At 37.7% G+C, this 72,089-nt stretch overlaps 1 long non-coding RNA gene across 1 annotated transcript; it reads right to left on the bottom strand.

Annotated features, from left to right (window-relative positions):
• Window positions 1-22,850: 22,850 nt before the first annotated feature.
• Window positions 22,851-54,130, bottom strand: LOC134624201 (uncharacterized). Its single transcript, XR_010093466.1, has 6 exons — window positions 54,120-54,130; window positions 52,531-52,562; window positions 51,546-51,577; window positions 50,338-50,364; window positions 47,967-47,997; window positions 22,851-22,866 (listed from the first exon to the last, which is right to left on the bottom strand). It is a non-coding gene; the product is annotated as an uncharacterized LOC134624201 (long non-coding RNA).
• Window positions 54,131-72,089: the final 17,959 nt, after the last annotated feature.

Raw genomic sequence — 72,089 nt, 5'->3', positions numbered from 1 at the left:
GTGTAATAGCATAGTAGCAGAATAATAACATAGTAGCAGAAATAATATAATTTACCAGAAAGGTAATAACTTAAGCAAAAATACAAAAATTTAGCACAAACAACACATAATGAAATTGATCCACCTTACTCCATGTAATTGGGATATGCATTTCTCCTGAGATGATTGGAACCATGATTCCAATTTGTTTCCAATGTTCTGACACCAACGTCTGAATACTGGGACAAAATGCTTTATCACCACACACTATTCACTTGCAGTGCAAACGTCTCCTTCCTAAGTATTATCAAAACAAACCCCTGGCTAAGATAACAGCAGCTTACTATCTCACCTGATTCCTTCTTGCATGACTTGATTGAGCCTTGGTCTGGTGATGACCATTTTAATAACTAGCACTAGTTCCAACTCCTGCAAAAAAGCAATAAAAAAAAACATATCAAACAAGCATTTAACATATTATTTATAGCAGGTCAGTCCTGAATATGAATCTCAGCACTTAGTGCTGTTCGGTTTTGTGTCACTGTTGCTCTGTCTTGGTGCAGGTGTGAAGAGTCAACCAGCAGCTTTAGTTATAATTAATGTGCTGTTTGAGAGAGCAAAGCAACTGTGTGCTTAGACAACACATTGCCAGTTAGACTCAAACACCAATCAGAAATGAGGACAACAGGTTACTGAAGCTCTGTCTGCACTAAAGCATAAAGAGGCAGTCTTACCCACACTGACAATGGCTAGACACTTATTCAGAGGCAGAGCCTGTGATATCCACCAGGTAACAAGAAGACTAGATGATGGCACTGAAGATGGAGCTGGATTTAAGAGTCCGAGTCATTTATAATTTATAATCTTTTTACAAGTAGACAAACAGTAACACTGAACTGAATTGAACAACCATGAATGCATTGTTTACCAAGTCTCTCAGAATATAATCTCTCTGTCCTTTCTCAGTGTCCTACAGAGTACCCAAACAGCATATCTTTATTAAAATGTTACTGTGATAAAAGTATAACTAATTTTAATAAATAGCACTAAATACAAGTAACTGATAATAAATTTACATAAGTATCAAAGGTTTCTGGAATTTCTGAAAATAAATTTACTTACTGTGGCATTTTGTGTATGATTTATAAGAAAACAAATTTCTGCCAGTTTAATAAAAACAATATGGTAAGCTTTAGGCTTGAGGGGAAAAAATGGCATGGTTTGTGAGAAAGTGTCAATAATGGGACCTCTCATAATCACTGAGTGCTTTATTTTTCTCCCCCGAGAGGCTTAATGTCCTTGAATAGGAACTGGTGAGAACTGAACACCCAGCCCAGCCCACTTGCATAAACCTATGCAAGCGCATTATGTTTATGTGTGTGTGTGTGTGTGTGTGTGTAAGTGTGTGTGTGTGTGTGTGTGTATAGTATATGTAAAGATGCCTCCACCAAACAAAACAAGTCACAGCAAGCCTTACTATTATCATTGCTTATTAGCATGGATAACTGAAAGGTTTGCTTCATTTATGACAACTGACTATTAATCAGTGTTGAAACTACAATAAAATATACCGCAATCAAGATGTGCAGATATTTCAAATACTCATCAGTCTGATCTAAGAGGTCCAAACAAGAGAGGAAAAGAGGTGAACACACACTATATATACACAAAGAGGGAAATGAGGAAATGGCACACAGGAGAGAGACACAGCTGACACTGAACAGAGAGGAGACAGGCAGGAAGCAGAACAGATTACACTGAAGCACAGGGTGCACGACTCTCCAAAGTAAAACAGGAAACATTATTATAGAACCAACAACACTAGACACAATACAAGGAACACAAGGGATGCACAGAGAACACATAAACACTGCAAACATAACCAGTATCCATGAAGCTAATTAAATCAAAGAATATTAACAATGACAAAACATAGACATTGAGTCACCAGACTCCAGACAACGGAAGTGAGCTCTTTCGTCCGTTCTGTTTTCAGGCGACATGAAAGTGATTCACTGAAAACGTGTTATTTCACCTGCAGCTTATCTTACAAATGTAACTGCACTGCAAATACAGTCAGTGCAACATACGTGTCATTGCTGTTTCGCTGCTCACCAGATTCAGATTAAGAAAACTTTATTTATCCCCGAGGGGCAATTGAGATGGCTCACTATAAACTCATAAAACCCTACATCCCGAATTTCTGCTGTGTCTCTATAGAATTAAATTTTTATCCAAAACAAACCATGATATTATTGTTGTTGTTGTTTTTTTATTCATGGTTGCAAAAACTCATCTGGTGTAAACTCTCTCACTGTCACTGCCCCCATGGGTAAGCTGGCCAGACCAGCACACCTTGCTCGCTCCCTCATCCGGTGCATTCTGGGAGTTGTAGTTATACTTGTTTGGAAGATTTTCTTCACATCAACGCTGTTTATGATACATTTAAAGTCATACTAACTTTGACATATATCTTCATAGAGTTGCTGAATTAAATGGTTATATGAACTGAAAACTGTCTGTCTGGGCAAAATCCCGACAGATTTTAAAGAGTCTTTAAGAGTCATCTAGCCAAAACTCCAACAATGCTAACAAGCTTTTATGTGCTTGAATTTCTCCATTTCATAATGACGCAACTACACAACTATAGAACGCTGCACGTTATAGTTTAAATCTGCCCGGTTTTTTTTATCTGCCAGCAGAAAATGAACCTAAAGTTAAAAAAGTAAAGTATAAAACTAAAGATCTATTTTAGTTACACAGCACAAAAGTACAGAAGCGTGTATGAAGGATTATTTATAATAAATATGAATTCATTAGTGCAATTTCTTTAACCATAGAGAATGACTAGATCCTTCAGGACAATGTCACATCAATGCACTGAACTCACTATGTTATCCACCTAACAGAGCCTCCACTTGTTTTCACTTCAATTTCCCCTCATGGATAAATTTATGCTTGCACTAATCTGAATGTTTGGGGGAAAATCAAACGCATTTTACTCACAGTACTCGAGCTGACTTACCTTTGTTTGAATGACGGCGTATTTACAACGTGGAGTCTTAAAAATAGCCACCATTGGTGTATTGGATATGCCCCTCCAGACATTTATAATGCAAAACTGGTTCGATGTGTATGCGCTGACTCCACATGTACGAAAACATATCAGGCTAAGTCGGTTGGTCTTCACGGTTTCTTCTCCACTGCTGTAATTTCATCCATTTCCAATACACGCTATTTTTTGCAAGTACGTCTCTTTGCATCCGGACCCAATCGTACTCTATAAAGTCCTTTTTCTTTTGAGATGCCTTTAAGTATGGTTCGTAGCAATCTTCCTTCCATTACAGTGTTTCTTTTGATTCGTGGCCTGCGAAAATGATGCCACGCTCCCACAATGCATTGCGGCCTGACGTATTCTCCAAAGCCCTATAACTGATATTATAAGTCTCAAATTTTACGTTTGAGACGTATAAAACAGTAATGATAAATCCATAATTAAAATTAGAGGAGTTCACCCAAAAAAACAATAACAAAAAAAAAAAAAAATGTGAATCGAGCACAAAACCAACACAGGGTAGTCCAATCACGAAACACAACAATTGTAGTTAGCCAATCGGGGCGGGTGGTAACAGATTACATCACAAGTTGTATCGGCGGGAACCCAAGTTGATCTTTCTGAAGAGACTTCGAGAGACCCCGACACCTCTTATTGCTCTTAGGAACTTTATAAAACGTAAGTATTGAATTTTGAGTTTTTTACTGCCTTTATAGTATGTACAATACAATATAATATAGGACAAGGCACAAGATATAGCCATTTAACTTGCTGTCAATATAAAGACTGTCAAATTACCCAAATGTTTAGCCTGACTTTTCTTTTTCCTATGTTAATTTTTCTGTTGAAGAGAAATTCATTATTGATAAATTCGGATTTACTATTGATAGTAATGTGGGTGTCATAGTTTGATGAACTTGTTTCATGGGTATTTAATTGAAAAAATATCTAAATGTATTAATGAAAAATAATTTCAGTCCTAATTTGTTATATGAAATATTAAGATCTTATAGAATCTGACAAATCTGCAAGATCTATAGGAGTTTTATAAACTTTAAGATGTTAAGTTTGAGCTGTGAGTATCTAAAATTGCTTAAGGCTGGCACTCTGCCCAGACTTTCTAGCACTTTCTCAATTAAGCTATACAAAAAACTGAATAACCAATAGGAGTTAAAGAGCTTAACTCCTAATGGAAACCATATTCTGAATAACTTCATCTCCCACAGAGGCATTTCTCATTAAAAAAAAAGTCGTTTTCAGCATAGTTACAGAGGGTGGGACTGACATGAAAGCAGAGTACATTACTGTCATTCTATTGGCTCAAATGATTAACAAGGGGGACCAATAGAAAGACCCATAGCCACAGAGCATATGCAAGTGCATTATGCTTATGTATGTGTGTGTATGGGTGTATATGTGTGTGTGTGTGTGTGTGTGTGTGTGTTGGGGGGGGGGGGGGGGGGGGGGCACAAATTTAATGAAACAGCGAACATTTTAGGCATTTAAATAAAGTTTAATCATTTCTGCTGTTTACACATTCACAGCCACAGACTGCCAAATTGACTGAATTGTGAATAGAACAATGATTTCAGTGTGTTTCACATATCTCTGCTGTAATATTTGTATTTATTCAATGAAGTCTCAGAACTGTTAACTTTATTTTAAAACCAACACTGTATTTAAAATTAGAAAAATACTTGCCATACCTGTCATTTTCAAGCAGGTACCTCATAAAGGTGTTTATGAGCTTTCTTTGAATCTACAAAAGCTACAGGTGTTACCATATTATATGACCATTGGATATAGCAGTATGTATTAACTTCATAATGTTTTTGTGTTGCTTTTTTTCCAGAATGGCATTAACGAAACTTCTTAACAACCGCCCGGACACTCCATACTTCCGGCCACCCCCACTGCATTTCAGGATTTTGAATTCCTGTGACCAGCAGAAGGTGATCAGCTGGGACTTTAAAGATGAGACCGCTAAAGCTCTCATAACAAAACAAAACAAAGTCATAGCTATCACTGATGGGGAAAGTGTGACCAAGGTCACAATTTTTGAGGAATTTGCCTCAAAGGTCCAGCAGGGGGGGTCCTTTATAATGAGAGGCTATGAACTCAGGGGCACAGTGCCCCCTTTCTCCATTAATGTTACAGGTCAGACCCAGTTTTTTAGGGCTCCCACACTGAATGTAAAGGAAGACCTTTACAAACAAGCTGATGAACTCCTCCATCCTCCTGCTCCCCTCACGCCTCTGAAGATGAGTTCAGCCAGGTGCGGCCTCATCACAGCACAAGGGGAGGTGGTGGAGGTAAGTATTTGTGGTTCCATCAGAATTTACATAGCTTTAGGTTTTCAAATAACTCATTACTGCTTGTATTATTTACACTTAAAATGATCATTTTTGTTTTTGCTGTCAAGCAGACACTTAATTATGTTGTTATTAACCACAATTTAGAAAAATATATATTTTCCTCAAACCTTTCTGCTGTTTATGCAGATTTAAAATCCATTTGCATCATGTCTACATGCACTTGTATTGTATGCACTCTAGAATTGCTAGATTCTCTAAACAGATGACTGAAAAAATAAAAACCGATCACAGATCACTACACTGACTATTACTGAACTAAATTGAAATTTCAATTTACTTTTCAGTTTTCTGCTGTAAAGCAAGTGAAGGTGGGGAAACATTATGTTCCCCTTAAACATATCCAGCTGAAGGAGGTAATGTTGAAATTTAAGTTTTATATTGAAAATAGTGAAACTAATGTAATAAATTTGACATTGCTCTTACAGAATGTATGAGGCTGTGGGCTTCCCCCCTATTTACTGGAGTTGTTATTATTTAATTAATAAATCTTTAATTCTGTCATGTTTGTGATTTCAGGATGGTTTTACGATGACAGTCTGCCTCTGGAGGGAGGCAGCCATTTGCAACTTCAACGTGGGAGACCACATCACTCTCTCCCACTTGAAGCGGAGTCAGTCCTCTTATGGCATACAGCTGCAAAGCACGGCACTGACAAAGATTGAGGTATGAAGAAGCTAAACAAACAAATGTTTAGAACTAGGTTTTCAAATTTGACATAATATTAAGATAAGAGAGATAAGATAAGATAAGATGAAACTTTATTAATCCCTCGGGTGGGTACCTCCAGGAAATTCAGTTTCCAGTAGCAAAACACCGAAAGAAGTTGCATGTTACAGATACATTAAGGGGAATGAGAGTAAGGACATAAGCATAAATACACCATATATACACATATATAGATACAGAATATACAGTATGGATAAATAGGATTGCTCATTTGAGTGAGTATATTGCACAGTGATTATTGCACAGTCGAGTATAAGAAAAAAAAAGACAAACAAAAAACAAATATTGCACAGTGTAAAAAGGCACCTACAGCTCAGTTGTTCCCGCCCTCCCTCTTCCCCCTGTTTCTCCTCCCTCTCCCCTCCAGTGAGGAGTTAAACAGTTTGATGGCGTGTGGGACAAAGGAATTTTTGAGTCTGTTGGTTTTTGACTTCGGGAGAAGCAACCTGTTGCTGAATAGGCTCCTCTGATTGTTTACAACTGTGTCCAGAGGATGCCCAGCATTGTTCGTAATGTCCATCAGTTTCTTTAAGGTCTTCTCTGCCACTGTCACCAGAGTGTCCAGCTTCATGCCAACCACACAGCTAGCCTTCCTGATTAGTTTCTCCAGCCTGGATGAGTCCTTCTTTGCTGTGCTGCTCCCCCAGCAGACCACGCCACTCCAGCAACCACTGACTGGTAAAACATCATCAGGAGCCTCCTGCAGATGTTGAAAGACCTCAGCCTCCTGAGGAAGTACAGTCGGCTTTGGCCTTTTTTATACAGGTGCTGCGTGTTGCACGTCCAGTCCAGTTTGTTGTCCACCCACAGCCCGAGTATGTGTTGACCACCTCCACCTCCTCTCCCCCTATCTGTACTGGCCGTGGATCTGGTCTGGACCTCCCGAAAGTTCCTCACCAGACTTCTGTACTCCTCTTCCTGATCATCCCAGATACACCCCATGATGGCCGTGTCATCTGCAAACTTCTGAATATGGCATAATTCAGAGTTATAGCAGAAGTCAGAGGTGTACAGGGTGAAGAGAAGAGGGGACAGCACAGTTCCCTGTGGCGCTACTGTGCTGCTGACCACAGTGTCCGACGTGATGTCCCTCAGCCTGACGTACTGTGGTCTGTCAGTGAGGTAGTCGGAGATCCAAGAGACCAGGCAGGGGTCCACCTGCATCCTGTTTAGTTTCTCCTGGAGTAGACAGGGCCGGATTGTATTGAAGGCACTGGAAAAGTCAAGAAACAGGATCCTGACCGTGCCTTTACCCTTGTCCAGGTGTGAGTGGGCTCTGTGTAGGAGGTAGAGGATGGCATCCTCCACTCCGACATCTGCCTTGTAGGCGAACTGTAGTGGGTCCTGGGCATGTTGTACCTGTGGCCGGAGGAGGTTGAGGAAAAGCCGCTCTAGAGTTTTCATAAGGTGTGACGTCAGTGCCACTGGTCGGAAGTCATTCAGCTCATTGGACCGGTTCTTTTTGGGGACCGGGACGATGCAGGATGTCTTCCATAGGGCGGGCACTCTCCCCAGTCGCAGGCTGAGATTGAAGACTTGTTGTAGCGGCTCCCCCAGTTCAGCAGCACACGCCTTTAGCATCCTAGGACACGCCTTGTCTGGGCCTGCTGCCTTCCTGGGGCGAAGCTTATAATTATATATATTATCTTACACACACACACACACACACATATATATATATATATATATATATATATATATATATATATATATATATATATATATATATATATATATATATCCAGATGAACATAATTAACTATTCTGGAATTTACTTACCTGGATAATTGCGCATGCATCAAGACATAATGTGTATGTATGTGTCTTGGCGACTTAATGAAACCACTTGATGACCACAGCTTTTCTTTTTTTTTCTTGGATAAAAAAAAACTAAAGTTTTCTAAATGTGTGCCTATGCTGTCTCAACAGGCAAAAGTTGAGGAGACGGCTGACATCCTTATCATTGGCGTGGCCATAACAGACGTGCAGAACCAGCTGGAGGTGTTGCTGGAGGATGGAAAGAGCCTATACATTCAAAGTGAGCTGTGGAGTCCCTTTGACAAGGAACTGGAGGAGGCAGCAATCAAAGTTACTGTTAAAATAAAGGGAAAGGAAATTGTACATATTCAAAAATATCAGTGCGAATAATTTGTACAGTACAGTCCCTTTGTTCAATTTGTTCAAAAATGTGAGAGATTGTATTTTATAAGTTAAAAAGAATGATTTTTTTTCCTATGAGTATTTATAATTTTTGATGACATTTTGTTCTGTACTATAGTTCACAGTTTTAGTATTTTCCAGTGGTAAGTATTTATATATTAAAAATTATACATAATAATCTTATATTTGTGTTTGTTTTTAATTTTTAGAAGACTGGAAGGCTATAAAATGTTGTTTTTTAAAAAAGAAGAGTAACAGAACAGATCAAGGTTTAATGTTGAATTTTGTAGATAATAAAAGCAGCAGGTCTATCAATAATATTTGATTTCTACCTTTAGCCAACAAATTCTTTTCATTATTGATTTTAACATTCCTGCTCTTTTAATTTGTAATTCAAATAATTGTGGAAGGGCAAAATGATTAACTCTAGGTTTCTGGGTGGATATGATATCAATTAGAATAGAATAGAATAGAATAGAATAGAATAGATTAGAGTAATCATTTAATTGTCCCACAAGGGGAAATGTGGTCATATCAGCAGCACAAAACCCCCCACATATACAAGCAGAACAGTACACAGAACAGAAACACAATTGTTACATATTTACATCATGGACAATATTTAACAAAGCAGAGTACAGTACAGTTGTTAAAATTTGAGCAAAGATCGGGTGCAAACAGAGCAGGATACTGAAAAATGTTTAAATAGTTAGGAATATTTACAATAATTAGAAAACTGCAGATTGTGTATCATACTTGTGCATTAAAAAGTAGACATGTAATTCCCAATAAGTTGTCTGTACTCTCAGTATGGACAGTGGACTCCGTACAGACCTGTGATGTGATGAGACATGTGATGTGTCTCTGATACACTTATCAGAGACACAGCCCAGTGACCTCACATACTGTGTTCTGTGAGGTAGTCCAGGATCCACTGGGACATGTGGTGGTCACTCCCGATAGCTCCAGCTTGTCCCTCAGAAGTCGTGGCTGGATGGTGTTGAAAGCACTGGAGAAATCAAAGAACATATTCCTCACAGTGCATCCAGGCTTTTTAAGGTGAGTCAGAGCTTGGTGCAGGAGTTAGATGATGTCATACTCCACCCCAAAGCCAGGCTGGTAAGCAAACTGCAGAGGATCCAATAAAGACCTCACCAAGTGGCACAGATGGTTTAGAACCAACCTCCCGAGGGTCTTCATCAGATGTGATGTCAGGGAGGACAGGGAGATGTGATTAAATTGCCAGAGTTCATGAAAAGGGAGGGAGGGTGCTGTGTTTGGAGTATGCTGGTTACAGTGTGCAGCTAATGTTGGGTCATAGCTGCCAATTCATCCACTTTGTCAGGGAGAGATCTCACGTTCCCCATAATAACAGATGGAATTGCTGGCCGGTACCTCCTAACCTTGCTGCGACGCCCAATCCCGGCCCAAGTACTGTGTCTCTCCCTTCTCACCTCATGGGGGATGTTGGCTTGCTCAGTGGTAGGCAGAACAGCAGAAGCGCCGAGGGCTAACAGCTGCTGACTAACAACAGATCCCTGCTGTAAAGAATGCAAGGTTGGATCTCCACACGCTCTCCGGACACAGATGCCGTAAAAAATGCAATAAGAAAAACGATTTTCCGTAAAATTCTGAGCTCCATTGCAGGAGATCAGTCCACAATAGAAAAGCTCAGTCCACAGTCCTAAGTGGGAGCTCAGTCCACCGTCCACAATAGAAAAACAAAAACAAGATTCACAAAAACAACAAAGAAACATATATTAAATTGGAAAAAGGACTCTGTCAGGCTGGAGCTGCTGATACTGGCTGCCAGCTCGGAGCGGCGCCTGAAGCTTTTTTTAAAGGCATTCACAGGCAGTGAATTAAAACAGGCATTCACATGTGCATATTTAAAGAAACAGGAAAAAAAATAAAGAATGTTAAAGTTGTGGAATAAATAACATTGAAAATTAATTAAATAATAATTAATAAATAATTGAAAAAACTGCCCCGTGTTAGAGAGTGACTTATGATAAGTTATTGCTTGGTTTAACTTTACTACTAACAGCTTTATGGTTCTAGTCTGATCAAAACTCAAGTCAGCTGTGTCACTCAAAAGTAATGATAAACAGAAAGACATATCACTGAATGTGACCGTCATGAACTTTTCAAGGCATTCTTATCAACACTCTGATAACCACAGTTTCAAACAGATGTTTGACCAAATTAATCTAAAATCTATACAAGCAATTTAAGCATCCATTGGAATTTTGAATATATCCTTGTTTGCAATGTTTATGTTCACAGGCTATTAATTAGAAAATTTATACATATACATATATATTTATACATAGCAAGTGAGAGACAAAATATGTTCTCTGATTTGTTGGATTTTTGCCCATACTGTGTGGCAAGCATAAACAACATATTCAAATGCCACATTAAAATTTTCAAAAGCTTCTTTTTTCAATTAGTTTACAGTTTCCTGATTTGATGATAAATGTGGTACCAAACTAAGGAATACTGTTGAAATGAAGTTCACATGTGATATATTTCAGGTATGGAGAGTCACAGAGCTGAACAATTGAAAAATAATCAATGTTAGAAAGTGACTTATGATCAGATATTATTTGGGTTAACTTTACCTCTTACAGCTTTTCACATAGTACTGTGTCCAGGATGAAAGTCATCATGAAGTAGCTGTAAACAGTAGACTCATTAACATGAATATTATGGTTCTACTGTGACTCACGTCAGCTGTGTGACCTCATAAAATGATAAACAGAAACACATAGCACTGGATGACACCTTCATGAACTTTTCAAACAGACTTAATAGGTCAAACTATATGTCTGACCCATTATCTATATATATTAGAGCAGTCTAAGCACAGATGTGGAAAACCACTGTTACACCTATTCTATACTCATGTACTTACTGACCCCCCATACTAAGACAATATTCATACAAACACACTTTGAGCTTTCTTTACTTATCCTCTTAAACACTTTCTCTTTTTTGAGATTGTGTAATCTCTATAAAGAATATGTGTCTGGTTCAATAGATTCTGATTTAAATGTCCATAATAATCAAATGATCTTTATTGTGCATCCTACAATTCAAGATTTAGAGCTGTGTGTTTGTATGAATTCAGGCTGCTATACTTATAGACTAAAAGTACAGTAATCCAACCCAAACAAGTTATGTTGTTTGGGTAAATAGATTGGGTTTTTTCTACAACATAATTATTCAACAATCAAAAATTACAAAACAATATATGTGCACTTTAATCCAAAGTTTAGTTTTATATGTCCGATATTGTTTCTTAAATCTAGTGACACAAACAGAGTCAAAAATTCATTGTTGGTGTGACATGTGGCTCTATTTACCTTTGAACAATGATGTGCTGCTAAAAAAATAATATGTTATTTAAAAATGTTTTTGTTTAGTAAAAGGACTAAAATCACAAGGACACTGTTACCTTAAAGCCTCATTTTGAATACCATCACAAACAGATGTTTTCCACACAGTTAACAAAGCTCCAGCACATTGCATCACTACATCTAAATCTAAAAGAAGACAAAAACAAATAAAAATACAATAAAATTAACACAAGGGAAGACTTTTGATTTAATAACTAAGCTCAAAATAAGTGTTACCTTTGATTATTTGTGGGAAAAATCTGATGCTACCCCAAGAATACAAAGCCACACTGGAAACAATGACTTGCAGCCCTCTGTCTTCCTGAAGTAAGGTGCCTGATCAGTAGCAGTGAGTTGACAGAAGTCGGTGTCTGTAAGAGTGGTCAAACACTGATACTCTGTCCATTTGCGTAGAGTCTAAGAAGCTGGAATGCAGGCACACTGTACGAGCTTGTTCTAAAAGAAATACAGAAAAGGGAACATTTTATTTGTGTTAAGGCCTAAAAACTACAACTAAGTTATACAATGAACAATGTTGAAATACCTTATAGGTGCTGCAGGCCACATAACCAGAATCCAGAGCAATCTCACACTCACATGATGGTGAGGGGAAAGACATGAGCTCTGCAATGAGGTTTGAATGTCTCAGTTGGGACACTGAAGAACTCAGAAGACAGCAATACCTGCACAGAGAGACAGAGTAGAAAAAGCATAGATTTGTAATCCATAATGTGAATTAAAACTCAAAAAGTGTCAACAAGTATAATCATTTGAGTGTGTAATTCTTTATGCAATAAACAGGATTTTAATTAATTAATTGAATTAAAAGCACTGACATTTTTTTAATCAAAGATAAAGAATCATACCTCTCTCTGCTCTGACGATCACTGAGCATCTCTGACAGGAAATACAGTTTCCTCAGTATGAGTCATCATTGATGGTCTCAGAGGTGTGTAGTGTATCAGCATGATGATGGTCTCCAGATCAGGCAGGAGGTCAGGTGATGGGTGTGTCATCTTCTCCATTGAAGACGCACTGGTATGGCAGTTCATAACACAGCAGTCTCCTTGTGGCATGTAGTTATCTGTGCAGTCCAGCACTGATGGATCAGGTTTGGCTCAGCAGTTCATGAAGATGGTGTTAAGATGTTGTTGTTTCAGCTGAGGATGGTGAAGCTTGAAGGTTTTCCCACAAAGGAAACAGGACTGTGTGTGCCCTGTCTGAAAAAATACATCTACAAAACATAAAGTGCTTTTAACACCACCCACCCTCCCCACCCACCCATCTCAGCCCCCAAGTGTCTATGTAATGCTGGTATGGGGTGTCAGTTACTAAATCTAATTAGTGAATCAGAAAGCGTGGGCTACACCTAAAGCCCCGCTTTCTGATGTCTTTGTTTATTAGCAGCTTTTTCCAGCTGCTCAGAGAATTCTGACTTGGCCTTTATCCACCCAAACCCAAACCCACCCGGATAAAGGCCAAGTCAGAAAATGGATGCAGAAACTTTCCATGTACTTCTAAATCAGATTTAGTATATATTCTTTAAGCTGCAAAAATGTTTTTCTCTACGTAATGTATCATTATAGACATCTCTGGTAGCCTAAAGATAGTTGAAAACTTTTAACATTTTTTACCTGTAAAACATGATAAGCAAAACCTCATTCATCCCAAAAACATTTGATTCTCCAAAATTTACTATAATCAAGAAAATATAATTGTCTGTTATTATTCATGTGACCCATAATAAATACCTGCATTTATCTGGGATTTATTTATTTACTATTTCATATTTGAAAGCACTTTGAGGGGAAGATCTCGTTTGTTGAGATACATACGTCAGAGTAAAAAAAGTATCAAAAAAGGAGATGACAATTAACATCCATGAAAAAATGCATTAGTAGATTTAGTCATTTAAAACATGAGAATAAAAAATAAATTATGTCCGTTTAATACTTTTCGCAGCATATTTCAGATCTGAGGTGCATGATAACAGAAAGCAGATCTCCCGGCTCTGCATGAAGTACAGCCATGATTTGGTTGATTAATAATATTGCAATAAGAAAGGGTCTTCTTACAGACAGAGTAGGGAAGACAATATGAAGAAATATGATTTTTCAATGAAAAATCTTTTTCATGCTCTACAATCAGTAAACTCTGTAACAAACATGATCTATAATTGTTTGAAAACTCACCAGACGACTTCATGATTGGCTGGAGGACAGGACACAAAACACAGGGTTGTGGTAACTGTAATATGTCCTCAGGACACCTGAATGAAGATTCTTCTGTGGCTGAGAAATAAAAATGAGATCAAGCAGGGTGTTCTTGTCTGTAGTGGCAGAAGTGATCAGCTGTGAATACCCTCTCGACTGAAACTGCTCCAGAATCTGTTTCCTTCCACTCTGTAACTGGTTCTCATTAAAATCTCCACACACAATTATTGGGTGACAGTCCATTATTTCAAGTGAATCTAAAAGACTTACCAGGTTTTGCATGAATGGTGTCAAACTGTAGTCTGGAGGTCTGTACACAACCGCAATGAGCGCAGGGAATGGAGCCTGAACCTTTAACACTAAGTACTCAAGATCAGTGACATTGTGCAGATACTGTTTTACCTGAACCTGAAAATGATTCCTCAAATACACAACAACTCCACCACCACTTCTGCTGGCCATGTGAGGAAAGTTTGTGTAGGACAGATGTCTGTTGCGTTTGAACATGGTGTAGCCATCCAAATGAAGACTGTCTGCAACAAAGGAGCCTTGGAGGTGAGACTCTGTGAGACACAAAACATCTGCTAAGCACATTTCATGATGACTCTTGATGTCACTGATGTGAGATGGCAAGCCCTCCGTATTGTGATGGATCAGTGTAAGAGTGTCAGGTCTGCTGGCTGTTTCTCTGACCTGAAGAAGAGGCATCATTTCCTCAACACTGGCTTGTCTCATGGTTTGGAGCGCTGCAGTTACCTCAGGATTGGCATAAATCTTTTTCTCATCCAAGTCCTGTAAATAGAGTCCACTGAGAGACGTCACCCTGCTGAGAGCAACATAAGCCATACCTGGTTCGAAAATGTTCTTCATTGAAACTACAGCTGTCTGTGTTGTAAGACCCTGAGTTTTGTGGATTGTGCAGGCAAATGCTAGCTTTACAGGAAACTGTCTGCGTACCGCTCCTTTAAACTTCAGACTCTCCTCTGCTCTCTCAATGTAAACCAGATCATCAGATGCTGCATTAGCACTGTGGGTGTTTCTTACAGACTGCCGGTTGTCCATTCTGAGCCCCAGTTTAATTATGTGTCCATCATTTTCAGATCTCACCACCTTTATCAGTATACCAAAAGCACCATTGACCAAACCGTTTAGTGTGTCCAAGTTTCTGGTCAGCATCACTCGAGCTCCTTCAGCAACATTCAGGGTGTCAGGTAAATCATTTCTCCCACCTGTAAATGGTCTGTCTCTTCGTGCCATTCTGCCTGTACATTTATCCTTCTGGAAATCGTCTGCATTGATGATTATAATGTTTGAATGAAGCTTCTTTAGTGTATCTGTGTTGTGGGATTCCACATTCTTGTTGGTGGCATACATGTGTAAGACCTCAATTGGACATTGTTCTGGTACAGTCACGGCCTGTGACAACATATCTCGGTCGCACTGAGAAAGCTCATCTGTCTTTTCTTTCACTCTAATCCTGTTCAACATCTCTGCAAAGGCAACATCATCTTTCTGACGCATGATCTCGGTTAGAGTGATCATCTGAAAATGCTCCTGCCATAGGTCAATCTGTTCTGGATCGTAAACACAGAGAGGTTTAGACTGTCGCACTGGTGGCAGCTGGTAAAAATCTCCAACAGCTAAAACTGACATTCCACCAAAAGGTCTCTGAGTGCCTTTGATTTGTTTCAGTCTTGCATCCACATAGGCGAAAAGGGGTTTTGAAACCATCGAAATCTCATCAATAACAATAATTTCAGCATTTATAAGCTCACATCTGACTTCATCCAGTTGGTTACCAAGTCCTTGAATGGGTGGTTTCAGACTCCTGGGTAGTTTCAGTAGAGAATGTAATGTAGAGCCATTGATAGAAAAAGCTGCTGTCCCAGTAAATGACGTCAGTAAAACAGTTGGATTTGATATGTCAGCTTCTTCTGCATTAGCAGGCAGTCTGCTCAGGATCTTTGATGCTTCAGAGTGAATACATTTAATCAGATGTGACTTTCCAGTTCCTGCACCACCGTTGATATAGAAGAAAAACGGATCTGGGTTCAAACCACAAACGCGCTGAATACACCAGTCTCTTATAGCATAGAACACGCAGGCCTGCTTCTGGTTCAGATTCTGATACATTACACGTACCACAGCTGGATCGACTGCAGGTTGTTCTCTGATGGCTCTGATCTCTGTTACAGCATCAGACTGACGATTGTAGTCAGGGACATTTTCCTGTTCGTTCTCATCATCAGAATGTCTCTCAGGAAGATTCTCATCACATTGCAACCTCACAACTTCAGATTCAGGAGCAAGATTACACCATTCATCAATCACAACATCCCGATTTTGTTCAAACTCTTCCAGTGCACTCTCAATATCCTCAGAGTTCTTCTCATACTTGTCTTTATTTCTCTTCACAACCCCTTTCACAGACTCACTGTGGTCTGAACATGGAAGTCGTACAAAACCCGAGTTGTAGAAGGACTGATAGGTTTGGAACCCTTGTGGTTTCAGTTCCTGCTCTGATCTGTGTGGAAGGTAAAGTCTCAACAGTCGACCATAATATTGCTCAGGATCTTTTTCCTGTGAACAGTGGTAATACCTGATTATAGCTGGTTTATCATTCTTTCGCCTTTGTACAAATCCAAGCTGGTTTAGAAGAGGAAGCACATCTTTTCCTTCATTTGGACCACTCACCAACCGGCACAAGGCAGCAAAATCAGCCAGTGACATTTCCTCGTATTCTGGTGTCTCAGGTCTGCATTTGTATTTATCACTCAAACTTGTCATCCAAATACTACAACTGTCATGTGTTGTGGTTTCCAGATAGCTCATCGGGCGACTCATTTTTATTGGGTTATCATCTGTTGGTACAAATACAACACTGCGGGAACACTTTTTCATTTTTAGGCCACAGACTCGAGTCACACACTCCTGTGCGCTGATTTCTCTCTTTTTTGAATAAGCCTGCATCACAGCTCTCATTTCATCACATTCATTGACCGTGTTCTTATCAGAGTTGTCAATAACTGTCTTCAGGTATTCAGAGAGGCCAGATTCTTTCTTCGTTATATATTTACAGAGGTATTCTATACATGAATAGGCATTCAATATTAACGAGACATCTAAATTAGAGTTCCAGGCTTCAAGCAGGTCTGGGTTGTAATTGTTGATCCAACAGTCATTTGGGTCACGTTTCAGAATCAGCGCTGTTTTCTTGTTTATGTCTTGGAGGCATTGTTCATACTCATTCATTGTCAAGTTGCATCGTGACAGAATCTGCTCTATGGTGAGGGAAGCAGCTTCAGGTTCCTTCAGCAGGTTTAACAAAGGTCTGAGTTTGGCTTTTGCAGCTTCAGTGTCTGAATCCTCATCCTGTCTCACAATCATTGTTCTTGTGGATGGTGGTTTTGGAAACCCAAATCTACAACCAGAGTTCACACTCTTAAAGCATGTTTTTGTGTGGTTTTTGCTGTGCTTTTGTAGTTCAGCGACTTTTTTGTGCAGTTCAGGTTGTTTTTCTGGATCAGGGAGTTGAGCTGAGATGTATCTGTCCACAAAGTCACAGACAGTTTGGTCATCGTCCACATCTACTTCTACCTTTTCTCTAATCCACAGCAACATGTGTATATGCGGACTACCTCTGTGCTGGAACTCAACTCTGTAAAAGTAATCAATGATCTCACCAAGGGGCTGTGCAGGAGAAAAAAGCAAATCTCTGAACAAAGCCTCAACATGCTTATCAAACATTCGCATGGTGGTTACTGGATTTGATCTTAAAATTTCACACTTTTCTGACCAGTCCAGGGCTTCAAAATCAACCTCTTCACCTTGCTGTCTCTTTATTGCTTGAATCACTTCAGGCCATCTCATCTCAGCAGCAGAGAAAGTGACAAAGAACTGAGGTGTTCCTATTTGACGGACCATACTGAATAGATCTTTGGTGGTTTTCTGCCAGTAAGCTGGAGTTCCTCTGAGTGGCTGCATAAATCTGATTGCATCTTTATTTCTTACCAGCTTCTCTACTTCTGTCTTACTTTGTAACATTCCTGATGTTATTTTGCGTCCATCTTTGGTCATAGTTTTACCTTTCCTTAACTGTATTGTCATGCTGGAATTAGCCAGGTGTATTTCAGTGACAAACTGTGAGAAAAACAGGTAATTTGTATCTTTAGCAAATCTTGCATCAATGTTGAAAAGCCTTGACTTGAAGTAAGCACTTGGTGTGAGTTTAAGATGTCTCTTTTCATCCAGTGTATTCTGACCAGTAGGAAACTGCACAGGAAATGCCATGGCTTCCAAATGAGGAGTTCTGAAGAAGCTAACAGGATTGTTTCTTTCTGCAGGCGCCACACAATATGTGTTATCAGTGAAAGAGAGAATCTCTTCTGAAATGTCTACAGGCTGCAGGCAACTTTCTAGAGCAAAACCTCCATTGTTCAAATCACTTTCTGGTTCCTCAGGATTTTGTTCTTCTGGTTGTTCATCACAAGATTGCATATTAACATCTTGTTCACTTTCAGACTCACTTTCACACAAAAGGGCATCTTTTTCATAGTTGTCAATTTCCATTAAATCTTCTTCATCATAATCATCACTTCCCATGCTGGCTTCATCACTGCTGTCATCATCAGGTAACGTGGGATCACAAAGCAATGCATCATCTCTGATAACAATATCTGTGTACTGTGGATGAATCTGTTTCAGTTTACGCAGGGCTTGGATCAGTTTAGACCAGGTGACAGTCTGGAACAGCTGATGGCCTTTGTAGCACAGTCGTCTTTTCAACTTGATCCTCATTATCTGTGATTGGTTTCTGAGCCTAGGTAAAGAGTCAACTGTTTGTTGGACTTCAGATGGTACACACACAACATTACCACGTATGAGTCTTTGTCTGCCCTTTGGAAGTGGAATAATCTTTGCAAATGGTATGCATTTGGCAATCAGATGTCTCTCCAGAATGTTGAGATCACACAGTTCAGCTGGAATATCCTGCAGATCTAAACCATTGACAGCAGCGAGCCTTGGCATGCATCCACTTTTGAGGGAACTGTGACACGTGTGACAGATATACTCCTTTTTTCTCTCAACAGGAAAGCTGCAGTGATCATGACATGCTTCATCACACACATGAACAAATTTACCAGTTAGACACTGTTGAGCTACAGTTTGGTGTTTTGAGTAATTGTTTCTTTTGCAGATTTTCACCTGATTAGGAAAAGAAGCTTTTAGACAAACAGTACAAACATAAGATGGTGCTGACTTAATGTTTGATCTGAAACGAGCTATGGCCTCATTCATTAAACTGTTATCTGGATGAGACTGTAAACTTTCAGCTGGCCGATGCATCTGACGATATTTTCTTTTTATGTTCATTGCACATCTGATATTATGCATCTGTCTGAAAGAAAAACTGTTCCAATATTTTACTTTCATTCGTTCTCTCATATTGTCCTTGTGTTTCTGCTGAAATTGTCTCTCTTCTCCATAACGTTTAGTGACGTAAGATCGTTTTTTCTGTTTAAATTCTTCACTTTCTTTATAGAGTTTAGAAACATATGACCTCATGTAAGCTTTATGTTTCTCTCTGAATCCAGCACAAGTTCTGTAATTTCTTCTTATACGTTCCTTCTGCTGTTCTTTGAACATAGGAGATTGTCTATAAGATTCTTTATATGTTTTTCTCATACGTTCCTTCTGCTTTTCTCGGAAAATGGGAGATTCTCTATATGTTCTTGTTATACGCTCCTTCTGCTTTTCTCGGAAAATGGGAGATTCTCTATATGTTCTTGTTATACGTTCCTTCTGCTTTTCTCGGAAAATGGGAGATTCTCTATATGTTCTTGTTATACGTTCCTTCTGCTTTTCTCGGAAAATGGGAGATTCTCTATATGTTCTTGTTATACGCTCTTTCTGCTTTTCTCGGAATAAAGAATCTTCTTTATACATCCTTATCACACGTTCTCTTTTTCTCTCTCTAATTTTAGCACTATCTCTATAGATTTTTCTAAAATGTTCTCTCTGTTTCTCTCTATATGTAGCATTGAGTTTATACAGATTATTTTTGTACACACTCTTTTTCTTACTGTGATCAGAATCATGAGACTTTCTACTAGAATCTTTTTTCTTTGCCTTAAAGCTTTCATCAAAAGTGCACGTCTGTCTCTCTTTCTTTTTCTCATTTTCCTTTCTCTGTGGTAGTTTTTCTTGGACCAATAATCGTCTCCTAATCTTTCTCCTTTGCTGTTTATTATGCTTCAACAGTTTATGTGAGAGTTCCTCTGTTGTCTTAGTTAAACAGGAGGCAGTGTTTAAATCATTCTGAGGAACAGATTCTTTTGTTACCTGAGTGTCTCTTACAGAAGATGCAGAGGTTTCTATTTCTAAATAATCAGAAGGACGATTGTTCAGCTCAGCAGCTGGCTCATTTGAATAATCCACTCTGGATGACATCACTTCAGTGGCTAAAGTGTCGGTCACAGTTTTCTGTGTCTGCTCAGTGGATTTTGGGGTTTCAAATTCAGGTTCATTAAAAGCTGGTGCTGGAACAGTTGTAGCTGTTTGTCTGTTTTCATCAGCATCTCTTTGGTCAGCAGCATTTTCACTGTGAAACTCGACAGGCTGTAGCTCATAAGTGCAGGTTGGCGCGATGCTAAGCATTCGGTACAAGCGTTTGAGCCTGTCAATCATGTCGTTAAGACATGTGAATTTCAGCATAACTGCAGTTCCACCACTTACAGCTAGCGACAATGGCATTCCTGTAGACTTACGTGGGTGAGGGTCAAAATATGCGTATTCACCTGAAGTCAGCCGGCAAACTGCAATGACGTTTCCTCCCATGACTAGCAAAGCGTAGCGAACCGCTGAAGCCAAACACTGTAGTCCTTGTTCAAGGCTCAGAAGATGATCTGTACCATCGAATGTGCCGTAATGAGCAAACTGAGACATGTCCACTTGATACTTGTGTGTGCGGCTGGTGACCACTGAGGGAAGCTCATCGGAGGCTAGAAACACGCTGTTCACAAACCTCTTTCTGGCATCTGAATACATGGCATGGCCTTTGTCCAACACACGGTTTAGATCTGCTCTCGTAATGAATTCATCCTCGTGTAAGAATGACAGGAAAACCAAACTGTTAGCCATGCATTGATGATTCCTGTACTTTCCATACTTAGTAGAGGCCTGGCTTCGGGATGCACAGATGCTACTCACTCGTGGATGACTTTCACTGTTTGTAACCTCTACATGAGATGGTCCTGGAGCTTCTCCATCATGCTGCGTTTGCACAGTTACCTGGGGTTCAGTCTGTATTACCTGCTGTACTTTAGCATCTGGCACACATGCTGAGCGAACACCTCTCTTTACCACATCTGCATAAGACACTGCAGCTGTCTGAGCACTGTTCTGCACTTCTGGACTGGGAATACTTGTAACAGACACCTTTACCTGCTCACCGCTCTGAGAAACATTTACCTGTTCTTTCTGCTTTTGCCATCTAAGCTTCTGGGACTGCGACCTTTGACTTTTTCTTGGCATTTTGTTGAAGTACAAACTGGACCTTATATGTATTTATACACAAATGTAAACAAAACTCAACCTGTAAACACTGAAAAACTGACTCAACTTTCTCTTAAATCAGAGCTTTATCAGAATTGATGTAAAAGGCTCACTTAAATACAAACTCAATATTTAACTTATTTAAAGTTCTTTGAAAACACTTAGGTCTGTTTTATTGTAGCTTTTTCAAAAACTGTATATTATTACTTCTATTTTTTTTAACCAGACTGGATAACAAATAGGTCTATACTTCTGTAATGTAATATGCAAAATAAATCTCAATAATCAACCAACAGGCTATAATAAAACTCTTAGATTTTAAGTAGACTTTGTGTAAATCTTTCTGATAGTTAAAATTTAAAGCAAATATAAGGAGCTGGGATGATGTGGTGATCAGATGACAGGCGATGGGGATTCTTCAGCTGGATGTTCTGCAGCAGTCAGGAAACAGGAAGTCTGGGTTCTCAGGGCAGCCTCTAGATGATAACTGTGATTGAATACTTACACTGAGTGACAAAAAAGGGTTTGTCCTTAAATAATAATAGTACAAACTTGTAGTCAAATGTTATAACCAATGAAACAGACTTGAAAAATGTATTTGAATCAAATTTAATATTTATGTGAATATAACAGTCTGAATTACAAAATAACCAGATTATCTTACTACAAATATATCTCAAAAAAGGTGTATATAAGTTTATATAATTTATCAAATTGCACTTGTAAGCCAAACTATCAGTGTTTATTTCAAAGTGTAATGCCAAGTTAAAACTACAAATGTAGGGCTGTATAAGTAGTTTCTACTATAAGTTCTACTGTACTGCAATTCTGCTACTGTATATTCAACTTTCTAATTGTTATTTTCCAGCAAAATGAATGGAGAGAGAGTTTAATGACAGGAAAGGAGGAGCAGTGAGAGCAGAGATCTCTCAGAATTCTGAATATAGATTGACAAAGTTCTGGTAACTTCAATTGCCAAAAACTTGGATTTCTCAAAACTTGGATTTCTCAAAACTTGGATTTCTCAAAACTTGGATTTCTCAAAACTTGGATTTCTCAAAACTTGGATTTCTCAAAACTTGGATTTTTCAAGACTGGGATTTCTGAAAACTGGGATTTCTGAAGACTTAGATTTCTGAAGACTGGGATGTCTGAAAACTGGGATTTCTGAAAATGAGAGAGTGCTTGGGATAGATTTATACAAGATAGAATGGCTGTCAAATTAGATAGAGCAGTTGGGATAGATTGATACAAGATAGAATGGCTGTCAAATTAGATAGAGCAGTTGGGATAGATTGATACAAGATAGAATGGCTGTCAAATTAGATAGAGTTGGGAGAGTGATAGGATAGACAGAATTGCTTGATAATGATAGAGGGAGAGGGTTTTCTGCAGCAGGTCACCTGTAAGACACAAAAGCACTGGAATTAGTCATATTTCCAATATGCTTGGATTTACCATATTTTTCAGAGTATATGGCACACCTAAAATCCTGTCATTTTCTCAAAAATATACAATGTGCCTAGTGTATTGATTCTGGTTATGCTTACTGACCTCAAACTGGATTTCTGTGGTACACAGCGATCCAAATTCTGTCAAATATTTTTGTATGTCTTTGGTAAGCTACAAAGCTGTGCCGCTTGATGTATTGTCGGAGCACGGCTACCATAGTCAGCACCCTCGTAGAGTAATTCGTACTGTGCTTCAACATAATATGGTGTGTGTGTGTGTGTGTGTATAAGGGCCTGGCACCTGTTGAGAGCCATGCTTATGAAGCAGAGTTCAAACTGATCAGTCCACATTCATCAATACAAAGTCCTGAAAAGTGAGTGAATTGTTCTGTATTTTATGTCTTACAACTGAACAATGTTGAGAGTTATTGTAAATGAGTTGAATAAAGTTTGGCTTATCTGTTTTGTTTGACTTAATGTGCCTTAGAATTTAGTGCGCCTTACAGTCCGAAAAATACAGAACATGTATATCATTACACACTGAAGAGTTGTACAGTACATTATTAGATTCAACTGAATGAAAATGTTTAACATATGGTGGAGGAACATTTCTAAGGACATTTTTGCATTCTACTAACACAATAAAAACAAACAGAGTCTGTAAACCAAGATGTGGTGCTACAGTAACTTACTGTAAACATTATATGGTCAAGCTAAACCCACACAATGAAGTTAGAGCAGATAGTTTCAGACCACCTGCTTTAAACACTTCACATGCACTCAACTCAAACGTATGACACTTCACATGTTCCTAAATACCCAAAAGTCTCAAATTCCCATTTCTGTGTGTACTTACCTGGTACAACAGTATATCATAATGTCTGGGGAGCCGTTAACATAAAAGTAAAAAATAATTTACTCAGTATGACTTTTGGCAAAATGAAAAATTATATGGGGCATGTTTAATACACACTCCCCTCAATCTACAATAAATCAGCATGCCCGACATTTGGGCCTAATTAAAAATGTAGTATGATGATAAGAGAGATCTGTAAGTCTGAAAATGTTTACATAGACTTTTCTAGGATTTGATGATCGCCAAGAGCTGTGCTCACTCACAGCACTAAACTGAATCTCCTATAATGAGAAACATTTCCCAGCACTGCACTTCAGACAAACCTTTACTTACCAGACTTGAGACGTTCAGATCAGCAGTCTAGAGAAAGGAAACAATTCATCAGATCACTGTTTGATGATTCAGACTGTTGAGCCTCTTCACACACAATCCAATTTACTGTGACATAAATTAACTAGAAAAATCCTCAAATACTTTAAGGCTTTATGAGCTTACTGTAGTGTAAAGAGGAGATAAATGAACTGCAGCGTCTCAAATGGCATGTGTAATAAAAGCATTCATTACTACAGAAATGCAAAGAATAGCCACCAATATTTGTTGGCACAAGTGCAGGATATACCACATATTTCCTACACAGAAGCTTTGTGGCTTCAACATTTTCTACCACACGTTAGTGCTAATAAAGTGTGAAAACCAAAACTTGTAAGATACAAAGTAATTATATAAATCAGAAGCAACAGAAAACCTCATTTCTGACATGAATATGTAAATCTTAAAATACATTTAAATATTAACATGTTACAATAGCAGAGGTGCACTATGTTTTGTAATTAAAATTAAATGTCTTAAAATATTACACTACAAAGTCCTTTCATTGTACTCGTTGCTAGGAATATTTATGAATTTTGCAGAGTACCTTTTTGGCAACCTTTCTATTTAATTTTAAAACACATTATAGTCACTAAATAAGTAATAAACCATTTAGACACACTGGCTGTAATGTACCTAACAATGTCTACTCACACCTCTGGTTCTCTTCGTTTTTATTATTGCTTAACTGTTAAAGCTATTACTTATACCGAGTGAGGCAAAATACTTCTACAGTGTTCTGACTTTAATGTAATACATCAGCAGAATTTGAGAGACAATATAAATCAATACCTGTGCAGCTCTTAAGGGTTTGAGCAACCACTTATACTGACTCTCCTAAAACACTTTAATGTTTTGTCTGCTACTTAAATCCACAAACATAAGGAGAAAATGAACCACCGTATAAAGACACCTGACATTTGACTATGTTTGGATTTGATAAGCCATAAGAAATTTAAATCATACATAAATGGGCTATTAAACTTCAGGGACATTTTAAGGGAGACTCAGAGGCCCTGTGTGGGGGCTTTGCTGCTACAGGTCACAAAGCCTGTGTTTTTGATAATCAGTAAATGGAAACATATCACAAAAAGTCCAACTGTATTTAAGTTGCCATATGTGCTTGCCAAATGCCAGGTTCATGCTGCTTCAATTACAATCACTGTTTACTTACCAGCAAAGGCAAAACCAAAGATCTCTTTCACTCTGTGTAACAAAAGACAAAGCACAAAACTACAGAATGAGACAACTCAGATCAGCATCAGAGTCAATACTACATCACTCTGTGCAGTCCAAAAGATTCAGTACACTTCTTTATTTACCACAGCAACAAACAACTCACCTGTTTTTTCTACACCTTATTAAAGATTACTGTCTTCATTAAGGTAATATGTGGTTTCATCCATTTGTAATAAGCCACACAAGTTTCTCAGTTATGTGATAGCTCTATTAGTTTGGTGCTATTAGATAACACAGTAGATTTAATAAGCAATGATTTGCTACACCTAGCACTGCACACTTTATCAAATTGTGACATCACAATTTCAAAGCATGAACAATCATAAATGAAAGCTTGGATGATATATTTGTAGGCTTCAACATTTGAGTTGGTCTGCATTCAAATTCTGCTTCCTTAAAATATTATCACCTGCACACAGTATCATTTAATATGCTGTTGTTTTAAATATCTACGTATCATATTAATAATATTAATGATGCACTGTTGCTTTTTATTTATTTGAAGGTGTCCTTTTTTAGATTTCATTAATTTTTCACAAAGTGAGAAGTTAAACAGAGCTGCAGGTGTAGGTTTTATTTTAAAAAAACACCTGCACAAACAAGTGTTTGTTAAACAGTTCTTAAAATTTAACTAAAAAACTAAAATTGATTAATTAAAAAAAACAAACTTCTTCTTGTTAAGAAATGTTATTATTCTTATATTATATGTTTTATCCTCACTCTCTCTCTCCCTTCTGTTAATTAACCCGCACAGGCACATGAATCTTTTTCTCCCGGCCTCTGGCTCCTTTAAAGTTGCCGACCCTGCTGCTTCAGCAGCTAATCAGTGGTTCTAAAATGGCGGCTCATTACCTTACAACCTAAAGAATGAGGCCGTTTTAACTGACTGATTTATGAAGAGGAGAACTAACTTCAGCTTCCCTAAGAGACTCAGAAACATTAACACACCGAATGAACCAGATACAACACAATAACTGTATTAAACAATTAAATGAACCATATTAATTTCACACTGGGCCTATAGGAGCTAGGCTAGGCGTTAGCGCTTAGGTTGCTAGGGCTAGCATACCAAACACTCCTTTTAAATACTAAAATTACAACGTTTCACTAAAAAAGCAGCCATTGTGTTACTTTAACATGACTTATACTTCGACTGGCTTCATAAGTCACTAACAACAACTCGGTAAATCACTCAAACAGTTTATACACATTTAATTTCAGAGAAGAGAGACAGAGAGGCAGCGCTTACCGGCAGGGATCAAGCAGAGAGTGGGCGGAGATTCAGGAGTCAGCCGTAGACGTAAAAAAAGAGGCATTCATGGGTAGTGGGAAACTTCGACATTACACAAAATTGGCATTGAAAACGTGAAAAATATATGTAGATTTAAATATTATTAAACTAGATCTTTTTGCAACAAAAACAACTAGTAGAAATTTAATTCTATAAGTTTAATAAATGTTTCAAACAGGATTCTTTGAATTTGAAATAATGGTTAAAAGACATAAATAAACATAAGGTCATTATGTTAAAATGTACTGTATTATGATAGATTTATGTAACTGACTGCAGTAATAAGAACAGTCTTCAGGACAGTAGGAGCTGTAGAGGCTCATCTCACTGCTCTGCAGGACTCAAGAGGTTCAGGAGGTCCTTTAACCCCACTGCCATGAGACTTTTTAACAGTGACCCCTGAAATGTTCATTGCACTTTTGTTTTTTTTCTAAATCATAATGGTTGTAATCATATAAACTCCTCCTTGTGGGACTAATAAAGGTATATCAAATATCAAATTCTGACCTAAATGGACTTGCACCCACTTGTTCACCCACATTGCGGTAAAGCTACAGCGTGGACAACTACAGTGAGGTAAAGCTGTGGCTGTCTCCAACAAGACTCTTCAGTGAAAGTTTTAAAGAAAACTATCTAAACTATAGCTTTAACAGTTACACTTTCTGAAACCACATGTTAATGTAAAAATCATATTTGTAAGGAAATTGGTTTCATAGAGTGGAAACCTGTTAATACACAAAGACTTGTTCTGAACTATCAGTAATTAGTGCAGGGGTGGCTTTTACACACACACACACACACACAACACAGTAACAGAGAGAGAGAGAGAGAGAGAGAGAGAGAGATACACGCTTCAGCCATAATTTCATAACCATAGGGGCTACAACTGTCATTCTTGGACCATTTTGTTCGGAAGAGATGGGGGAATCCTTAAGTATTGTGTATTTAAAATAAAATTATGAATTATTAGAGATATATGACATAGATGATTGGTTGGCTTAGGAGCCAAAAAGGCATCAAAATGCAAATTTGAATGTCCCAGCCCTCAGAAATGATTGGCTGGTTGTGAAGTCGCGCAGGTCCTGATATGTAAATTTGAATATTACAGTGCTCACAGAGGATTAACTCCCTGGGGAGCTGGCAGAAATATATAGAAATACTATGATTACCCAGAAATACTGCATTTAGTTGAAATACTATGTTTTAGCACAAAAACTATAAAATGGCAGAAATACCATATCAGAAATACTGTATTTGGTAGAAATATGTTTTAGAACAAATGCTGTATTTAGCACAAATACTGAAAAGCAGCAGAAATGCTATGACTTAGCACAATAGTAATAACTTAAATAGAAAAATTGGAAAAGCAAAATGAACAGCTGAAAAAAGTCCCACAATTACAAATATGGACACATATGGAAACACACAAGCACAGAGAGACACACAGGATCAAATTCAGTCAACCACTCTAAATATATTGAATTTAAATCATACAATAAGATGCTCCCATAAATACTCTCTCTCGCCCTCTCTTTCTCTCTCTCTCTGTCACACACACACACACACACACACACACACACACACACACACATACACACACACACACACACACACGGGGAGAGAAAATCAAGTTTCTAGGTCAGTCAAGCAGCCTGGGAGCTGCTAAATTTGAATCCACCAATCAGAGAGGCTGTGTAGTTTTTCCCGCCAAAACAGGTGCACCTCTTTTTACACACACGCAGCACAGAGACAGGATTTTTGCAGTCTATTTCTCATAGTCAGGACTCCCCTCAAACAAATGGCCATAATTTCCTAACCGTAGGGGCTAGAACACTCATTCTTACACCGTTTTGTTCAGAAGAGATGGGGGAATCTTCAAGTGTTGACAATTTATCATTAAAATATGAATTATTAAAGATATTTGACTTCTAATGCACCATAACTGAGTAGAGGCGAAGAGAAAACTGCCCTGACTTGCCTTCGAACAAAGCTTTGTAACTCTAAATCTATTTGGAGTATCGATATCATTCTTTCACCGTAAGAGACAGCAGGCTTTGGTGAACAGTCATGGAAATTTTCAGGTCTCTGTGGAAATCCAACAAAAAGTTATGACGAGAGAAAAAAGTGGTTTATTTCCAGAGTTTGAAATCTGAAGAAATCTGAGCGAAGGACAAATTTCCTACCCTCAAACAAGTCTAACTCATTTCAGAACGGTAATAGGTGAGAAACAAATTCTTGAATTGTGAGCGTCAGGAGTGTCTGAAGATATACTGGGACAAGCCTCATGTCTTAACTTTGCTTCGTTAAGGAGATATGACGATTCGAATATGCCTCTCATTACAGAAATCCAGCGGTGATTTTGAACGAACTCTCCATTGACTTTCTATGGGGATTTTTGAGACTTTGCGTTGCTCTGAGGAGATTTGCCAAAATTCTATAAATCCCACAACAATGACAGTGACATTTTCTGAAAGCCAGCAAAAATACCTACGTTTTGATGTATAATTTGTGTGGGTTGAGTGAAAATTGAGCGAGTAGCAAGAAGTTGTTCGGACATGAAGAGAAGACTGCGAAACTTACAGTGGCTCACTGAAAGCCAAGTGCATAGCAACCATAACAACGCATGTATTTTGTGAAAAATCACAAAGATGAAACTGAAAACTTAAAGAGGGATAAGATGAAAATGGTAACAGGTATGAAAAAGCTGAATCATACATGAATAGCCCAATACTTTGTGAACATTTTAAATTTTGAATGGTTGTTCTAGGTGAAAGTATGAGGAAGTAGTTAAGTTTCAAAAACAAGTAAGTTTTAGCACAATTTTGGAAGATTTCCATTCATTTCAATGGGACAAAAAAAAGCATAAAAACCTTAATATTTTAAAAAGTATAATAGCAAAAAATACCAAAAGTCAAAGCGATCATTAGCAGAAATAGCAAAATAGTTTAAAATTTGAATGGTGAAAATCGGCTGAAAATTGTGGAAGTAGTTAAGTGCCAAAAACAGTACAAAAAAGTGGCAACTAGAATAATAATAATAACTAGAAAAATTTGCATTTCCTGCGAAAATGCAGTGTGGATGCTTTACAGCTAAAGCTGTCTGCTGAAACTAGCTGAAAAAGCTGAAAAGTTGCAGAAATTGTAAAAACTTTGCAGAAGCAAATGAACTTTGCTAAAATGTAGTAACTTAGCAGAACTGTAATATCTTAGAGGAAACATAATACTCGGCAGAAATACAATAGCATAGCAGAACTTAGCAGAAATATTTTAACTTACCAGAAACACGATAACTTCTCAAAAATACAAGAATTTAGGAGAAATAGTATAAGATAACAGAAAGAATAAATTTAGCCAAACAATCTGAAACATTACAGAAATACTATGATTTAGAAAAACAGTACAACATAGCAGAAATGCTGTGATTTACAAGAGACACTATAATATACTATTAATATTGTAATTTTAAATAAATACTATGTTTTAGCAAAAATACTCCAGTTTAGCACAAGTATTATAACATAGCAGAAATGCTATTCTATAGCAGAAATGCTAAATTTAGAAAGGAAAATATAATATTGTAGAAATACTATGATTTAGCAGAAATCCTACAATATAGCTTAATAACAATGATTTAGAACAGATAATATGATTGAGCAGAATAGTAATAACTTAAGTGAAAACATTGGAAAGGTAAAATGACAAGCTGAACAAAAAGGAAGATGGTTAAGTAAGCTCAAAACTAATTTTTGTTCACCTGTGAAAAAAAATAAATAAAAATACATTTAGAAAAAAACAAATACGAACAGCCAACAGATATACACAAAATCTAATATAGATACACAAATCACCAAATACACAGAAAATCAAATATGGATACACAAATGTACAGAGAGAGACACACACACAGGGTCTATGCCAGTCAAACAGTCTGAATATATTATATTTTTATCCAACAATGAGATGCTGCCCTAAAAAGGGTCTTTGTGTGTGTGTCTTTCTCTCTCTCTCTCTCTGTCTCTCTCTCTCACACACACACACACACACACACACACACACACACACACACACACACACACACACACACACACACACAGCAGCAGCATCAACAAGTGAACAGGGCTGTTAACAGCATGTTTCTAGGTCAGTCAAACAGCTGTGAGCTTCTTAATTTGAATCCACCAATCAGAGAGGCTGTGTATTTTTCCCACCAAAACTGGTGCACTAAGTGCAGGCTCTTACAGCACAGAGAGAGACAGGATTTTTGCAGTCTATTTCTCATAGTGAGGACTCCCCTCAAACAAACAGCCATAAATTCCTAACCGTAGGGGCTAAAATGGTCGTTCTTAGACCGTTTTGTTCAGAAGACATGGGAGAATCTTGAAATGTTGACCATTTAAAATAAAAATATGAAATATCACAGATATATGACATAGATGATTGGTTATCTAAGAAGCCACGAGGGCCCCAATATGCAAATTTGAATGTGCAAGCCCTCAGACATGATTGGTTGTCTTAGAAACCATATAAAAAGCAGTAAAACTGTACTATGATTTGGTAGAAAAACTATAATTAATCAAAAATACTATATTTGGGAGAAATTGTATTTTTTAGCAGAAACATTACATGTAGCAAAAATCTTATGAAATGGCAGAAACAGTATGATTTAGCAGAAATGCTGTATTTAGCACAAATACTGAAAAGCAGCAGAAATGTTATGACTTAGCACAATAGTAATAACTTAAATAGAAAAATTGGAAAAGCAAAGTGGACAGCTGAAAAAATCCTGAACATGCTAAGGGTCCCTCAAATGTAATTGTTAAATGAAAAAAAAATCAGTAAAAAAAAGTATAACAGTCACACAATCACAAAGATGGACACATATAGAAACACACAAGCACAGAGAGACACACACAGGACCAAATTCAGTCAACCAGTCTAAATATATTGAATTTAAATCATACAGTAAGATGCTCCCATAAAAAGGCTCTCCCTCTCTCTCTCTCACACACACACACACACACACACACACACACACACACACACACACACACACACAGGGAGAGACAAGCAAGACTCTAGGTCAGTCAAGCAGCCTGGGAGCTGCTTAATTTGAATTCACCAATCAGAGAGGCTGTGTGCTTTTTCCCGCCAAAACTGGTGCACCAAGTGCAGGCTTTTACACACACAGACACAGAGAGAGACAGGATTTCTGCAGTGTATTTGTCATAGTGAGCATTCCCCTCAAACAAATGGCCATAATTTCCTAACCGTAGGGGCTAGAACGGTCATTCTTACACCGTTTTGTTCAGAAGAGATGGGGGAATCTTAAAGTGTTCACGATTTATCATTAAAATATGAATTATTAAAGATATTTGACTTGTAATGCACCATAACTGAGTAGAGGCGAAGCGAAAACTGCCTTGACCTGCCCTCAAACAACGCTTTCTAACTCTAAATCTATTTGGAGTATCGATATCATTCTTTCACCGTAAGAGACAGCAGGCTTTGGTGAACAGTCATGGAAATTTTCAGGTCTCTGTGGAAATCCAACAAAAAGTTATGACGAGAGAAAAAAGTGGTTCATTTCCAGAGTTTGAAATCTGAAGAAATCTGAGCGAGGGACAAATTTCCTACCCTCAAACAAACCCAATTCATGGCCAAATGGTAATATTTGAGAAAAAAATTCTTGAATTGTGAGCGTCAGGAGTGTCTAAAGATATACTGGGACAAGCCTCATGTTTTAACTTCGCTTCGTTAGGGAGATATGACGATTCGAATATGCCTCTCATGACAGAAATCAAGCTGTGGTTTTGAACAAACTCTCCATTGACTTTGTATGGAGACTTTTCCGACCTTGTGTTGGTCTGAGGAGATTTGGCAAAATTCTATAAATCCCACAACAATGACAGTGACATTTTCTGAAAGCCAGCAAAAATACCTACGTTTTGATGTATAATTTGTGGAAGTTGAGTGAAAATTGAGCAAGTAGCAAGAAGTTGTTCGGACATGAAGAGAAGACTGCAAAACTTACAGTGGCTCACTGAAAGCCAAGTGCATAGCAACCATAACAACGCATGTATTTTGTGAAAAATCACAAAAATGAAACTCAAAACTTAAAGAGGGATAAGATGAAAATGGTAACAGATATGAAAAAGCTGAATCATACAACAATAGCAGAAAAATTTGTGAACATTTTAAAGTTTGAATGGTTGTTCTAGTTGAAAGTATGAGGAAGTAGTTAAGTTTCAAAAACAAGCAAGTTTTAGCAGAATTGTGGAAGTTTCCCATTCATTTCAATGGGACAAATTAAAGGAAAAAAGCGTAATATTTTAAAAAGTATAATAGTGAAAAATACCAAAAGACATAGCACACATTAGCAGAAATAGCAGAATAGTTTAAAATTTGAACGGTGAAAATCGACTGAAAATTGTGGAAGTAGAAAAGTGCCAAAAAAAGTGCAAAAGTGGCAACTAGAATAATAATAATAAAGTAGAATAATAAAGAATAAAGAGAAACAGGAACTCAATAGTGTGGATGCCTCCAGCATCCACACAATAAAGTATAAAGAATAAAGAGAAACAGGAACTCAATAGTGTGGATGCATAAAGCATCCACACAATAAAGAGAAACAGGAACTCAATAGTGTGGATGCATAAAGCATCCACACAATAAAGAGAAACAGGAACTCAATAGTGTGGATGCCTCCAGCATCCACACAATAATAATAAAGAACTAGAAAAATTTGCATTTCCTGCGAAAATGCAGTGTGGATGCTGTATAGCTGAAGCTGTCTGCTGAAAATAGTTGAAAATAGCTGAAGAAGCTGAAGAAATCAAAGTCAGTGTTTAAAAAGTTGTTGAAATTTTAATAACTTTGCAGAACAACATCAAGTTAACAAAAATGTAATAACTTTGCACAAATGTAATAATTTAGTATAACATAACTTAGCAGAAATGATATAATTTAGTAGAAAATTAATAACTTGGCAGAAATATTTCAACTTACCAGAACTGCTATAATTTTGCAGAAATGTAATTATTAGGAAAAAACTGTAAACAGATAACAGCTGAAAACGATGAAGTAACCTCAAAGTTACTTGTTTAACTGTGAAAAATGACCAGAAAGATTAGAAAAGGAAGAAAACCAATTCAATTCAATTTATATAGCGCCAAATCACAACAAAAGTCGCCTTAAGGCGCTTCATAGATACAGAGAAAAACCCAACAATCATATGACCCCCTATGAGCAAGCACTTTGGCGACAGTGGGAAGGAAAAACTCCCTTTTAACAGGAAGAAACCTCCAGCAGAACCAGGCTCAGGGAGGGGCGGCCATCTGCTGCGACCGGTTGGGGTGAGAGAAGGAAGACAGGAATACCAGCCAGCAGATAAACTGATGTGAAACAAAACCAAGGTAAAATTGCAGAATTTACACAGTTGGTGAAATGTAAAAATGGCAACAAAAAACCCCCAAACAAACAAACAAAAAAAAAAACCCCCACAAAAAACATTTAGATAATAAATGCACAAGATGATTTGATGAAATGAAGTCCACATTGTGATATATTTGAGGTGTGGAGAGTCACACAGCTGAACAATCGATGTGCATATTTAAAGAAATGAGGATCAAATAAAGAACATTGTTGTGGAATAAATTACAGTGAAAAATAATCACTGCTTTGCGTTAGAGAGTGACTTATGATGAGGTATTAATTGGGTTAACTTTACCTCTAACAGCTTATCACATAGTGCTGTGACCAGGGTGAAATCCATCATGAAGTAACTGTAAACAGTAGAACCATTAGCATGAATGTTATGGTTCTACTCTGATCAAAACTCAAGTCAGCTGTGTGACCTGATATAAAATGATAAAGAGGAACACATATAAATGACCTTTATGAACTTTTCAAAATGACTTTATATGTCTGACCCATTACCTCTATATATTAGAGCAGATGTGGAAAACCACTGTTAGACCTACTCTATACTAACACAAACACAGTCAAAAATTCATTGCTAGTGTGACATGTGGTCCTTTTTGCCTTTGACCAATGATATGCTGGTTACTTGGACCAGTTTAGTATTTGCTGTCACAGAGGAATGTTAACCATAAATCCAAAAGACAAAACTGAAAAAATATGTTAATTGCAAACATGTTTTTGCATAGTAAAAGGATTGAAATTACATGGAAAATGTCACCTTAAAGCCTCATTGTAAATATCATCACAAACAGATGTTTTCCACACGGTTAACAAAGCTCCACCACATCCACTCTGCATATAAATCTAAAAGAAAACAACAACAAATAAAATGTAATTAACACAAGTGAAGTCTAAGGAGCTTGGAAAGAAAAGTGTCTGGACTTCTTTGAGTTCCTTGAAGATGTTTCACCTCTCATCCGAGAAGCTGCTTCAGTTCTAAGAGTCAATGGTGGAGAGTCCCAGATTTAAACCCAGTGGGAGTTTCCCCCCAAAGAGGGACAAAGGACCCCCTGATCCCCTACCTAATCACATGAGCCAAGGTGTGAAAGTGGGTGTGGGTCCCAATCAACCAGGGTTTCGGGTGAGCTCATTGTGAAACCTGGCCCCACCGTATCATGTGATTTCCTGAGGTCAGATGGCCCAGGATGTGAGTGGGCGTTAAAGCGTCTGGGAAGGGATCTCAAAACTGGATTGTAGATGGCAGACAGTTGGTGTCGTAAACCACCGCCTCTGTTCAAAGATGGTCGCTCACAGTGGACGTAAATGGCTTCTTTCACTCCTCTTTCAAACCATCTGTCCTCTCTGTCCAAAATGTGAACTTTGGCATCCTCGAAAGAGTGACCTTTATCCTTAAGATGCAGATGAACTGCTGAGTCTTGTCCCGTGGAGGTGGCTCTTCTATGTTGTGCCATGCGCTTGTGAAGTGGCTGTTTGGTCTCTCCGATGTAGAGGTCTGGGCATTCCTCACTGCACTGTGTAGCGTACACCACATTGTTAAGTTTGTGTTTAGGAGTTTTGTCTTTCGGGTCAACCAGTTTCTGTCAGAGTGTGTTACTGGGTCTGAAGTACACTGGGATGTCGTATTTGGAGAAAACTCTCCTGAGTTTTTCTGATACACCGGCTACATAGGGGATGACAATGTTGTAGTGTCTGTCTTTCTTACCCTCCCCCGCTGGTGTCTGATGTTCTTTTCTGTGAAGCTGGAATGCAGGCACACTGGACGAGCTTGTTCTAAAAAATACAGAAAAAGGAACATTTTATTTGTGTTAAGGCCTAAAAACTAAAAATAAGTTAAAATGAACAATATTGAAATACCTTATAGGTGCTGCAGGCCACATAACCAGAATCCAGAGCAATCTCACACTCACATGATGGTGAGGAAAGACATGAGCTCTGCAATGAGGTTTGAATGTCTCAGTTGGGACACTGAAGAACTCAGAAGACAGCAATAACTGCACAGAGAGACAGAGTAGAAAAAGCATAAATTTGTAATCCATAATGTGAATTAAAACTCAAAAAGTGTAACAAGTATAATCATTTGAGTGTGTAATTCTTTATGCAATACACAGGATTTTAATTAATTATTTGAATTAAAAACACTGAGATTTTTTTATCAAAGATAAAGAATCATACCTCTCTCTGCTCTGAGGATCACTGAGCATCTCTGACAGGAAATACAGTTTCCTCAGTATGAGTCATCCTTGATGTTTTCAGAGGTGTGTAGTGTGGCAGCATGATGATGGTCTCCAGATCAGTCAGGAGGTCAGGTGATGGGTGTGTCATCTTCTCCATTGAAGACACACTGGTATGGCAGTTCATAACACAGCAGTCTCCTTGTGGCATGTAGTTATCTGTGCAGTCCAGCACTGATGGATCAGGTTTGGCTCAGCAGTTCATGAAGATGGGATTAAGATGTTGTTGTTTCAGCTGAGGATGGTGAAGTTTGAAGGTTTTGCCACAAAGGAGACTGTGTCCTGTCTGAAAAAATACATCTAACAAAACAAGTGCTTATAACACCACCCACCCAGCTCAGCCCCCAAGTGTCTATGTAATACTGGTATGGGGTGTTGGTTACTAGGTCTAATTAGTGCATCAGAAAGCGTGGGCTACACCTAAAGCCCACACTTTCTGATGTCTTTGTTTATTAGCAGCTTTTTCCAGCTGCTCAGAGAATTCTGACTTGGCCTTTATCCACCCAAACCCACCCGGATAAAGGCCAAGTCAAACTCACACACCATACAAGCATTACATAGACACTTGGGGGCTGAGCTGGGTGGGTGGTGTTAAACTGTAGTCGGGAACTTTCAGAAAACTATCCATTTACTTCTAAATCAGTTTTTATATATATTCTGTAAGCTGTACAAATGTTTTTCTCTACATAATGTATCACTATAGACATCTCTGGTAGCCTAAAGATAGTTTAAAACCTTTGACATTTTTACCTGTAAAACATGATAAGCAAAAACTCATTCATCACAAAAACTTTTGATTCTACAAAATCTACTATAATCAAGAAAATATAATTGTCTGTATTTATTCATGTGACCCATAATAAATACCTGCATTTATCTAGGATTTATTTATTTACTATTTCATATTTTAAAGCCCTTGGAGGGGAAGATCTCGTTTGTTGAGCTACATGCGTCACAGTAAAAAGATTTAGTCATTTAAAACATGAGAATAAAAAAAATGATGTTGGTTTATCAAATGTTGCAGCACATTTCAGATCAGAGGTGCATGATAGCAGATGTTCCCTGCTCTGCATGAAGTTCAGCAATGATTTGTTGAAATGATTAATAACATTGCAATAAGAAAGGGTCTTCTGACAGAGTAGTGAAGACCCTTTTTTCAATGAAAAATCTTTTTCATGTTCTACAATCAGTAAACTCTGTAACAAACATGATCTGTAATTGTTTCAAAACTCACCAGACGACTTCATGATTGGCTCAAGGACAGGACACAAAACACAGGGTTGTGGTAACTGTAATATGTCCTCAAGACACCTGAATGAAGACTTTGCTGTGGCTGAGAAACAAAAATGAGGTCAAGCAAGGTGTTCTTGTCTGTAGTGGCAGAAGTGATCAGCTGTGAATACCCTCTCGACTGAAACTGCTCCAGAATCTGTTTTCTTCCACTCTGTAACTGGTTCTCATTAAAATCTCCACACACACTTATTGGGTGACAGTCCATTATTTCAAGTGAATCTAAAAGACTTACCAGGTTTTGCATGAATGGTGTCAAACTGTAGTCTGGAGGTCTGTACACAACAGCAATGAGCGCAGGGAATGGAGACTGAACCTTCAACACTAAAAACTCAAGATCAGTGACATTATGCAGATACTGTTTTACCTGAACCTGAAAATGATTCCTCAAATACACAACAACTCCACCACCACTTCTGCTGGCCATGTGAGGAAAGTTTGTGTAGGACACATGTCTGTTGCGTTTGAACATGGTGTAGCCGTCCAAATGAAGACTGTCTGCAACAAAGGAGCCTTGGAGGTGAGACTCAGTGAGACACAAAACATCTGCTAAACACATTTCATGATGACTCTTGATGTCACTGATGTGAGATGGCAAACCCTCCGTATTGTGATGAATCAGTGTAAGAGTGTCAGGTCTGCTGGCTGTTTCTCTGAGCTGAAGAAGAGGCATCATTTCCTCAACACTGGCTTGTCTCATGGTTTGGAGCGCTGCAGTTACCTCAGGATTGGCGTAAATCTTTTTCTCATCCAAGTCCTGCAAATAGAGTCCACTGAGAGACGTCACCCTGCTGAGAGCAACATAAGCCATACCTGGTTCAAAAATGTTCTTCATTGAAACTACAGCTGTCTGTGTTGTAAGACCCTGAGTTTTGTGAATTGTGCAGGCGAATGCTAGCTTTACAGGAAACTGTCTGCGTATCGCTCCTTTAAACTTCAGACTCTCCTCTGCTCTCTCAATGTAAACCAGATCATCAGATGCTGCATTAGCACTGCGGTTGTTTCTCATAGGCTGCCGGTTGTCCATTCTGAGCCCCAGTTTAATTATGTGTCCATCATTTTCAGATCTCACCACCTTTACCAGTATACCAAAAGCACCATTGACTAAACCGTTTAGTGTGTCCAAGTTTCTGGTAAGCATGACTCGAGCTCCTTTAGCAACATTCAGGGTGTCAGGTAAATCATTTCTCCCACCTGTAAATGGTTTGTCTCTTCGTGCCATTCTGCCTGTACATTTATCCTTCTGGAAATCATCTGCATGGATGATTATAATGTTTGAATGAAGCTTCTTCAGGGTATCTGTGTTGTGGGATTCCACATTCTTGTTGGTGGCATAGATGTGTAAGACCTCAGTTGGACATTCTTCTGGTGCAGTCACAGCCTGTGACAACAAATCTCTGTCGCACTGAGAAAGCTCATCTGTCTTTTCTTTGACTCTAATCCTGTTCAGCATCTCTGCAAAGGCCACATCATCTTTCTGACGCATGATCTCGGTTAGAGTGACCATCTGAAAATGTTCCTGCCATAGGTCAATCTGTTCTGGATCGTAAACACAGAGAGGCTTAGACTGTCGCACTGGTGGCAGCTGGTAAAAATCTCCAACAGCTAAAACTGACATTCCCCCAAAAGGTCTGAGTTCCTTTGATTTGTCTCAGTCTTGCATCCACATAGGCAAAAAGGGGTTTTGAAACCATTGAAATCTCATCAATAACAATAATTTCAGCATTTATAAGCTCAGATCTGACTTCATCCAGTTGATTACCAAGTCCTTGAATGGGTGGTTTCAGACTCCTGGGTAGTTTCAGTAGAGAATGTAACGTAGAGCCACTGATAGAAAAAGCTGCTGTACCGGTAAATGAAGTCAGTAAAACAGTTGGATTTGATATGTCAGCTTCTTCTGCATTAGCAGGCAGTCTGCTCAGGATCTTTGATGCTTCAGAGTGAATACACTTAATCAGATGTGACTTTCCAGTTCCTGCACCACCGTTGACATACAAGAAAAATGGATCTGGGTTCAAACCGCAAACTCGCTGAATACACCAGTCTCTAATGGCATAGAACACGCAGGCCTGCTTCTGGTTCAGATTCTGATACATTACACGTACCACAGCTGGATCGACTGCAGATTGTTCTCTGACGGCTCTGATCTCTGTTACAGCATCAGACTGACGACTGTAGTCGGGAACATTCTCCTGTTCGTTCTCATCATCAGAATGTCTCTCAGGAAGATTCTCATCACATTGCAACCTCACAACTTCAGATTCAGGAGCCAGATTACACCATTCATCAATCACAACGTCTCTATTTTCTTCAAACTCTTCCAGTGCACTCTCAATATCCTCAGAGTTCTTCTCATACTTGTCTTTATTTCTCTTCACAACCCTTTTCACAGTCTCACTGTGGTCTGAACATGGAAATCGTACAAAACCTGAGTTGTAGAAGGACTGATAGGTTTGGAACCCTTGTGGTTTCAGTTCCTGCTCTGATCTGTGTGGAAGGTAAAGTCTTAACAGTCGTCCATAATATTGCTCAGGATCTTTTTCCTCTGAACAGTGGTAATACCTGATTATAGCTGGTTTATCATTCTTTCGCCTTTGTACAAATCCAAGCTGGTTTAGAAGAGGAAGCACATCTTTTCCTTCATTTGGACCACTCACCAACCTGCACAAGGCAGCAAAATCAGCCAGTGACATTTCCTCATATTCTGGTGTCTCAGGTCTGCATTTGTATTTATCACTCAAACTTGTCATCCAAATATTACAGCTGTCGTGTGTTGTGGTTTCCAGGTAGCTCATCGGGCGACTCATTTTTACTGGGTTATCATCTGTCGGTACAAATACAACACTGCGGGAACATTTTTTCATTTTTAGGCCACAGACTCGAGTCACACACTCCTGTGCACTGATCTCTCTCTTTTTTGAATAAGCCTGCATCACAGCTCTCATTTCATCACATTCATTGACCGTGTTCTTTGCAGAGTTGTCAATAACTGTCTTCAGGTATTCAGAGAGGCCAGATTCTTTCTTTGTTATATATTTACAGAGGTATTCTATACATGAATAGGCATTCAAAATTAATGAGACATCTAAATTAGAGTTCCAGGCTTCAAGCAGGTCTGGGTTGTAATTGTTGATCCAACAGTCCTTTGGGTCACGTTTCAGAATCAGAGCTGTTTTCTTGTTTATGTCTTGGAGGCATTGCTCATACTCATTCATTGTCAAGTTGCATCGTGACAGAATCTGCTCTATGGTGAGGGAAGCAGCTTCAGGTTCCTTCAGCAGGTTCAACAAAGGTCTGAGTTTGGCTTTTGCAGCTTCAGTGTCTGAATCCTCATCCTTTCTCACAATCATTGTTCTTGTGGCTGGTGGCTTTGGAAACCCAAATCTACAACCAGAGTTCACACTCTTAAAGCATGTCTTTGTGTGGTTTTTGCTGTGCTTTTGCAGTTCAGTGACTTTTTTGTGCAGTTCAGGCTGTTTTTCTGGATCAGGGAGTTGAGCTGAGATATATCTGTCCACAAAGTCACAGACAGTTTGGTCATCATCCACATCTACTTCTACCTTTTCTTGAATCCACAGCAACATGTGTATATGTGGACTGCCTCTGTGCTGGAACTCAACTCTGTAAAAGTAATCAATGATCTCACCAAGGGGCTGTGCAGGAGAAAAAAGCAAATCTCTGAACAATGCCTCAACACGCTTATCAAACATTCGCATCGTGGTTACTAGATTTGATCTTAGAATTTCACACTTTTCTGACCAGTCCAGGGCTTCAAAATCAACCTCTTCACCTTGCTGTCTCTTTATTGCTTGAATCACATCAGGCCATCTCATCTCAGCAGCAGAGAAAGTGACAAAGAACTGAGGTGTTCCTATTTGACGAACCATACTGAATAGATCTTTGGTGGTTTTCTGCCAGTAAGCTGGAGTTCCTCTGAGTGGCTGCATAAATCTGATTGCATCTTTATTTCTTACCAGCTTCTCTACTTCTGTCTTACTTTGTAACATTCCTGATGTGATTTTGCGTCCATCTTTGGTCATAGTTTTACCTTTTCTTAGCTGTATTGTCATGCTGGAATTAGCCAGGTGTATTTCAGTGACAAACTGTGAGAAAAACAGGTAATTTGTATCTTTAGCAAATCTTGCATCAATGTTGAAAAGCCTTGACTTGAAGTAAGCACTCGGTGTGAGATTAAGACGTCTCTTTTCATCCAGTGTATTCTGACCAGTAGGAAACTGCACAGGAAATGCCATGGCTTCCAAATGAGGAGTTCTGAAGAAGCTAACTGGATTGTTTCTTTCTGCAGGAGCCACACAATATGTGTTATCAGTGAAAGAGAGAATCTCTTCTGAAATGTCAACAGGCTGCAGACAACTTTCTAGAGCAAAACCTCCATTGTTCAAATCACTTTCTGGTTCCTCAGGATTTTGTTCTTCTGGTTGTTCATCACAGGATTGCATATTAATAACTTGTTCACTTTCAGACTCACTTTCACACAAAAGGGCATCTTTTTCATAGTTGTCAATTTCCATCAAATCTGCTTCATCATAATCATCACTTCCCATGCTAGCTTCATCACTGCTGTCATCATCAGGTAACGTTGGATCACAAAGCAATGCATCATCTCTGATAACAATATCTGTGTACTGTGGATGAATCTGTTTGAGTTTACGCAGGGCTTGGATCAGTTTAGACCAGGTGACAGTCTGGAACAGCTGATGGCCTTTATAGCACAGTCGTCTTTTCAACTTGATCCTCATTATCTGTGATTGGCTTCTGAGCCGAGGTAAAGAGTCAACTGTTTGTTGGACCTCAGATGGTACACACACCACATTACCACGTATGAGTCTCTGTCTCCCCTTTGGAAGAGGAATAATCTTAGCAAATGGTATGCATTTGGCAATCAGATGTCTCTCCAGAATGTTGAGATCACACAGTTCAGCTGGAATATCCTGCAGTTCTAAACCATTGACAGCAGCAAGCCTGGGCATGCGTCCACTTTTGAGGGAACTGTGACACGTGTGACAGATATACTCCTTTTTTCTCTCAACACGAAAGCTGCAGTGATCATTACATGCTTCATCACACACATGAACAAATCTACCAGTTAGACACTGTTGAGCTACAGTTTGGTGTTTTGAGTAATTTTCTCTTTTGCAGATTTTCACCTGATTAGGAAAAGAAGCTTTTAGACAAACAGTACAAACATAAGATGGTGCTGACTTAATGTTTGATCTGAAACGAGATATGGCCTCATTCATTAAACTGTTATCTGGATGATACTGTAAACTCTCAGCTGGTCGATGCATCTGACGATATTTTCTTTTTATTTTCATTGCACATCTGACATTATGCATCTGTCTGAAAGAAAAAACGTTCCAATATTTTACTCTCATTCTTTCTCTCATATTGTCCTTGTGTTGCTGCTGAAATTGTTTCTCTTCTCCATAACGCTTTGTTATGTAAGATCGTTTTTTCTGTTTAAATTCTTCGCTTACTTTATATAGATTATATACATATGTCCTCATGTAAGCTTTATGTTTTTCTCTGAATCCAGCACAAGTTCTGTATATTCTTCTTTTATGCTCTTTCTGCTTTTCTCTGAATTGGGGAGACTCTCTATATGTTCTTGTTATACGTTCCGTCTGCTGTTCTCTAAACATAAGAGATTGTCTATAAGATTCTTTATATGTTTTTCTCATACGTTCCTTCTGCTTTTCTCTGAATAAAGAATCGTCTTTATACATCCTTATGACACGCTCTCTTTTTTTCTCTCTTATTTTAGCACTTTCTCTATAGGCTCTTCTGAAATGTTCTCTCTGTTTCTCACTATATGTAGCATTTAGTTTATAAAGATATTTTTTGTACATACTCTTCTTCTGTCATGAAAAGTGTTCATCTGCCTTTCTTTTGTCTTCTGATTTTCCTTTCTCTGTGGTAGTTTTTCTTGGGCTAATATTCTTCTCCTTATTTTTCTTTTTTGCTGTTTATTATATTTCAGCAGTTTTTGTGAAAGTTCCTCTGTTATCTTAGTTGAACTGGAGGCAATGTTTGAATCATTCTGAGGAACAGAATCTGATGTTACCTGCGTTTCTCTCACAGAGGATGTAGGTGTTTCTTTTTCTAAATACTCAGAAGGAAGATGGTTGTTTTCAGTAGCAGTTGTCTCATCTGAATAATCCACTCTGGATGATGTCACTTCAGTGGTTAAAGTGTCTCTCACAGTCTCCTGTGTCTGGTCAGTAGATCTTTGGGAGTTTATTTCATGAATGGCTTCATTTAAAGCTGGTGCTGGAACAGTTGTAGCTGTTTGTCTGTTTTCATCAGCATCTCTTTGGTCAGCAGCGTTTCCACTGTGAAACTCGACAGGCTGTAGCTCATAAGTGCAGGATGGGGCGATGCTAAACATTCGGTACAAACGTTTGATCCTGTCAATCATGTCATTAAGACGTGTGAATTTCAGCATAACTGCAGTTCCACCACTTACACTTAGCGACAATGGCATACCAGTAGACTTACGTGGGTGAGGGTCAAAATATGCATATTCACCAGAAGTCAGCCTGCAAACAGCGATGACTGTTCCTCGCATGACTAGCAAAGCGTAGCGAACGTCTGAAGCCAAACACTGTAGTCCTTGTTCAAGGCTCAGAAGGTGATCTGTACCATCAAATGTGCCGTAATGAGCTAACTGAGACATGTCGACTTGATACTCGTGTCTGCGGCTGGTGACCACTGTGGGAAGCTCATCGGTGGCTAGAAACACGCTGTTCACAAACCTCTTTCTGGCATCTGAATGCATGGCATGGCCTTTTTCCAACACACTGTTTAGATCTGCTCTGGTAATAAATTCATCCTCGTGTAAGAATGACAGGAAAACCAAACTGTTAGCCATGCATTGCTGATTCCGGTACTTTCCATACTTAGGAGAAGCCTGGCTTCGGGACGCACAGATGCTACTCACTCGTGGACGACTTTCACTGTTTATAACCTGTACATGAGACTGTTCTGGAGCTTCTTCATCATGCTGTGTTTGTACAGTTACCTGGGGTTCAGTCTGGATTACCTGCATAACTTCAGGCTCTGGGACAGACACTGTGGGAAAACCTCTCTTTACCACATCTGCATAAGACACTGTGGTTGTCTCACCATTATGCTGTGTTTGTACAGTTACCTGGGGTTCAATATGGATTACTTGCATAACTTCAGGCTCTGGGACAGACACTGAGGGAACACCTCTCTTTACCACATCTGCATAAGACACTGTGGCTGTCTGAACACTGCTCTGCACTTCAGTGCTGGGAAAAGTTGAAACACACACCTTTACCTGCTCACTGCTCTGAGAAACATTCACTTGTTCTTTCTCCTTCTGACGTCTAAGCTTCTGGGACTGAGACCTTTGACCTTTTCTTGGCATTTTGCTGAAGTACAACCTGGAGCTTATATGTGGTTATACACAAATATAAACAAAACTGAACCTTGAAACACAGAAAAACGTATAACTCCTCAAGTTACTGTTAAATCTGAGAAATGTACTATTATAATACTTTAAAATGTTTTTATGAATATATAAATAGACGTTAAAAAGCTGATTTGTACTCCAAACTCAAAATAAAGGAAATTCAAAGTTCTCTGGAAACAATTTGGTCTGTTTTATTGTAGCTCTTTTAGAAACTGTATAATTTCACTTATATTTTTTTTTAACCAGACTGATAAATAAGTACAACTTCTGTAAGATGATATGCAGAATAAATCTCAATCAACAGGCTATAATAAAAGTCTTAGCTCTTAAGGGAGTTTATGTAAATCTTTCAGATATCTAATATTTAAATCAAATAGATGGAGCTTTGGTGGTGTGGTGATAAGATAACAGGTGATGAGGATTCTTCAGCTGGATGTTCTGCAGCAGTCAGGAAACAGGAAGTATGGGTCCTCAGGCACTTCTCGATGACAATACTAACTGAATACTTACACTGAGTGACAAAATGGGTTTGTCCTTAAATAATAATACTATAAACTTGCAGTCAAATGTTATAGCCAATGAAACAGACTAGCAAAATGTATATTGATCTAATTTAATATTTATCTGAATGTATGTATTACAAAAGAACCAGATTATCTTATTACAAATAAACTTATAAAAAGGTGATATTTTATACAATGTATCAAAGTAAGCCAAACTAGCAGTGTTAATTCCAAAGTCTAATGCAAAATTAAAATGACTAATGTAGGGCTGTGTAAGTAGGTTCTACTATAAGTTCTACTGTACTGTAATTCTACTACTGTATATTCAACTTGTAATTTCCAGCAAAATGACTGAATGTGAGAGAGCTTAATGACAGGAAAGAAGGAGCAGTGAGAGCAGAGATCTCTCAGAATTCTGAAACAGATAGATCAAGTACTGGTACTTGGATTTCTGAAAACTTGGATTCTGAAAACTTGGATTTCTGAAAACTTGGATTCTCAAATTAGATGGAGCAGTAGAGGATAGAGGGATACAAGATGGAATTGCTGTCAAATTAGATAGAGCAGTAGAGGATAGAGGGATACAAGATGGAATTGCTGTCAAATTAGATAGAGCAGTAGAGGATAGAGTGATACAAGATGGAATGGCTGTCAAATTAGATAGAGTCGGGAGAGTGATAGGATAGACAGAATTGCTTATAATGATAGAGAGAGAGGATCTTCTGGAGCAGGTCACCTGTAAGACACAACAGGCCTGGAATTAGTCGTATTTCCAATATGCTTGGATTTACCATATTCTTCAGACTATATGGCACACCTAAAATCCTGTCATTTTCTCAAAAACATACAATGTGCCTAATGTATCGATTCTGGTTATGCTTACTGACCTCGAACGGGATTTCTGTGGTACACAGCGCTCAAAATTCTGTCAAATATTTTAGTAAGCAGATTTCAAACTGATCAACCCACGAAGAGTTTGATGGATTTGTGGATGAGGAATGAACTGAAAAAGTGAGTGTATTGTTCTGTATTTTATGTGTTACAACTGACCAGTGTTGAGAGTTGTTGTGAATGACTTGAATAAAGTTTGACTTATCTGAATGTTTTGTTTGGCTTAATGTGCCTTACAAAGAGACTTGTTTATTGACATTATGCCTTATAATCTCAAAAATACAGTAAATGTAGGGCTTTAAATACTAAAGAGTTCTACAGTAAATTATTAGACTGAACAGAATGACAATGTTTAACAAATGATGGTGGAACTGTTATAAGGACATTTTTGCGTTCTATTAAAACAATAAACTAAGTCTATAAACTCAAACCAAGACGTGCTGCTACAGTAACTTACTGTAAATATTATATGGTCCAAATAAACCCGCACACTGAGGTTACAGCAGACAGTTTCAGGCCTCCTGCTTTAAACACTTTATATCCATTAAACTCAAAATTATTTATTGACTGGCCAAAAAGAACAAAAACTTTCTCACATTTGCCTAAAAACATCTTGATGATCAGCAAGAGCTGTGCGGACTCACTGTACTAAACTGAATCTTCTAAAGTGAGAGAAATATTTCAGAAAAATACCAGCATTAAAGTCAAACATGGTGCCGTTACTGTGATGGTCCAGAGTTCCCTTACTACTTCAGGACCTACATCAACCTATCAGGTCCTGAGCTTAAGTTTAATCACACTTGGGATCTGAAGCACACAAGCAAGTCCAACTGAATGTCTTGGTGTAGCCTAATCAGAATATTGACTTTAATGAAATTGAGATCCTTGAAATGATTTCAAAACACTATTTTGGACCTTAATTAAGACAACGGAAATTCAAACAGCAGTCGCTTTCTAAACTATCGGATTTGTGCCGTTCACACTGTCATACCATGATACCATCACTGATACCAACATGACAAAAAAATCTGATTTGATGCGCTTTCGCCTGCAGTGTGAACTGCACTCAGGCCAGTCACTCACGCAAAATACTTCTAGCGTTTTGACTTCATGCTAATTCATAAGTGGAATGAGAGAGAAAATAAAAATCGATAGCTGTGGTGCTCTTAAGTGTTTAAGGTACCACCTATACTCACACTTAAATCCACAAACATAAGGAGAAATCAAACAACTGCATAAAGATATCTCTGACATTTAACTATGTTTGGACTTGATAAGCCATCAAAAATTAAAATCAGACACTGATGGGCTATTAAACTTCATTGACATTTCCTGGGGCAGTCAGTGATCCTGTGTGGGGGCTTTGCTGCTACAGATTCTAAATCCTGACTATTTGTCTTTGCCCATGAGTGAATGGCAAGATAACACAAATAGCCAAACTACTGTAAGTAAATTACTAAACATTACCATTACTGTGTACTTACCAGCAAAGGCAAAACCAAAGATCTGTTCACTCTGTGTAACAAAAGACAAAGAACAAAAATACAGCATCAGACAACTCCAATCAGCATTAGAGTCAATACTGCATCACTCTCTGTAGTCAAAAACATTCTGGAAACTTCTTTGTTTACCACAGCTGGAATACAAACAACAACAACAACTCTCCTGTTTTCTTTTTCTGCACCCTAATAAAGATTATCATCTTCATAAAGGTCATATGTAGTTTTATCCATTTGCAATAAGTCACACAAGTTTCTGAGTCATGTAATGCTTCAAAGTTTAGGTTCAGTTACATAAGAGAGTACCTATCGTAACCAATGATTTGCTACACCTAGCACTGCACACATCATCAAATGGTGATGTTACAATTTAAAAGTAGGCAACAATCACAAATGATAGCTTGTATGGAATGTTTGTAGGCTTTAACATTTGAGGTGGCCTGCATTCAAATTCTATTAACACAATAAAAACAGAGTCTATAAACTTACACCAAGATGTGCTGCTACAATAACTTACTGTAAATATTATATGGTTCAACAAAACCAACACACTGAGGTTAGAGCAGACAGTTTCAGGCCACTCTGTATGAATTTTGGCAAAATGAGAAATTTGGAGACAGCTAGTTTCTACACAGCAGTTTCTACATATTTCAGTCACATTTGGGGCATGTTTGATACACAGCAATAAGCACTCCACTAAATCTATGATAAACTTATCATAGCTGATATTAAGGCCTAATTAGCAAAATTTAGTATGATGATAATTTCTTTGTAGATCATGTCATGATAAAAAGAACAGAAGTGAGTGCTGTATCTGAGCTGTTGCATGTAAGATCTTTGCTGGAGATTCCCACATTTCTTAAACAAACAAACAAAGAAACAAACAAATATGACTTTCAGACACAGTTCATCTTTTGTAAATTAGGCCAGGATTATTTTCAAAAAACAGCCTTGATAAAAATATCAGGCCATTATAAAATTTCTGATGTTTATGTTTTCATCCCATCTATATTTTGCAGGTCATTATGACAACTTACAAAAAGCAGTTTCTAGGCAGTGATTTAAGGGAAGAAGCTTTTGAAATCCACAATGCCCTACCACCAGTGTCTCAAACTCTGGTCCTTAAGGCCTGGTGTCCAGAACCTTTTGTATGTGTCCCTGTTGCAACACACCTGCATAACATTAGTAGGTCATTAGCAAAACTCTACAGAACTTGACTGCATGCTGAGGTGGTAATTCAGCCATTTGATTCATGTTATAGCAGCTAATGAGCAAATGAACATGATGTAATGAAAGTACTTTTAGAAGTACATTTTTCCAAACACTTAAATTACTTAAATTTGAGTAGTCTTAGGGGATGTCACTTCAGCACACAGTCAAATTCTATACTCTTACTAATGACCTACAAATGTTATTCAGGTGTTTTGTAACAGGGACACGTGGAAAAGCTTCAGGACACCAGCTCTTGAAGAGTGGAGTTTGAGACCCTTGCCCTATGTGAATATTTAATTGTCCCTAAACTGCTAGTCGTGAGCTGCTGTAATGTGAAACAAACAGATATAGTTCTGTAAAGGTTAACAAAGAGATTTCTAAGGATTTGGAGACCCCAGAAAACAAAAACCCTCCCAGATGTTGTAGCTGAACAGGCAAAAACAAGTTGCCTAATAATATCTCGATGATAAACAAGAGCTGTGCTGACTAACTGCACTAAACTGAATCATCTATAGTGAGAGAAAAACACCAGCATTACAGTCAAACATGGTGCTGTTACTGTGATGTCCCAGAGTTCCTTTACAACTTCAGGACCTTCAGGACCATCAACTCATCAGGCTTAAGTTTAATCACACTTAGGATTTGCAGCAGTAAATTGATCTGAAGCACACAAGCAAGTCCAATTGAATGAATGAAACAAAACTCTTGGTGTAAACTAATCAGTCTGGACTTTAGTGAAATTAAGATACTTGGTATGAGTTGAAAACCCTATATTGGGCCTTAATTAAGACTTTTTTCTTTTCTTGACTGTCCTGTTTGGATCTAATTAAGGCAATTCTGAAATTATAGTGGACCTAAATCCCCCAGTGATGTAAACCAGTCATTACCAGTTACTGTAAATGCTTGATGGTAATTGTTGCTATCAGGGCATCCACAGGTGGGTATTAGAGACCAACATGTTTTTACATTAGACCAGGTTGTTCTGGTTCAAAAATGAAATCATCACTTTAAAACTGCTTTTTGTATTTATCCAGGTGATCCTTGTTAGATGATTTCAAACATGTGAAAAAAGCATAAACAAAATAAATCTGCAAGGAAGAAAGACCTTTCTCAGCACTGTATCGCAGACAAAACCTTTACTTACCAGACTTGAGACGATCAGATCAGTATCCTAGAGAAAGGAAACACATCAGATCACTGTTTAATGACTTACACTGTTGAACCTCTTCACACACAATCCAATTTACTGTGACATGAAATAACAAGTAAAATCCTCAATTTCTTCAAGCCTTTATGAACTCACTGTAGTCTGAAGAGGACAAACTTTAGTTACAGACTCTCATATGGCGATAACATGTGTAATAAAGGCATGCTTACTACAGAAGTGCCAAAAAGAGGCACCAATATTTGTTGGTACAGATTATGGCTTTTTAGCTCCATCATTTTCTGTCACAAGTTAGTGCTTAATAAAGTGCGGAAAAACCACAACTGTTAACCGCATTTCAGATTAAAAATGTTGAATACCATTTAAAAAAAAATAAAATAAAAAATAGGATCAATGGAAAACCTCATCAGGTTTTAGTTCTGATCTGAATATGTAAATCCTAAAATACATGTAAATTTTGACATGTCATAGTAACAACAGTGGCACACCATTTTTGCAATTAAAATTTCATAAAAATTATAATAAAAAGTCATTCCATTGTACCTGTTGGCAGGAATCTTTTTGTATTTTGCAATATTTCCCTTTTATATATAATTTTCAAACACATTGTATCAAGCAAATTATTAAGAAACTAATTTAAACTTAGTGTATATAAATTACACACAGGCTTAACATACAAAACATTGCCTACTCACAACTCTGGTTCTCTTAGTTTTTTATTATTGCTTAAATGTTCAACCTACCACTTCTATTCACTCAGGCAAAAATACTTCTATAGTGGTCTGACTTTAATGTAATACATAAGCAGAATATGAGTAAAGATATAAATCAACAACTGTGGTGCTCTTAAGTGTTTAAGCTACCACTTACACTAACTCACCTAAAATGCGTTCATAGTTGTGTCTGCTACGTAAATCCACAAACAAATGGAGAACATGAACAGCTGTATAAAAACAGTTGTTTGTGTTCAAACATAAAAATCAGACTTAAATGGCCTATTAAACTTCAGGGACAGTCAGAGGTCATGTGTGGGGACTTTGCTGCTACAAGGTATAAATTCTGACCGTTTGTTTTTGCCCATCAGTAAATGGTAATGTCACAAAAACCAAACTATGTTAGGTAAGTTGCTAAACATGTTACACAGTGACAATGTCATATTACTGCAGTTACAATTGCTGCTTACTTACCAGCAAAGGCAAAACCGAAGTTCTGTTTCACTCTGTAACAAAAGAACAAAAATACAGAATCAGACAACTGAAATCAGCATCAGAGTCAATACTGCATCACAATCTGTAGTGAAAAAAAATCTGTTAAATTCTGTTTACAACAGCTTTACTATAAACACCCCATCTTCTCTTTCTGCACCTTATTAAAGATTTGCGTCTGTATTAAGGTGATGTGTCGTTTTATCAATCTGCAATAAGCCACAGAAATTCCTCATTAACGTAAAGCTCTTATACGTTGGTGCTATTACATAACACAGCAGATACCACAAGCAATGATTTGCTCGCACTGCACACTTGATCAAATGATAACATCACAGTTTCAAAGCATGCAACAATCACAAATGATACTTGATACTATAAATGCTTGATGGTAGTTCTTGCTATCAGGGCTTCCACAGCTTGGTATTAGAGACCAGCATGTTCTCACATTAGAACAGATAGCTCTGGTTTGGTTTTCTCTGCTTCATACGTGAAATCATCACTTTAAAAATGCTTTTGTGTATTTATTCATATCATCCCTGTTAGATGATTTGAAACATGTGACAAAAAATCATGAACAAAATAAATCTGCAAGGAAGAAAGACTTTTCCCAGCATTGTACCTCAGACAAAATGAACTCACTTTAGTCTAAAGAGGGCAAAATTTAATTGCAGAGTCTCAAATGACCTTAACATGTGTAATAAAAACAATAATTACTACAGAAATGCTTTGATAAGCCTTTGAAATTAAAATTAGATATAAATGGCCTATTAAACTTCAGGGACATTTTTAGGGACACTCAGAGGTCTGGGGGGGGGGGGGGGGGGCTTAACTGCTTATAAATGTGTTTTTGCCCATGAGCAAATGGCAAGATATCACAAAAAGCCAAACTATTGTATGTAAATTTATAAACATGTTACACAATCCCAATTTCATATTGCTTCAGTTACAATCACTGTTTACTCACCAGCAAAGGCAAAACCAAGCTTCTATTTCACTCTGTGTAACAAAAGACAAAGAGCAAAAATACAGGATCAGAAAACTCAAATCAGCATCAATACTGCATTACTCTCTGTTGTCAAAAAGATTCACTAAACTTCTTTGTTTACTACAGCTGGAATACAAACAACAACTCTCCTCTGTTTTCTTTGGTCTACATCTCATTTAAGATTGCAAAACACTCATACATGAAAAACTGCACGATATATTTTTAAGTCTTTAATATTTGAGGTGGTCTGCATTCAAATTCTACTTCCTAAAATATTATTAACTGCACATAGTATCATTAAATATGCTGTAGTTTTAAAATAAATATCTATGTACCATACTTATAATAATATACTGCCATATTTTATTTATGTGAAGGTGGGCTGTTGTTTATTTCATTAATTTTCCACAAAGTGAGAATTTAAACTGTGCTGCAGATTTAGGTTGGCACAAACAAGCCTTTGTTAAACAGTTCTTAAAAATTAAAGTCTCCTGTTTAGGAGTTCTTATTATTCTTGAGCTATGTACACAGGTACTTTTGAAAATGGAGATTTTTCTATGCGTTTGCACCTTTCGTCCACACTTAAACGGCGTTTTCGGTGACTGAAAACGGAAATTTCTAAAAACGTCTGCCAGGATATTTTCGAAAACTACGTTTTTGCATTTGCATAAAAACGGAGAAAACGCAGTGTCAAAGATGTGCGCCTGTTTTGATGTCACGCTGTGCGCCACTTTATTGTTTCGCTGAAATGCATTTCTTGAATACGGTTACTGTTAATTGTACTCTCTGCAGTGTTTAAATGCGTACATATACACACACAGTTACTGTCCCTCCACACACATGACTGGGTTCTGCTTTTATGCCCCATCTTTGTTTGCTATTTCCCACCGAGGCTTCTAGACTTCTGATCGGCCAACATTTCTACACGGTTAGGAATATATCGCCACCTGTTGCTTTGTTTTTTAAAACGAAAACGGAAAATCTCAGTTTTCCATACCCGTGTATGTGGGGACATAGCCTATGTTTAATCCTCAGTTTCTCCCCCCCTCCTTTCTCTTAATTAACCCACAAGACCTGCACACAAGTGACTCTTTTTCTCCCGTGTTCGGCCGGTAAAATGGCTCCTTTGATCTTGCCGACAGCTGACACTGAATCTAAGATGGGGGTTCTTTAGAAACTTTACAGCATAAAGAATGAGGCTGTTTTAAGTAACTGATTTGTGAAGAGAGCTAACTGCACCTTATTTAACAGAATGAAAAACGAACACACCAAATGTAATTAATAAAACAACACAATAACCATGGTTTACAGTCAAATGAATTATCTTCATTTCACACTGGGCTCATAAGAGTGCTAGTCGTTAGCATTGGGTTGTTAGCGTTAGCTCATCAAACACTGCTTTTACATACAAAAATGACAATTTTTCACTAAAAAGCAACCATTGTGTTACTTTAATGTGAGTTATACCTCGGCTGGCTTTATAAATCACTAACAAGAACTCGTTAAATCGTGCAAACAGAGTATAGACACTTAGGAGAGGAGAGGAGAAGCAGAGGCGCAGCACTCACCGAGAGCAGACTCAACGAAGTGTGCGGAGAGACGGATGTCTGGCAGTCAGGTAAAAAAAGAGGCGTTCACGGGTAGTAGGAAATTCCAGTATTACACACAATGGGCATTGAAAACATCAAAAATGTAGGTAATTTTAAATATTTTATACAATATTTATTTGCTACAGAAAAAAACTAGCAGAACTTTAATTCTATAAGTTGAATAAATATTATTAGAAGGCTCTTCTCCTGAACACCAACACCAAATAGCTGGTGATAGAGTTCACCAGACCTAAAAAACAAACAAACAACCAGTCCAGGACAGTCGTCAAAGATGTTTTAAAGACAATATATTAATATATATATAAACCTTATCCAGTAAGGATTCCCTTTAAACAAATGGCCATAATTTCCTAACGGTAGGGGCTAGAATGGTCATTCTTACACCATTTTGTTCAGAAGAGATGGGGGAATCGTCAAGTGTTGACAATTTATCATTAAAATATGAATTTTTAGAGATATATGACATGGATGACTGGTTGGCTTAGAAGCCACGAAGGCCCCAATATGCAAATTTGAATGCCTCAGCCCACATATATGATTGGCTGGCTGTGAAGCTCTGATTTGTAAATTTGAATGTCTCAGTCCTCACAGAGGATTGGCTGCCTTGGGACCTGACAGAAATATATAGAAATAGTATGATTAAGCATAAATACTACATTTAGTAGAAATACTATGTTTTAACACAAATGATATAAAATTTCAGAAATACTATAATTTAGCAGAAATACTATATTAAGCACAAATCCTATAAAAAGCAGAAATATTATATTAAGCAATATAAATATCTTATAAAAAGCAAAAAATACTGTACTATGATTTGGTAGAAAAACTATAATTAATCAGAAATACTATATTTGGCAGAAATACTATTTCCCCTGCCCCTCTGTTGGTCTTCCTTGGTCTCTTGTGTTCTGGGGGCCTCTGGATGTCTGGAGTCTTGATCTCCTCCATACCTGCTTCATGCCCTGGAGGTCGGGGCAGTGGCCCCCCACAACCTCTAGCAGATCATTACATGAAGGAACCTTTTAAAAACAAGCGCGTTCATGCTCACAGGTGTACACACGGGTGATCACACACACAAATTACACCCTTTTTGGCTCCTACCTCAAAGCACACTGTGCGCTGTCGATCTCACGTGCTGCACAATAATGTTTAATATTTAGTATTTACTGTCATATTCCCATATATCATTGTGATTTTGTTTATTACTCTCGTTTTCTTCTGCTTGCTCTCTTTTTTCTTTCTCAACAGGTGATCCAGGTGATCGATATATGTATTTTTTGTCTGCTTATTCTGTTGGTTTTTGTTTTTTGCCCTTTTTCCCCGTCCCTCTTCTCAGGTTTTTTTCTTTCCCTCTTTCTTTCTCCACATTCTCTCCTCCAGTCAAGTCTGTCCCGTATTCAGCAAGTGAAAATAAAATAAACAATAAAAAGTTGAATCAAATGGACCATTACGGCAAGGCTGGGATGGTCCATTTGGTAAAGTAAATCCGTTGGGCATCTTTCTTCGCCTTTAGACAATAATTCTGATGGCAAAAGAACCAAACGGGACAGGTTAAAAAAAAAAAAAAAAAAAAAAAAAAAAAAAAGAAATATTATTTTTAGCACAAATCTTATAAAATAGCACAAATAGTATCATTTAGCACAATAGTAATAACTGAAAAAGAAAAATTGGAAAAGCAAAATGGACAGCTGAAAAATGCTGAACATGCTGAGGGTCCCTAAAATATACTTGTTAAATAAAAAAAGAAAAACGGCAAAAAAAAACCCACTATAACAGCCACACAATCACAAATGTGGACACATATGGAAACACACATGCACAGAGAGACACACACAAGATCCAATTCAGTCAACCAGTCTAAATATATTGAATTTGAATCTTACAATGAGATTCTCCCATAAAAAGTATCTCTCTCTCTCTCTCTCACACACACAGGGAGAAAGAAGCAAGTTTCAAGGTCAGTCAAATGGTAAATGGCCTGCATTTGTATAGCGCTTTTTACTCAGTCCCTAAGGACCCCAAAGCGCTTCACACTACATTCAGTCATTCACACACACATTCACACACTGGTGATGGCAAGCTACATTGTAGCCACAGCTGCCCTGGGGCGCACTGACAGAGGCGAGGCTGCCGGACACTGGCGCCACCGGGCCCTCTGACCACTACCAGTAGGCAAACATGAGGTTAGTATCTTGCCCAAGGATATTTGGTATGCAGCCAGGAGGCAGCCTGGGCTGCAGCCTGGGATCGAACAGCCTGGGATCAAACCACCAACCTTCTGATTAGTGGCTGACCTGCTCTGCCACCTGAGCTACAGCCACCCCATTAGTCAAGCAGCCTGGGAGCTGCTAAATTTGAATCCACCAATCAGAGAGGCTGTGTACTTTTTCCTGCCAAAACAGATGAACCTGTTTTTACACACACGCAGCACAGAGAGACACAGGATTTTTGCAGTCTATTTCTCATAGTGAGGATTCCCCTCCAACATATTGGCCATAGTTACCTAACCTTAGGGGCTAGAGAGGTCGTTCTTAGACCGTTTTGTTCAGAAGAGATGGGGGAATCATCAAGTGTTGTCTATTTAAAATAAAAATGTGAATTTCTAGAGATATATGACATGGATGACTGGTTGGCTTACAAGCCGTGAAGGCCTCAATATGCAAATTTGAATGCCTCAGCCCTCAGATATGATTGGCTGGCTGAGAAGCCGTGCAGGACCTGATTTGTAAATTTGAAGGTCTCAGGCCTCAAATAGGATTGGCTGCCTGGGGACCTGGCAGTAATTAATGGAAATAGTATGATTAAGCATAAATACTACATTTAGTAGAAATACTATATTTTAGAGCAAATACTATAAAAAGCAGAAAGAGTATGATTAAGCATATATACTACATTTAGTAGAAATACTGTATTTTAGCACAAATACTATAAAAAGCAGAATTACTAAAATTTAGAAGATATACTATATTAAGCACAAATCTTATAAAAAGCAAAAATACTGTACTATGATTTGGCAGAAAAACTATAATTATTTAGAAATAGTATATTTACTATGTTTTAGCAAAAATACTCCAGTTTAGCACAAATATTATAATATAGCAGAAACACTATTCTATAGCGGAAATGCTATATTTAGAAGGAAAAATATAATATAGTAGAAATACCATGATTTAGCAGAAATCCTACAATATAGCTTAATAACAATGATTTAGAACAGATAATATGATTGAGCAGAATAGTAATAACTTAAGTGAAAATATTGGAAAGGTAAAATGATAAGCTGAATAAAAAGGAACATGGTTAAGTTCGCTGAAAACTAATTTTTGTTCATCTGTGAAAAAATAAAATAAAAATACATTTAGAAAAAAAATAAGAACAGCCAACAGATACACAAAATCAAATATGGATACACAAATGTACAGAGAGAGACAAAGTCTCTCTCTCTCTCTCTCTCTCTCTCTCTCTCTCTCTCACACACTCACACACACTCACACACACTCACACACACACTCACACACACACACACACACACACACACACACACACACACACACACACACAGAACAGCACCAGCAAGTGAACAGGGCATGTTAACAGCAAATCTCATAAAATAGCAGAAATAATATGATTCAGCAGAAATGCTCTATTTACCCCAAATCTCATAAAATAGCAGAAAAAGTATGATTTAGCAGAAATGCTCTATTTACCCCAAATCTCATAAAATAGCAGAAAAAGTATGATTTAGCAGAAATGCTGTATTTAGCACAAATCTCATACAAAAGCAGAAAAAGTATGATTTAGCAGAAATCCTCTATTTAGCACAAATCCCACAAAAAAGCAGAAAAAGTATGATTTAGCAGAAATGCTGTATTTAGCACAAATCCTGAAAAGCAGCAGAAATGCTATGACTTAGCACAATAGTAATAACTTAAATAGAAAAATTGGAAAAGCAAAATGGACAGCTGAACAAATGCTGAACATGCTAAGGGTCCCTCAAATGTAATTGTTAAATAAAAAAAATCTGTAAAAAAAAGTATAACAGTCACACAATCACAAAGATGGACAAATATAGAAACACACAAGCACAGAGAGACACACACAGGATCAAATTCAGTCAACCAGTCTAAATATATTGAATTTAAATCATACAATAAGATGCTCCCATAAAAAGTCTCTCTGTGTGTCACACACACACGCACACACACACACACACGCACACACGCACACACACACACACACACACACAAGGAGAGAAAACCAAGTTTCTAGGTCAGACAAGCAGCCTGGGAGCTGCTAAATTTGAATCCACCAATCAGAGAGGCTCTGTGCTTTTTCCCGCCAAAACAGGTGCACCTGTTTTTACACACACGCAGCACAGAGACAGGATTTCTGCAGTCTATTTCTCATAGTCAGGACTCCCCTCAAACAAATGGCTATAATTTCCAAACCGTAGGGGCTAGAACAGTCATTCTTACACCGTTTTGTTCAGAAGAGATGGGGGAATCTTCAAGTGTTGACAATTTATCATTAAAATATGAATTATTGAAGATATTTGACTTCCAATGCACCATAACTGAGTAGAGGCGAAGAGAAAACTGCCCTGACTTGCCCTCGAACAAAGCTTTGTAACTCTAAATCTATTTGGAGTATCGATATCATTCTTTCACTGTAAGAGACAGCAGGCTTTGGTGAACAGTCATGGAAATTTTCAGGTTTCTGTGGGAATCCAAAAAAAAGATATGACGAGAGAAAAAAGTGGTTCATTTCCAGAGTTTGAAATCTGAAGAAATCTGAGCGAAGGACAAATTTCCTACCCTCAAACAAACCCAATTCATGGCCAAATGGTAATAGATGAGAAAACAATTCTTGAATTGTGAGCGTCAGGAGTGTCTGAAGATATACTGGGACAAGCCTCATGTTTTAACTTCGCTTCGTTAAGGAGATATGACGATTCGAAAATGCCTCTCATGACAGAAATCAAGCGGTGATTTTGAACAAGCTCTCCATTGACTTTGTAAGGAGACTTTTCCGACCTTGTGTTGGTCTGAGGAGATTTGCCAAAATTCTATAAATCCCACAACAATGACAGTGACATTTTCTGAAAGCCAGCAAACATACCTACGTTTTGATGTATAATTTGTGGGGGTTGATTGAAAATTGAGCAAGTAGCAAGAAGTTGTTCGAACATGAAGAGAAGACTGCAAAACTTACAGTGGCTCACTGAAAGCCAAGTCCATAGCAACCATAACAACGCATGTATTTTGTGAAAAACTCACAAAAATGAAACTCAAAACTTTAAGAGGCATAAAAGTAAAACGGTAAAAGATTTGAAAAAGCTGACTTATACCTGAATAGCCCAATAATTTGAGAACATTTTAAAGTTTGAATGGTTGTTCTACGTGTAAAAATGAGGAAGTAGTTAAGTTTCAAAAACAAGCAAATTTTAGCAGAATTGCGGAAGTTTCCCATTCATTTCAATGGGACAAAAAAAAGGAAAAAAGCGTAATATTTTAAAAAGTATAATAGTGAAAAATACCAAAAGATATAGCGTAAATTAGCAGAAATAGCAGAATAGTTTAAAATTTGAACGGTGAAAATCGGCTGAAAATTGTGGAAGTAGTTAAGTGCCAAAAAGTGTACGGAACGCAACTAGAACTAGAAAAATTTGCATTTCCTGCGAAAATGCAGTGTGGATGCTGGAACGCTGAAGCTGTCTGCTGAAACTAGCTGAAAAAGCTGAAAAGTTGCAGAAATTGTAAAAACTTTGCAGAAGCAAAGGAACTTTGCTAAAATGTAGTAACTTAGCAGAACTGTAATATCTTAGAGGAAACATAATACCTGGCAGAAATACAATAACATAGCAGAACTTAGCAGAAATATTTTGATTTAGCAGAAATGCTGTATTTAGCACAAATCTCATAAAACAGAAGAAATAGTAGGATTTAGCAGAAATGCTCTATTTACTCAGATATGATTGGCTGGTTGGGAAGTCGTGCAGGCCCTGATATGTCAATTTGAATATTATAGTCCTCACAGAGGATTAACTCCCTGGGGAGCTGGCAGAAATATATAGAAATACTATGACTACCCAGAAATACTGCATTTAGTAGAAATACTATGTTTTAGCACAAATACTATAAAATGGCAGAAATACTATATGAAGTACAAATCCTATAAAAACAGAAATAGTGTACTATGATTTGGTAGAAAAACTATAATTAAATCAAAATTAGTATATTTTTTTTAGCAGAAATACTAATTTCTGCACAAATCTTATAAAATAGCAGAAATAGTATGATTTAGCAGAAAAGCTCTATTTAGCACAAATCTCATAAAAAAGCAGAAATAGTATGATTCAGCAGAAATGCTCTATTTAGCACAAATCTTATAAAATAGCAGAAATAGTATGATTTAGCAGAAATGCTGTATTTAGCACAAATCACATAAAATAGCAGAAATAGTATGATTCAGCAGAAATGCTCTATTTATCACTAATCTCATAAAAAAGCAGAAATAGTATGATTTAGCAGAAATGCAGTATTTAGCACAAATGTTATAAAATAGCAGAAATAGTATGATTTAGCAGAAATGCTCTATTTAGCACAAATCTCATGAAATAGCAGAAATAGTATGATTTAGCAAAAATGCTGTATTTAGCACAAATGCTGAAAAGAAGCAGCAATGCTATGACTTAGCACAATAGTAATAAGTTAAATAGAAAAATTGGAAAAGCAAAATGGACAGCTGAACAAATGCTGAACATGCTAAGGGTCCCTCAAATGTAATTGTTAAATGAAAAAAAATATGTAAAAAAAAGTATAACAGTCATACAATCACAAATATGGACAAATATAGAAACACACAAGCACAGAGAGACACACACAGGATCAAATACAGTCAACCAGTCTAAATATATTGAATTTAAATCATACAATCAGATGCTCCCATAAAAAGGCTCTCTCTTTCTCTGTGTCTCACACACACACACACACACACACACACACACACACACACACACACACACACACACACACACACACAGGGAGAGAAAATCAAGTTTCTTGGTCAGTCAAGCAGCCTGGGAGCTGCTAAATTTGAATCCACCAATCAGAGAGGCTCTGTGCTTTTTCCCGCCAAAACTGGTGCACCTGTTTTTACACACACGCAGCACAGAGACAGGATTTCTGCAGTCTATTTCTCATAGTCAGGACTCCCCTCAAACAAATGGCCATAATTTCCTAACCGTAGGGGCTAGAACAGTCATTCTTACACCGTTTTGTTCAGAAGAGATGGGGGAATCTTACAGTGTTGACAATTTATCAATAAAATATGAATTATTGAAGATATTTGACTTCTAATGCACCATAACTGAGTAGAGGCGAAGAGAAAACTGCCCTGACTTGCCCTCGAACAAAGCTTTGTAACTCTAAATCTATTTGGAGTATCGATATCATTCTTTCACCGTAAGAGGCAGCAGGCTTTGGTGAACAATCATGGAAATTTTCAGGTCTCTGTATGAATCCAAAAAAAAGATATGACGAGAGAAAAAATTGCCTCATTTTCAGAGTTTGAAATCTGAAGAAATCTGAGCGAAGGACGAATTTCCTACCCTCAAACAAGTGTAACTCATCTCAGAACGGTAATAGGTGAGAAAAAACTTCTTGAATTGTGAGCGTCAGGAGTGTCTGAAGATATACTCGGACAAGCCTCATGTTTTAACTTCGCTTCGTTAAGGAGATATGACGATTCGAATATGCCTCTCATTACAGAAATCAAGCGGTGATTTTGAACAAACTCTCCATTGACTTTGTATGGAGACTTTTCCGACATTGTGTTGGTCTGAGGAGATTTTCTAAACTTCTATAAATCCCACAACAATGACAGTGACATTTTCTGAAAGCCAACAAAAATACCTACGTTTTGATGTATAATTTGTGGAAGTTGAGTGAAAATTGAGCAAGTAGCAAGGAGTTGTTCGGACATGAAGAGAAGACTGCAAAACCTTCAGTGGCACACTGGAAGCCAAGTGCATAGCAACCATAACAACGCATGTATTTTCTGAAAAATCACAATTTTGCAACTCAAAAGTTTAAGAGGGATAAAAATAAAATGGTAAAAGATTTGAAAAAGCTGATTTATACGTGAATAGCGCAATAATTTGAGAACATTTTAAAGTTTGAATGGTTGTTCTACGTGAAAGTATGAGGAAGTAGTTAAGTTTCAAAAACAAGCAAGTTTTAGCAGAATTGCGGAAGTTTCCCATTCATTTCAATGGGACAAATTAAAGGAAAAAAACGTAATATTTTAAAAAGTATAATAGTATAAAATACCAAAAGATATAGCTGGAATTAGCAGAAATAGCAGAATATTGTGAAATTTGAACGGTGAAAATAGCACAAAAATTGTGGAAGTAGTTAAACGCCGAAAAACGTACGGAAGCAACTTGAAAAAGAACTAGAAAAAGTTTGCATTTCCTGCGAAAATGCAGTGTGGATGCTGGAACGCTGAAGCTGTCTGCTGAAACTAGCTGAAAAAGCTAAAAAGTTGCAGAAGTTGGAAAAACTTTGCAGAAGCAAAGGAACTTTGCTAAAATGTAGTAACTTAGCAGAACTGCAATATCTTAGAGGAAACATAATACTTGGCAGAAATACAATAGCATAGCAGAACTTAGCAGAAATATTGTAACTTACCAGAAACATGATAACTTCTCAAAAATACAAGAATTTAGGAGAAATAGTATAGGATAACAGAAAGAATATATTTAGCCAAACAATCTTAAACATTACAGAAATACTATGATTTAGAAAAACAGTACAACATAGCAGAAATACTGTGATTTACCAGAGACACTGTAATATACTATGAATATTTATATGAATACAATGTTTTCACAAAAATATTCCAGTTTAGCACAGATTATAATATAGCAGAAACACTATTCTATAGCAGAAATGCTATATTTAGAAAGAAAACTATAATATAGTAGAAATACTATGATTTAGCAGAAATGCTCTATTTAGCACAAATCTCATAAAATAGCAGAAAAAGTATGACTCAGCAGAAATGCTGTATTTAGCTCAAATCTCATGAAAAACTAAAAATAGTATGATTTAGCAGAAATGCTGTATTTAGAACAAATCTCATAGAACAGGTGAAAAAGAATGATTGAGTAGAAATGCTGTATTTAGCAAAAATCTCATAAAATAGCAGAAAAAGTATGATTTAGCAGAAATGCTCTATTTAGCACAAATCTCATAAAATAGCAGAAATAGTATGATTTAGCAGAAGTGCTGTATTTAACACAAATACTGAAAAGTAGCAGCAATGCTATGACTTAGCACAATAGTGATAAGTTAAATAGAAAAATTGGAAAAGCAAAATGGACAGCTGAACAAATGCTGAACATGGTAAGGGTCCCTCAAATGTAATTGTTAAATGAAAAAAATCTGTAAAAAAAAAAGTATAACAGTCACACAATCACAAAGATGGACAAATATAGAAACACACAAGCACAGAGAGACACACAGGATCAAATTCAGTCAACCAGTCTAAATATATTGAATTAAAATCATACAATAAGATGCTCCCATAAATAGGCTCTCTCTCTCTCTCTCTCTCTGTGTCACACACACACACACACACACACACACACACACACACACACACACACACTGGTGGAGGCAAGCTACGGTTGTAGCCACAGCTGCCCTGGGGGATACTGACAGAAGCGATGCTGCCATATCGCGCCATTGGCCCCTCTGGCCAACACCAGTAGGCGGTAGGTGAAGTGTCTTGCCCAAGGACACAACGACCAGGACAGAGAGGCCGGGGATCGAACCGGCGACCTTCCGGTTACAAGTGCCCTATGATTTTGCAGAAATGCTGTATTTAGCACAAATCTCATAAAAAGCAGAAATAGTATGATTTAGCAGAAATGCTGTATTTAGCACAAATCTCATAAAAAAGCAGAAAAAGTATGATTTAGCAGAAATGCTGTATTTAGCACAAATCTCATAAAAAAGCAGAAAAAAGTATGGTTTAGCAGAAAAGCTGTATTTAGCACAAATCTCATAAAAAAGCAGAAAAAAGTATGATTTAGCAGAAATGCATAATTTCGCACAAATCTCATAAAAAAGCAGAAAAAGTATGGTTTAGCAGAAAAGCTGTATTTAGCACAAATCTCATAAAAAAAGCAGAAAAAGTATGATTTAGCAGAAATGCTGTATTTATCACAAATCTCATAAAAAAGCAGAAAAAAGTATGGTTTAGCAGAAAAGCTGTATTTAGCACAAATCTCATAAAAAAAGCAGAAAAAGTATGATTTAGCAGAAATGCTGTATTTATCTCAAATCTCATAAAAAAGCAGAAAAAAATATGATTTAGCAGAAATGCTGTATTTAGCACAAATCTCATAAAATAGCAGAAAAAGTATGATTTAGCAGAAATGCTGTATTTAGCATAAATCTCATAAAAAAGCAGAAATAGTATGATTTAGCAGAAATGCTGTATTTAGCACAAATGCTGAAAAGCAGCAGCAGTGCTATGACTTAGCACAATAGTAATAACTTAAATAGAAAAATTGGAAAAGCAAAATGGACAGCTGAAAAAATGCTGAACATGCTAAGGGTCCCTTAAATGTAATTGTGAAACGAAAAATAATCAGCAAAAAAAGTATAACAGTCAAACAATCACAAATATGTACACATATGGAAACACACATGCACAGAGAGACACACACAGGATCAAATTCAGTCAACCAGTCTAAATATATTGAATTTAAATCATACAATAAGATGCTGCCATAAAAAGTCTCTCTCTCTCTCTCTCTCTCTCTCTCTGTGTGTCACACACACACACACACACACACAGACACACACACACACACACACACACACACAGGGAGAGAAAATCAAGTTTCTAGGTCAGTCAAGCAGCCTGGGAGCTGCTAAATTTGAATCCACCAATCAGAGAGGCTGTGCACTTTTCCCCGCCAAAACAGGTGCACCTCTTTTTACACACACGCAGCACAGAGACAGGATTTTTGCAGTCTATTTTTCATAGTCAGGACTCCCCTCAAACAAACACCCATAAATTCCTAACCGTAGGGGCTAAAACAGTCATTCTTAGACCGTTTTGTTCAGAAGACATGGGGGAATCTTGAAATGTTGACCATTTAAAATACAAATATGACATATTAAAGATATATGACATAGATGATTGGTTGGCTTAGAAGCCATGAAGGACCCAATATGCAAATTTGAATGTGCCAGGGCTCAGATATGATTGGTTGTCTTAGAAGCCATGAAGGCCCCAATATGCAAATTTGAATGTGCCAGGGCTCAGATATGATTGGCTGGCTGGGAAGCCGTCCAGGTCCTGATAGGTAAGTTTGAATATTACAGTCCTTACAGAGGACTGACTCCCTGGGGACCTGGCAGAAATATATAGAAATACAATGATTACCCAGAAATACTGCATTTAGTACAAATACTATGTTTTAGCACAAATACTATAAAATGGCAGAAATACTATAATTAAGCAGAAATATTATATTAAGTACAAATCCTATAAAATAGCAGAAATAGTATGATTTAGCAGAAATGCTGTATTTAGCACAAATACTGTAAATCAGCAGAAATGGTATGACTTAGCAAAATACTAAAAAGTTAAATAGAAAAATTGGAAAAGCAAAATGGACAGCTGAACAAATGCTGAACATGCTAAGGGTCACTCAAATGTAATTGTTAAATGAAAAAAAATCTGTAAAAAAGGTATAACAGTCACACAATCACAAATATGTACACATATGGAAACACACAAGCACAGAGAGACACACAGGATCAAATTCAGTCAACCAGTCTAAATATATTGAATTAAAATCATACAATAAGATGCTCCCATAAAAAGGCTCTCTCTCTCTGTCTCTCTCTCTCTCACACACACACACACACACACACACACACACACACACACACACACACACAGGGAGAGAAAACCAAGTTTCTAGGTCAGTCAAGCAGCCTGGGAGCTGCTAAATTTGAATCCACCAATCAGAGAGGCTCTGTGCTTTTTCCCGCCAAAACAGGTGCACCTCTTTTTACACACACGCAGCACAGAGACAGGATTTCTGCAGTCTATTTCTCATAGTCAGGACTCCCCTCAAACAAATGGCCATAATTTCCTAACCATAGGGGCTAGAACAGTCATTCTTACACCGTTTTGTTCAGAAGAGATGGGGGAATCTTTCAGTGTTGACAATTTATCATTATAATATGAATTATTAAAGTTATTTGACTTCTAATGCACCATAACTGAGTAGAGGCGAAGAGAAAACTGCCCTGACTTGCCCTCGAACAAAGCTTTGTAACTCTAAATCTATTTGGAGTATCGATATCATTCTTTCACCGTAAGAGACAGCAGGCTTTGGTGAACAGTCATGGAAATTTTCAGGTCTCTGTGGAAATCCAACAAAAAGTTATGACGAGAGAAAAAAGTGGTTCATTTCCAGAGTTTGAAATCTGAAGAAAACTGAGCAAAGGACGAATTTCCTGCCCTCAAACAAGTCTAACTTATTTCAGAACGGTAATAGGTGAGAAACAAATTCATGAATTGTGAGCGTCAGTAGTGTCTGAAGATATACTGGGACAAGCCTCATGTTTTAACTTCGCTTCGTTAAGGAGATATGACGATTCGAATATGCCTCTCATGACAGAAATCAAGCGGTGATTTTGAGCAAACTCTCCATTGACTTTGTATGGAGACTTTTCCGAGCTTGTGTTGGTCTGAGGGGATTTGGCAAAATTCTATGAATCCCACAACAATGACAGTGACATTTTCTGAAAGCCAGCAAAAATACCTACGTTTTGATGTATAATTTGTGTGGGTTGAGTGAAAATTGAGCGAGTAGCAAGAAGTTGTTCGGACATGAAGAGAAGACTGCAAAACCTTCAGTGTCACACTGGAAGCCCAGACCATAGCAACCATAACAACGCATGTATATTGTGAAAAATCAAAATTTTGCAACTCAAAACTTTAAAAGGGATAAAATTAAAACGGTAAAAGATTTTAAAAAGCTGATTTATACATGAATAGCCCAATAATTTGAGAACATTTTAAAGTTTGAATGGTTGTTCTAGGTGAAAATATGAGGAAGTAGTTAAGTCTCAAAAAACAGAAAGTTTTAGCAGAATTGCAGAAGTTTCCCATTCATTTCCAATGGGACAAATTAAAGGAAAAAGCTTAATATTTTAAAAAGTATAATAGTATAAAATACCAAAAGATATAGCCGGAAAGGGAAAAATTAGCAGAATAGTTTAAAATTTGAACGGTGAAAATCGGCTGAAAATTGTGGAAGTAGTTAAGTGCCAAAAAGTGTACGGAAGCAACAAGAATAAAGTATAAAGAATAAAGAGAAACAGGAAAACAATAGTGTGGATGCATAAAGCATCCACACAACTAGAAAATTTGCATTTCCTGCGAAAATGCTGTGTGGATGCCTTATCGCTGAAGCTGTCTGCTGAAAAGCTGAAAAAGATGAAAAGTTGCAAAAAGTTGTATGGTGGTGAAAATAAAAATATTTGCCATGAGCAGGTTTTGAACCTCACCCTCTTGGGCTGAAGTCAGCTACTCATCTCACTGTGCCAAACTCACTCTGACAAAGGAAAAGATGGAGAGACTGACAATTATGGTGGAATGAGCAGAAGCTGCTGAGGATTGTCCTGATAACACATAAAAGCGCAGAAAATTTCGCAGAAAAGAGGTAAATAAGCAGAATTTCTGCAGAAAAGATGCAAAGAAGCAGAACATTGCGCTGAAAAGAGGTGAATCAGCACAATTTCTGCTGAAAAGAGGCAGAACAACCTGGTTCTGCTCAAATTCACCAATCAGAGGTACTGCTTCTGTCTGCTTCATCAGGCTGTGTACTTGTATATATTTCTACAAATTTATTGTGCTGATAAGAGGTGAAAAGGCTGAAAATTTTGCAGAAAACAGATGAATCAGCAGAATTTCTGCAGAAAAGAGGCAAAGAAGCAGAACGTTACGCTGAAAAGAGATGAATCAGCTGAATTTCTGCAGAAAAGTGGCAAAGAAGCAGAACGTTGCGCTGAAAAGAGGTGAATGAGCAGAATTTCTGCTGAAAAGAGGCAGAATTTCTGCTGAAAAGAGGCAAAGAAGCAGAACGTTACGCTGAAAAGAGATGAATCAGCTGAATTTCTGCAGAAAAGTGGCAAAGAAGCAGAACGTTGCGCTGAAAAGAGGTGAATGAGCAGAATTTCTGCTGAAAAGAGGCAGAATTTCTGCTGAAAAGAGGCAGAAGGTTCTGTATGTAGAAAAAGAAACACGATGAACCATGTGTGAAATAAATAAAGAAATGAAATGAAAGAACAACCTGATTCTGCTCAAATTCACCAATCAGAGCTACTGCCTCTGTTTGCTTCATTAGGCTGGGTACTTGTATGTATTTCGGTCCATATTAGAATAGCTGCTAAAATGATAAAACTTTGCAAAATTGTAATAAATGATCAATATAAATTACAGGTCTGTGATAGTGTATCAATTTTTAGTGAAAAAATTTTTTTTGACCAAGGTGGGTTTGAACCCACGACCTTTGAGTTGCAGAGCCGTGTCATTACTGATTGCGCCACCTGGCAAGGGGGCGGGCGGCTGAAAAACATAGACATGAGCAGTGAGAAAATAGATGGCGGTGAGCGGCGAAAAGCGCCGTTTTTTGGAGTTACAAAACGTCGTGTAACTAAAAAACTAGGAGGGCTAGCAGAATAATTCTTGTACTGGGTGCATCAGCGGACTTTGGTGTATTCTGACTGCGATTTTCATAGCTCTTTGTACCTCCGTCGCGGAGATATGATGAGAGAAGAAACGGCTTCATTTCCAGAGTGTGAGAACTGAGAGAAGGACAGATTTCCACCCCTCAAACAAACGTAATTCATTGCTCAACGGTAAGATAATTGTAAAAACTGCTTCCACTGTGAGTGTCAGCAGTGTCTGAAGATATATTGGCACAAGCCTCATGTCCTAACTTTGCTTTGTTAATTAGATATGGCGATTTGAAAATGCCTCCTGTTACAGAATTTCAGCTCTGAATTTCAAAACCTCCACATAGACTTTGAATGGGAAGTAACCAGACTATGTGTCACTTCGAGGCAAATTGCGAAAAAACGGTAAATCTCACAATAAAGATAGTAACATTGTCTGAAAGCCAGCAAAAATACCTACGTTTTGATGTATAATTTGTGGGGGTTGAGTGGAAATTGAGCGAGTAGCAAGAAGTTGTTCAGACATGAAGAGAAAATTCAGAAAAGACCAGCACACACTCTGAGTTAATTGCATGGCAACCATAACAACGCATGTATTTTCTGAAAAATCACAATTTTGCAACTGAAAACTTAAAGAGGTATAAAATGAAAACGGTAGAAGATCTGAAAAAGCTGAATCACACAGGAATAGCCCAATAATCTGAGAACATTTTAAAGTTTGAATGGAGTTTCTAGGTGAAAGTATGAGGAAGCAGTTAAGTTTCAAAACCAAGAAAGTTTTAGCAGAATTGTGGACGTTTTCCATTCATTTCAATGGGACAAATTAAAGGAAAAAAGTGTAATATTTTAAAAAGTATAATAGTAATAAACACCAAAAGTCATAGCAGTCGTTAGCAGAAAGAGCAGAACAGTTTAGAGTTTGAACTGAGAAAATCGGCTGAAAACTGAGGGAGTAGTTAAGTGCCGAAAAACGTACGGAAGCAACTTTAAGAATACTAGAAAAATTTGCATTTCCTGCGAAAATGCAGTGTGGATGCTGGAACGCTGAAGCTGTCTGCTGAAACTAGCTGAAAAGTTGCAGAAATTGTAAAAACTTTGCAGAAGCAAAGGAACTTTGCTAAAATGTAGTAACTTAGCAGAACTCTAATATCTTAGAGGAAACATAATACTTGGCAGAAATAAAATAACATAGCAGAACTTAGCAGAAATATGAAAAATGAGAGGAATAGTATAATTAAGCAGAAATATTATATTAAGTAGAAATCCTATAAAATAGCGGAAATAGTATGATTTAGCAGAAATGCTGTATTTAGCACAAATACTGAAAAGCAGCAGAAATCCTATGACTTAGCACAATAGTAATAACTTAAATAGAAAAATTGGAAAAGCAAAATGGACAGCTGAACAAATGCTGAACATGCTAAGGGTCCCTCAAATGTAATTGTGAAACGAAAAATAATCAGCAAAAAAAGTATAACAGTCACACAATCCCAAATATGTACACATATGGAAACACACATGCACAGAGAGACACACAGGATCAAATTCAGTCAAAAAGTCTAAATATATTAAATTAAAATCATACAATAAGATGCTTCAATAGAAATTCTCTCTCGCCCTCTCTATCTCTCTCTCTTTGTCACACACACACACACACACACACACACACACACACACACACAGGGAGAGAACAGCAAGTTTGTAGGTCATTCAAGCAGCCTGGGAGCTGCTAAATTTGAATCCACCAATCAGAGAGGCTGTTTACTTTTTCCCGCCAAAACAGGTGCAACTGCTTACACATACGCAGCATAGAGAGAGCCAAACACACAGGGTCTATGTCAGTCAACCAGTCTGAATATACTAAATTTCTATCCACCAATGAGATGCTGCCCTAAAAAAGGTTCTTGTGTGTGTCTTTCTCTCTCCCTCCCTCCCTCCCTGTCTCTCTCTCCCTCCCTCCCTCCCTGTCTCTTTCTCTCTCCCTCCCTCCCTGTCTCTTTCTCTCTCTCACACACACACACACACACACACACACACACACACACACACACACACACACACACACACACACCAGCAGCAAGTGAACAGTGTGTTTCTAGGTCAGTCAAACAGCTGTGAGCTTCTCAATTTGAATCCACCAATCAGAGAGGCTGTGTGCTTTTTTCCACCAAAACTGGTGCACCAAGTGCAGGCTTTTACACATGCAGCACAGAGAGAGACAGGATTTTTGCAGTCTATTTCTCATAGTCAGGACTCCCCTCAAACAAACAGCCATAAATTCCTAACCGTAGGGGCTAAAACAGTCATTCTTAGACCGTTTTGCTCAGAAGACATGGGGGAATCTTGAAATGTTGACCATTTAAAATACAAATATGAAATATTAAAGATATATGACATAGATGATTGGTTGGCTTAGAAGCCATGAATGCTCCAATATGCAAATTTGAATGTGCCAGGACTCAGATATGATTGGTTGTCTTAGAAGCCATGAAGGCCCCAATATGCAAATTTGAATGTGCCAGGGCTCAGATATGATTGGCTGGCTGGGAAGCCGTCCAGGTCCTGATAGGTAAGTTTGAATATTACAGTCCTTACAGAGGACTGACTCCCTGGGGACCTGGCAGAAATATATAGAAATACAATGATTACCCAGAAATACTGCATTTAGTAGAAATACTATGTTTTAGCACAAATACTATAAAATGGCAGAAATACTATAATTAAGCAGAAATATTATATTAAGTACAAATCCTATAAAGTAGCAGAAATAGTATGATTTAGCACAAATGCTGTATTTAGCACAAATACTGTAAATCAGCAGAAATGCTATGACTTAGCACAATACTAATAAGTTAAATACAAAAATTGGAAAAGCAAAATGGACAGCTGAACAAATGCTGAACATGCTAAGGGTCCCTCAAATGTAATTGTTAAATGAAAAAAATCAGCAAAAAAAAAAAGTATAACAGTCACACAATCACAAATATGAACACATATGGAAACACACAAGCACAGAGAGACACACAGGATCAAATTCAGTCAACCAGTCTAAATATATTGAATTTAAATCATACAATAAGATGCTCCCATAAAAAGGCTCTCTCTCTCTCTCTCTCTCTGTGTCACACACACACACACACACACACACACA

The sequence above is a fragment of the Pelmatolapia mariae genome, linkage group LG3_W (assembly GCF_036321145.2).
Source record: "Pelmatolapia mariae isolate MD_Pm_ZW linkage group LG3_W, Pm_UMD_F_2, whole genome shotgun sequence".
Classification (NCBI taxonomy): Eukaryota; Metazoa; Chordata; class Actinopteri; order Cichliformes; family Cichlidae; genus Pelmatolapia; species Pelmatolapia mariae.
The sequence above is the reverse complement of the archived record's forward strand: the minus strand, read 5'-3'. Positions and strand labels throughout refer to the sequence as shown.